This window comes from Sander vitreus, chromosome 9, assembly GCF_031162955.1.
Source record: "Sander vitreus isolate 19-12246 chromosome 9, sanVit1, whole genome shotgun sequence".
In the NCBI taxonomy this organism is placed as follows: Eukaryota; Metazoa; Chordata; class Actinopteri; order Perciformes; family Percidae; genus Sander; species Sander vitreus.
This window is the reverse complement of record NC_135863.1, coordinates 5,055,365-5,127,453: the sequence shown is the minus strand read 5'-3', so window position 1 is coordinate 5,127,453 and position 72,089 is coordinate 5,055,365. Positions and strand designations below refer to the sequence as shown.

At 39.9% G+C, this 72,089-nt stretch overlaps 2 protein-coding genes across 9 annotated transcripts; one reads left to right on the top strand and one right to left on the bottom strand.

Annotated features, from left to right (window-relative positions):
* The first annotated feature begins 50,772 nt into the window (after positions 1 to 50,772).
* On the top strand, positions 50,773 to 55,791 carry dnajc19 (DnaJ (Hsp40) homolog, subfamily C, member 19). The gene is made up of 6 exons (XM_078258427.1): positions 50,773 to 50,891; positions 51,295 to 51,346; positions 53,368 to 53,441; positions 53,587 to 53,666; positions 53,869 to 53,939; positions 55,619 to 55,791. Exons 1-6 carry the CDS (start codon positions 50,889 to 50,891, stop codon positions 55,687 to 55,689), a joined length of 351 nt encoding a protein of 116 aa, XP_078114553.1. The 5' UTR covers positions 50,773 to 50,888; the 3' UTR covers positions 55,690 to 55,791.
* Positions 55,792 to 56,902: 1,111 nt separating this feature from the next.
* fxr1 (FMR1 autosomal homolog 1) lies at positions 56,903 to 69,495 on the bottom strand. Of its 8 annotated transcripts, none has more exons than XM_078258420.1 (19): positions 69,306 to 69,489; positions 67,328 to 67,380; positions 67,125 to 67,218; positions 66,953 to 67,024; positions 66,479 to 66,627; positions 66,124 to 66,217; positions 65,905 to 66,021; positions 65,133 to 65,303; positions 64,365 to 64,443; positions 63,938 to 64,047; positions 63,670 to 63,762; positions 62,718 to 62,849; positions 62,295 to 62,541; positions 61,971 to 62,064; positions 61,714 to 61,832; positions 61,381 to 61,590; positions 60,997 to 61,074; positions 60,111 to 60,196; positions 56,903 to 58,824 (listed from the first exon to the last, which is right to left on the bottom strand). In XM_078258420.1, the coding sequence occupies exons 1-19, from the start codon at positions 69,444 to 69,446 to the stop codon at positions 58,654 to 58,656; spliced, it is 2,310 nt and encodes a 769-aa protein (XP_078114546.1). In that variant the 5' UTR covers positions 69,447 to 69,489; the 3' UTR covers positions 56,903 to 58,653. The 8 variants fall into 8 exon arrangements, with proteins under 8 accessions (XP_078114546.1, XP_078114547.1, XP_078114545.1 ...); XM_078258421.1 differs by having other exon boundaries at positions 63,670 to 63,756; XM_078258419.1 differs by having other exon boundaries at positions 63,670 to 63,765; positions 69,306 to 69,486.
* Positions 69,496 to 72,089: the final 2,594 nt, after the last annotated feature.

The window sequence follows — 72,089 nt, the reverse complement described above, 5'->3', positions numbered from 1 at the left end:
CACGTCGTATTATCCCTCAGTACATTAACTGGCATCTAAATACTTGAGGGTTCCAACTCGCGCCCCTCCTCCATCCCTCTCTCTCAAAGTATCTCCCCCTCTGTAATCTTTACTAGACAATGAGCGAGAGAGGGAGGCGATATACAGCGAGGAGGAGAGAGAGCGCCACAGAGATCTACAGTAGAAAGTCAGTTAAGAGCGTTGGCTTTATCTCTATCTAACACTGTGGGCTAGACACTGATCTTAACCCACAAGAGAGGAGAGTTTATTATTGGAAAGCAAATACAGTGTCAACAAAATGAGCCCATAAGTAAAGACGGTTCACTTTTCATACAATCATTAGTAGCCACCAATCATCTGAAGGCAGGCGTTAACGTAAAGATGCGGACCAAACCTTGATAAACTTCAACTAGCCGGGAATCCAAAATAAAAGTATCAGGAGTCAGACCATCCACAGACCTCCATGGCCACTGAAAGATGTTACACAATAGATTTCACACTGACCTCAAGCTACAACTAGCCATTATTTTTAATCTGCCAATTGTTTTGATTTGAAATCAATTGATTGTTTGGTCTATAAAATGTCAGAAAATGCATCATAATGTCCCTGTGACCAAGTTAACATACTCATATTAAGTCCAAAACCAGTTTCAGTAGAAGACCAAAAATATAAGCAAACATTCAGATTTGAGAAACTGGGATCAGTGTATTTCGGGATCTTTGGCTTAATACGATTTATCTATTATCAAAATGATTGCAGATTCAGTTTCTGTAAATACAATAATCCATTAATGTACCATAGTACCAATAGTTTTAGCTCTTTAGGAAATACTGCAAAGAAAATATTTATTTTCCTAACGTGAGAAGCATGCTATTTATCTGTAAAACAAACTCAGTAATCTGATTTTTTGTCTATTGCCCAAATTACTACAAAACTAAAATATATCCTATAAGGTGTATTGAAATCAAAGTGCTTGGACAAATCAAGTGTCTTTCTGCATTTTAATCACATTATTTATTTTATGATGGTGGCAACATCAGTCCAACATACTCAGCCAACTCATTTATATTACTGAAAACTCTCCAATGACAAACAAGAACTGAACACGTTTTGCACAACAGTTTATACCCAAAACAAGTCAAAGAAGACTAGGAAAGGTTTCACAAAGTACGACATCATGCATTTGACCATGAAAAAGAATCTGTAGCATCACCAAGTGTTATACGGCTTCTTTTGCAGGGAAAAAAAAACAAAACTGCAGAGGCAAAGATTTCTTGCTTAAGAACACATGACTTATGATCATGTTACAGCTGTTTAAAACCAGAAAAATAGGGAATCATGTAGTCCAGTGAACTAATCAATGTTTTCACATGACCAAAGTCACAATCAGAATCTAGAAAGCAAGCCTCTAACAAATGCATCTTCCGAGTGCAGTCAATAACATGACACCAATAAAACATACAAACATGGCTTTGACTCAGCAGCAGTATGGTGGTATAGGCAGGAGTAGAGCTGCTGAATAACCTGGGATTTGGTGGAATTTCCCTTTTTACCCTGTTGGTGCAGTGTCACATGTGCCTGATGAACTACCATTATTCTTCAACATTTCCACACTCCTATGATACACTGTAATTTCACCTTTCTCAGTCCATGCCATGTGTCACAGGGTGCCATTACAACTGCACAAACTACAGTAAGCCTATATTATTCTTAATATATTGCAACCTATACTCTTTATGTCATTACAACTCTCCCCCACTCCCCCGCTTCGGTGAATGAAACCATCTGCATAGTAAGATTACGCCTGTAATTATACAGCCAACAGCACATGCATTGTTTCTATATGTCTCAAACACACACACAAAGTGACACACACATACACACAGTGCGAGCGTCTGGCCCGGCAAGGCCATTATAGTAAACCACGTGAGCGGCTCCTATTCACAGCTCTCTATTGTTCAGACCAAGGTAAGTAGGGGAGCCTTCAGACTGTAATCACACACACACACACACACACACACACACACACACACACACACACACACACACACACACACACACACACACACACACACACACACACATTGATGTGGAAATGAGAGGAAGGAGAAAGTGAGAAAATAAATATTAGGATGGAATACAGCTGCTTGTTAGAGGTGTACATGTCTGTGCGTGTCCATGCATTTTTGTAAAAATTAGATTTGCCACTTATAGTAACAAAGAATTAGATTTGCTACCAAAAACAACACGTCTTAATTCCTTTTTGCTGTGATCCACAAATGGAAACAAGCATCACAGCAACACCAACCAATGCTTTGATGGTATGTGCATACAAATAAGTATGAATACATTATCTGTCTACTTTTCTGTTATTTCTGTTTTCAACAAAACATACCCAGATTTTATGTCCATGCACACACAAAGGTTGTTCTAATTTGTGCTACATCATTTCAATAAACAAGGTCCTCGAAAAGTTAGATCTATATACCAATCCCAAAAAACAGAGCCGAGGAAACCTCTGATGATTGTGACACACCACTTGATCAGAGCCGATAGCGAGTCTACCTGGGCCCACTTGGTTATCAGTAGGGTTGGGTATCGTTTGGGTTCCGATACCGGTGCTAAATCGATGCTTTTAAAACGTGCCGGTGCCTAAACGGTGCCTGAACCGAAATACATATAATATATTTATAATGTATATAATATAAAATATAAAAAAGGAGCACAAAACGATGGTGACATTAAAGAACGGCTTGTTTATTGCTAAGGCCGTATGGTCAAAATTAAATGATTAAATAATAATGTAATAACAAGTACTTATAACAATGACTTATTTCACCATTAAATTGCTGGTAAACAACAAAAACAAGCACCAGATGGGAAAAGGGTATTTTACAATAACTTACAATGCACCACAAGGCTGGCGAGTTTGGCGAGTCAGTCTGTGTTGTTTTTCCGACAACGGCAGCTGCAGTCAGACTGTTACGTCCCAGTGTTGGAATCCTGTACGGGGAAATCCAGTCACACTTTACACCGCTTAATGTAAGCTGTCAGCATTTTAACCATTGTGTTTAATCCAGCTACTAGCTAATGGTAACGTAGCGTCCCGTGCAGCGATGCTTCTGAAAAAGAAAAAAAAAGTCAGGCACCGAAATGAGGAACCAAAATGTTCGTTCTTATTCGGTGCCCTATTGGCACCGCGTTTCGGTACCCAACCCTAGGTATCAGACAAAAAGACCAAGGACTCCCAGCAATACAGTGCCAACTCTAGACCAGGTTCTAGGTCAGGTCTCTGTTTACTAGAAACTAAGAGGACCAGCAAAATCAACAGCTGAATATTATTGGTCAATATTAGCTAATATAATGGTGTATATGTGAGTATAAGTAAGAATACATTTCAAAGATGTTTGAAGTGACTCAAAAAACAGCATTGCCATTACGTAGTTTGATTTTGACCTGTAAAATGTCCCACTCAATACACATCTTGGTCACAGTTCTTTATTAGTGATTTCTGCGCCCCGGGGAATTGTAATACAGCTTTGGTGAATATGTCCATTTATTCCATTAGAAAAGGTTAAACGTTTGAAGCTCAAAGAGGCTTTTTGTGGAGCACAGAGGCAGGTTAGACGGTGTTGGGAGTTCCTGGGAGGCAGAAAGCACAGTTTCAGTTTTTTGGACTCAGGACATGGTCAAAAAAGATGAGCAAGCGTTTTGCTCTACTTATCACTTAGGCTCTACTGAAGAAAGACAATGGAAATGTGCAAGATTCCTTCTAAGTAAATAAAAAAATAAAAAAAGGTTAAACTACAGAGATATTTCATTGCAAATGCTAGATTTAAATTTTGCTGTGTAAGTGATCTATTCTATGAAGTGTCCACCAGTAAAAGATGAAGGTCCTGCTGGTCAGATCCTAGAATGGATGTCTGGATGTGAACACTGTCCTGCTGGAGAACCTGAGCTGAAAACAGACAGTGACAGACCAACAGAGTCTGTGTGAATGTAACAGATCCCTTATAGCCGGACAAAAGAGAGGGATCAGACAGGATAAACAGGTGCACACACAACCTCCAGAGGATCTATAGCACGTTTCAAACACGCACAAAAACAGGGTTACGGCATTGTAGCCACTCTAAGGGAAACAACTGGGCTTTTTAATGCTTCCTGAAGCTGAACTAAAATGAAAATACAGCTCCTAAAAACAGATCAAAGAAAGCTAACGATTTCTTTTCTTTTTTTTACAAATGGGCAGGAAAAGAAAAAGACACCATTAAATGGAAAGGTGAGGGGCATTAGGTCCACTGGTGCTTAATAAAGTGATACAAGGAATAAAAAAAAACATATTTTCTATTACTAATAACTCCTGTGCGTATTAAAGAGATTTTTTTAGATTTGAGCTAATTTTCCATTTCTCCTGAGGTAGTGCCTGGACAGTCGTGTGGTGCTGCTGATGTTTGTCTGAGTGAGAGTAAACACCTTTTGAAAGTACCTTGCATGTCTCAGAAGAAAAGAGCCACCCAACCAAGACTAATGTGTCAATATTAACAGGAACACACCTTCAGCAGTCTCAACCGTCAACACAGAGGATTTTGATTTTTTAATTTGCAGAAAGAGATGTTTTATCAGAACAAATACTGAGAGCAGACTGGAAGGTAAACGAACGGTGTTGAAACAGTGAGGCGTTTAAGGCGAGAGTCCAACTTAAACGAAGCATGTCGCATTATCTGCGCCAACTGGTTGTCAGGAAATCCAGCATCAACAGCGCAAAGCATCATGGGACAGCATGAAAGAGGATATGGAAGATTTTACCACTAAAGAACATCTAAAATCTTCTAACATCTAAAAGTTGAATGATTTCAAATTAACTAAAAGAGGGTCAGTGACTAGAGCCACCACTGAGTCGACAATCGTCCCAAAAAAGTTGGAAAGGGGAAAATGGACAGTAGCTTTCGGTGTTAATGTCTCATGTTATTTTTACCCATACATCCACCCCGTCAGCCTCCGTACGTAGACTATGTTGCTCTATAATAAGGTCGCCTGACTTCCTCGGTTTGCGTCCATCATAATTCCTACTGCCACTAGAGGGCTTTGCTACTTGAGTCAATGTCGTTTTTCTTGGGAGGACAGTCTCATTTAGAGAGTTGGTTTGCACGATCTGGTACTTTCATCAGTCAACTGTCACATTTCAAAACTTGAGCTTTCTGATGAAACAAAATAAATACCCAAGCTGTCAGTTGTAAACATCCATCACACTTACAGACCGACTTCCTGGCTCAACTTTGATACATCATACTTGTAATCAGGGATTATTACCGTACTTTAAGGTGCACTGACTTTGGTTTTAACTCAAAAAAAGTGTATATAAACTGGATAAACCAGTTTGTTTTACTTTTTTTAACAATTACTTTGGTGAGTACAATGGGCCTCATTCACCAATATCTTCCTAAGTTTTCTCTTAAATATGTTCTTAAGAAAGTCCATAAGAAAAGTCTACGTCGGATTCATGAAGTGTTCTTAAACAGCAGAATTGTTCGCAGGTGTGTTCTTAGGATTGATGAATCCAATGTCTTCGTAATTGAAAGTGCGTGCCAGTTGTTCCTAATTAGCATAATAAAACACCCCGCAAATTCCCATATAAGGACATGACACTTCCTGTGCACCTCCTGGGAAGCGGGCGACCGCATTCAAGAGATGGTTGTCAGAGTCACAGATGACTTGTACATTGCAGTGGTGGAGGAAGTACTGAATCTCAGTACTTAAGTAAAAGTACAAATAACCAGAGACATATTTACTTTAGTAAAAGTAGAAGTACCACAATGACAACCCTAGTTAAGTAAAAGTAAAAAGTACCGGATTTTAAATGTACTTTAAGTATTAAAAGTAAAAGTACTTGCATAACGAGTTATTCTCTTAATCTTATTTGCGTATTACCATTTTAAATGGTAATATGTCCACTAACACAAACAAGGCCTGGCTTTTAAAAAAAGTTCCTATCCTAACCAGCAGAAAACAGAAATATGTTGTTAGAATCGGAATGCGGTTGGTTTTAGTCATGGTTGTACTTTAAGACGGTTTTATTTCCTTTAACCATGGGAGCGTAAGCAAATAAAGTGTGTGAAGCAGCGAACATGGGGAGATGTGAAGAGGTCCAGCCAAATAAATAAGATATGAACGTGTCTTACGCTGCCTGGCGGAGAAGTAAAAGATGCTGTGGAGAGAAATAGATGGTTTGGTATGATTTAAAAACGGGAATAATAAAAACAAACATTTTAATTTTCACTTTTACCGGAGGCTGTATTACCGAGGGTCAGCGGCGCTGTGCCCGGGCTCTGGAGCACCGGAGCTGGCTTGGAAGCTGATGAAGGATCAGCGGTGCCCCATATATATCTATGGCAACCAAACTTCACTGGTGAGACAAACGTGTGACGGTTTGGCAGGAGGAAAAACTGATCAGAAAATGTAACGCAACATTGTAGAAATGTAGTGGAGTAGAAAGTATAGATAATTGCTGCAAAATGTAACGAAGTAAAAGTCAAAGGTATGCACTATTGATTCTACTTAAGTAGAGTACACTACAGATACGTGAAAAATGCACTTAAGTACAGTAACAAAGTATTTGTACTTCATTACATTCCACCACTGCATTTTGGCTCTATAAATAGCGCGATCAATCACCAAATAACGCAGGATTTAATCAGTTTAATTGCTGATGTAAATTGCAGTGTTAGTGTTTCTTCGCATACTATGATTTTTTTTTCAGCAAATGATCAGAAATACATTACATGACAATACTATCATTGTAAACGACTGTAGAATTAAATAAAATGCAGTAACCAATTATTTGGAGCAAACTGTCATTTAAATGTGCGTAAGAGTGCTCTTGAGTGTACGTAGATTTTGTTCTTAGCTAAGAACAAATCCAAGATAAGAAAACATTAGTGAATGTCAGAATCTTCATAAAAAGTGCGTAAGTGGGGTTTAAGAACACAATTCTTCGTAAGAACGGTTGGTGAATGAGGCCCAATATTATTATGAGCAACAGAAATGATGGACAAAACTACACAAATAAGATCTGAATTAGGATAAATAGGATTCTCCCTTTAAGCATTCTCACTTTCAGTGTTAGCAGATTGATTTAATTACATTTCATTATGCAGCCTGTTACACTGCTCACAGCGGGGCATCTTGTAACTCATATTTAACTAGTCATCACCTGTTTGAAACAGGTATTTGTTTGCATTAATTCCACTTTCTGGTATTTCCATCCACCCCTTTACTCTAAGCATCTCTCCCCGCCTGACATGTTTTTATAAGTTCAGTGTGGTGTTCATTAGAAAAACATACAGGTAGCATAACCTCCCCGCCCTCTCTCCTCTCTGTGGCTGTGGGAGGCAGCAGAGCGAGGTGGGCTGCTTTTTTTCCCTTCTTCTTCTCTCTCTGTTTTTTTTTTTTTACAAGCAGAAAATTGTTTTGTGGTGTTTCACGGCTGACAGGTTATGGTAATCCGGGAGAAGCACCGGTCTGGAAACTAATGAACTCAGAAAGAGAAAGGGGGAGAGAGATGAGGTGGCACCGTATCACAGTATTGGGAGCGGAGGTGCTCTTGTATCATTGATGCTTTATTTTACTTGTTCCCACAGATGAAAAGAACTGGCATTGTGCTTAATTAAAGTGCATTCAGCTCTGAGATGATGTGTTACTCTGAGTGATCGCTTGGCCGACTGACAGATTCATGTGGGTTTGATGTAAGAAATAATGCAGTTACCTGGCACAGAGTTAACACACATGAAAGCTAATATCCCCATACTTCCCTTCAATTTCCAGTGCTTGTATTGCAAAACATTACTGAAGCTAAATTATGCTCAGAATGATTCAAATACTCCAAGATGGTCATTACTTACCAATGCTTTGGCTGATTCATCACATTCAATTACTTTTTTTAATCGCTTTGTGTATTATTTTATATGCAAGTCTCCCAAATTCATTCTAAATTTGGTATCTTTGGAAAACTATGTTTGGATGTCATATATATATATATGAGAAAACTGTAATATTGGTCTGAGGATTGGAAGAAGGGTTAGAAGGCCAACCAGATAAAGGAGATTGAGATTGTTTAGTAGCTCTGAAAGAGGTAAACTTTAACTTAATAATGTATTTAGAGAGGAGCAACATGCATAGTCGATATCGACTATGACTTATATGATAAATAATAATGCTAATATATAAAAAAGATATCTGTTATCTCTGTGACAGCAAATTCTAGCTACTGCCATACATCCAACCACAATACTTGTGATAGAAGATCACAGGTAAAAACTTGCAGTATGGAATAAAACGCAACAAATTCAATGATAGGGATTAGAAGATAAGGAACCATAGGCCACAAGATTAAAAGTAAAGCGAGTAAAATCTACTACAGTAAGCCTAAAAGCAACAGTTAGCTACTGAGAATGTTGTATTAGCAACTCATTAGCCTCAAACAGCTAGTATAATGGCTAGCTTGGTTAGCACTAAACTGATCAAAGAAAAACTATAGTAACAAATCACAAACCATCAATACCAAAAGAGTATCAACAATTAAGAGTATTTGTATTTGAAGTAGCAAAAAGATGCCTGTCAATATTTGCTTGGTCACAGATCTCAATCCAAATGGTGGATTTAACAATGTCAGTTAAACTGTTCTAGAATGTTCTGAAACTGTGCCAACAATGGTTGCTACTAGCTACAGAATGTTCAACTGAAACCAACTGCCAGTGACAGAACCTTCATAGATCATATTGAGTTGATGTTTAAATTTACAATGTTGTCATTTAACATGAACAGTTCACCTGTGAATGTAGACCATAAGTGGGATAAGTAAGTAATTTGACAAAATATTGATTTAAAAAGGAGTTTATTGATTTAAATACGATTGTATTGCTTCCGCTAAAGAAAATAGTCCGTTCCGTCTCTACGATTGGAATCTTGCATCCATAGCAACGTAAACTCTGTAGCTGCAACCCTCCGTCTGTCACTCAACACCACAGTATCTCCCCCTCCTGCAGCGAATACATTTCTGGCAAAAGCCACCAGCCATGCATTTTATTCCCTTTACAGACTGTGGTAGTAGCTCTATATTTTATGAGTTGGTTGGCTGTTATGGGGTGCTGCCGTGCTATCGCTAGCTATAGCTAGCTAGGTGGACAAATTACCCAGCTGCTGTTTAAATCACTGCAGGAATTGTAACATTAGCTGAAGTGTAGTGAGCTAGCGGGCTATCGGCTGTTCTAATTCACATTAAACTGAACATTTCCGTTGACGGTGTCAGACAAAGTGAATGGGACTTCTTTGGGAATATTTGTTGACGTTTATGTCCTCATTCATTTCGTTTCCTTTTTGCACAGCCGCTGCAGTTGACACACCTGTAACGTTAAACATGTTGCACTGGAAGCTAGCTAACTAATTAGTTTTGTTGTCCCTACGGCTGAAGTTACTGCGTAGCGATCATAGACCATATATAAAGATGTAGCGATAGGCGCTCACCAGATCTGCTGTCATTGCTTGAATTGGAAGACAGAAGTTAATCCACGTTTCCCCACTTTTTGCCACAGCTGATAAATTATCCGGACTTCTTTCAGCAGATTGATAACGGTCCTCCAGAGTGAACAGAACTGCGTCCATGGCAACGCTCTGCTATGCATGGCAACGTTGTGTTATACTTTGCAACGGTCTGTTATCAAGAAATAACAGACCACAGATTGATACGTTATAATGTACTTTTCCACACTAGTAAAAAGGCAGCTTTACAGAAGGCAGAAAAGTAGTCTTGAATTGCCACAGCACTGCGGAGGAAGGTCTGGCTAGTCCACACAACATTCCTGGATAGAAGAAAAACGTGCTCTGGTTTACCGGCATTTCTTTAAACTAATCACAATGGTCTTGGCCGGCACTATGCACCAGACGCAGGTACGGTGCCTTTGCAAAATAGCCTCGGGAAGGAACTTGTTTTGGTGGATACAATGACTGTATAATATTAAACAGTCTATGGGTGGAACTTGTGCACGTAGGGAGGTGAGCTCTGGAATTAAAATGGCTGTTGAGTGTGTGATGACAATTTTACACCAAAAAAAGATAAATGTAATTTGATTGACGGGGGATGTTTCCCGATTTGAACAGAGTTCAGAATGCCAACACAAAGAAAGCGGAAGGAAAGGGACATCCGGCCCGAAGAGGAGGGACATCCGGCGGAACCACCGGCGGCACCGGATCTATCCCATAAATGAAACGTCGTGGATATAGACTAGGAGAAAAGCAAAGCGGAAATAAGACAAAGGAAGTTAAGCAGATATATCAAAGCTTTAAGGTCATGAAGATGAAGAGTTGAAGGGTGCAATATTTACAATCATATGATAGATGAGGATATAATTGTTTAAAACTGATGTGTTGCATGATTCTTTCTCTAGTGTAGACATGTAATGAGCTGCTCTCCCTCCCCCTCCTCCCTCCATCAGAGAAAACATATTTCCATTTTAAGGCCCTAAACATGATCAAAGGATCGGCTTAATATAATCAGTTGAAAACCCATTTATTACTGTCTCCCTCTCCTCCCCCCCCCCCCGCTCCCTTCTCCACCCTCCTGCCTTTTCATTCACCCTCCATCCTTTCCTCTTTCTATGTCTTTTATTCTCTCCTCTCTCCTCATCTGTCCATCCCTGCCTCTCTCCCCTGCCTTCCCCACGACCTCTCCATTATATCTGCTTGTGTGTGTGTGTGTGTGTGTGTGTGTGTGTGTGTGTGTGTGTGTGTGTGTGTGTGTGTGTGTGTGTGTGTGTGTGTGTGTGTGTCCTCAGCTCTATCTAGCCTGAAACAGGTGCTATATAATAGTAAATTAATTAGACGAAGAAGATGCGCCTTGTTCACCGCAAAGCCCCTTGTGGCCTGCCAGGGTCTCACACACACATACACATGCTAGAACACACAGCCACCGGGAAAAAAGCCATCTGGGCAAGGGGAGATCCCTTGGGAGGGGGTGTGTGTGTGTGTGTGTGTGTGTGTGTGTGTGTTAGAGAACGATTTTGAGTGATTGGCCGTGAAGTTGACTGCAGTGATGGTTTTACATGACAATTAACCTTATTAGACCCGCGTTATGTTTAATGTGTGTGTGTGTGTGTGTGTGTGTGTGTGTGTGTGTGTGTGTGTGTGTGTGTGTGTGTGTGTGTGTCAGAGTGTTTTAGATGATGATCATTAACAAATATTGAGACTAATCTTTGCAGATATTAAATGAAGCCTGATTGTGCAACTGCGCAGGCAAAATTATTCAGAAAAGTATGCAGCTTAATCCTTCCTTTTGCCAGTTTGGTGTCATAGCAGCGACCCAGGGGCCATTTTGCCAAACTTCGCCAGACTTGCGACCTGTAAGAGCTCTCCAGGACTCACAAATGTATCCGCAATTTGCAAGTGAAACTCATTAGTGAAACATGATGCTGTCACAATAAAACATGCCAAAATGTATCAAAACCACTTAGAAAAAAACTCCTGCAGCATATTCAACTTCTCTACTGCTGCTCCGTATGTTTAGTATGTGTTCCAACATTAATTGCTTTGCTAATATATTGTGAAATATGACTCGTCCTGCAGAGCTTTGGAGCTAGGAGGAGGCAATAGCATGACAAAGAAGTAACTGCTGTGAATCCAAGCTGAATACAGTAGCTGTCCTCTGCTAAGGAGGAGGCTGAAAACTATTCAGAGCCACCTTTAAAGCCTACAGGCAGTGCTGAGTGTTTAATATAGGAAAGCTAGACTTGAAAAATTATAAATGACAGGACAACGCGTGGTGTGATTGTCCAATCTGCTGCACGAAGTGTTATTGATATCTGAGTGAAGGAAAGAACTGTCAATCATCCATTGTACAGCCTACTTGAAATCCTAACTTTCTCAGGTTCATTCATCCAAACCACAATAAAAGAGAACAAGACGATTTGGGGTGGCTTTGTCAGTGTAAATGGTTTTACCAAGTTAATATCTGTCCAGGTCATTTTTACTGACTGTTCGTCACACACACACAAGAATGCACGCACGCAGCCCATAGTGTGGCTACCTGTTTAAAGTGTGAGATTTGGGCATGTGCAAAGCTTCACTGGGCTACACCAGCTATAGAGAAAGCTAAACTAACAAGACTGATTTCCAATAAGCAAGCGAGCAAACACGCACGCACGCACGCACACACACACACAAAACATGGCTGAATGCATGCACAACAGCCCTGCACTGCTCTGACAGCCCAGCCTGAAATCAGCAGAGACGGAGACAGACAGAGATGTGAGAGACAAAGCAGAGAAAGTGACAGTTGAGTGTTTGATTGACAGGACCCTCTTTTGACTTTGGGTGTAATTACTAAAGGGGGGGTCGGGAATGAGGGAATACGGGAATACAATAGAGACTTGACGGAGGAGGGGGAGGAATCTGGGATTTAACTGATACTGAGATTTAAAGGACAATGCCAACTGTTTTGGGTTGAAACTGGCAAGAGCCCTTATTTAGTATCCTGGAATGTGACAATTTTTCTCCATAAAATATGGAAAAGATCAGAAAAAAAGGGATAATTGTATTGTATTGTATACAACTCAACTTTTCTTTTGCTTTCAGAGGATGAACCCAACTTCAATGTCTCATAAGAAACATTTCTCTTCCTATTATTTCAGAAGGTGGAAATATGGGGTGTTGACTGGCTGGTGTAGGAGTTTTACAGGACATTCTCATGAACATACATATAGCTAGAAAAAGAAATGCATTGTGGTTCATATGTATTCCATGTATGTATTACTGTATGCAACACATTGACTGTCGCTATATAAGACCAGGAAATGGGTGTTCGTTTCCAGGGAGAACTACTTAAGGTGACTGGTGTTTTAACCCAAACCACAATCTTTTTTCTAATCTTAACTAGTCGAATTTGGTGCCTAAATTGCCGCCTGCTGGTTTGGCATGCTCTTAATAGTGCTTCAGTTATGTTTTTGCATTTTCACTTAGAGATTTTTTTTAAACAGCGCTAATGTGGGCGGGATTTTCTTTTTCTTTTTTTGTGGACTAGGCCTGAGTATGTTGGGAAATATGAGTTTTGAATTGTTATCAAGTTTGAGCATCACTGAGCTGGAAGGTCACAAAGTCGACACGGGTGAGAGTGTTTTATAGAGATGTGAGATTATCACTGTCAGGTCTTCTAGTGCCACTGTTACCACCCAAACACAATGCAACAGCTAACAGCTTGCTAAAGGGATTAGCTGTGCATTTCACTTTTTTTCAAACACACACACACACACACACACACACACACACACACACAGTTCCCTGGCAGAGTCTCAGAGCTTCATCCATGTGTCACACAGATTTAGAGATTAATCAAACAGAAAAGCATCAGAGGGAGAGAGGGAGAAGAAAAGAGGGAGGGAGCGGGGCCAAGTGCGAGGCCCCCGGCCAGGCAGTTTGAGGGGCCCCAGGAGGACCCAGACATCGGCCCTCTGGGGCCCTCGAGAAGCCTGCTGGATCACACACTCAATAAATATTGGGATTGGAACTCCAGCAAGGCGAAGGCAGAGCTGTGTGTGTGTGTGTGTGTGTGTGTGTGTGTGTGTGTGTGTGTGTGTGTGTGTGTGTGTGTGTGTGTGTGTGTGTGTGTGTGTGTGTGTGTAAACCCCTGAAGCAGATGGTCGGGGATGTTCGTTTAAGACAGACGATTGATTTTAGGAAACAGATATCCAGCCTCGTTAAGCAGAAAGCACCTCTGGGACCTGGTGAGGGAGGAAGGGAGGGAGGGGTGGATGGAGAGAGAGTGTGCTTGTCTAACCTCTGCCACTGCCAACTGTAGAGAGATGGAGGGAAAGAGGAAACAAGGTAAGAATAAGCGCATGAGAGAGGAGAGGAAAACTGCACCTATTGAACTTCATTACTGCTGAGGGAGAGAAAGGGAGCAGAGAAGAGGAGAAGAGAGCGGGGCAAAAGAGGAGAGGATAATGGGGTTAATGCCGGCAGACAAGCGGCAGTGGTGTTGGGGTTAATAACACACACACTCAGTCTCTCTGGGGAGGGAAGTAGGTGGGAAGCCTGTATTTGATCTGCCGGTAATACATTAAATGTGTATGAGAACACACTCGTGTGGTCTGTGAGTGTGTGTGTACGTGTGCATGTGTGCGTTTATGTTTACAGGCCTGGTTTGAGGCTGTGTGCTCAGGGTTTTCTTACGTAAGTAAATCACCGAACAGATGGAAATCAGAAATCATTTAATACACTTTACCTAACTGTAGTTCAGGCTAATCCAATTATCTAACATTGACATAACATCGTTATAAAATGACTCTTCTTCCCAGAAATAATAAAAGACCGTCACTTCTTTTTAAGGGGTAAGAGAAGTGTTCTTCTATATTTTTCTTATCGCTGACAAAACCAAAACCAACAATAGGTTACTTCATTTTTCAACACTTACACCCTGCGGCACTCAGCCTCAAGCTCATTGATTCCTACTGACGACCTACATCTTTAAAAATGTGTCCTAATTCTATAGTTTCACTTTGAAGAAGGCTGGGCACTGTAGTTTTTAGCAAACGTTACTCAAACACAAGGAAATTTGTCTGGGACTCTTCATAGCCGTGGAGTAATACACATTTGGTGCTTTATAGTGTGTTTTTAATGGCAGCTGGATGGTATATGTGGGATGAAATCAAAATAAACTACATTACCCATGTTTATAGCAATGAAGGAACACATAAGCCAGTGTTACAGTGTGGCTCAATGGTGTATTTTTAGGAGATTTTGGACAACAATGGAGCTCTCCGGCGCAGAGAAACAAGATATATCAGGCTTTGGCAACATAGAATACCTGCAAGTATGATCAATTTAATTGTTAAGTTGTTTAATATTGCCAGGCTTATGATTTAAACAAATACAAAAGGAATTTCAAATTGTATATGAAAATTAAATTAAACAAAAAAAGTGTTGACATAAATGTCAACCTTGAACAGTTTGTGTTTCAACATAATCAGCATTCAGCAAGGCAGGAGAAAAATGAGAAGAATGAGAAAAGAGAGAGAGAAAAGTCAGGAATCTCAGGCCTCCCAGGATGGATGGATGGATTGATTAAAAAATGAGAGAAATGCAGAAATGGAAATAAAACAGGATGGAAAAGATACGACCGATAGACGGAGGTGAGAGCACTTATTGTGATGAAGACAATAAGATGGGAAATCTATTGTTTACTCCTTGTGTCTCATTCAAATTTTATTTTTTGGAGGGACAAAATCAAAGCTAAAAGAGATCAGGAAAACTTACAACAAACTAACTAACAAACTGCTTATAAAGTGCTTTGAGCTTTGAACACGGATTGTAGCATATCAGACTTTTGCTATGGTTACAATGTGCAAGGTATGTATTTTTTGCATTGTTGACCAGTACTGAGATTTTGGGCCGATATGTTTGAAAACCTTATATGTAGTGTAATTATGCATATGCTAATAATCCACATCCAATAGTTTGTTTACTTGTATAAAAACTGACTCTACATTCTACCGTATACACCGGATTGGTTGGAGGACCTTTTGGAGTTGTTGACAATATTAAGATCCGTATAAGTCCTTCAAGGAATGCACATTAGGTGCACATTTGATAGATCCTTGGACTTCATAAAGGTCCCATTTGAAATATAGTCAACACTGCATCAATATCTTTTAAGTTTGTATTAATCATGTAAAATGTGTGGGTTTCTGTTTTGCTTTGTTGAATTGCTGAATGTCCATACTATTCTGCTGCCCCTTACTCCCTTTCCTTGATGTAATATGTTGGTGTTTTATGTTTATTGTTCTGTTTGGCTTTATGTTTTACTGTAACAGTGTTGATTTTCTTCTATTTGGCTCCCTAAACTGCAAAAAAAAAAGCCAGATTGAGACAAAAGCAGTAACAAGAACTTGAATATTTTGTTTTACTGAAGGGAAAAATGTGATTCTAGAAGATGTTCTTTATCTCTACAGTGTGAATACTACTACATGTATATTAATTTCTGTATTCATGCCTAGCAGCAGAGACCGTGTCTTAACCTTTAGGCTGAGCGGCGATGTTAGCAGGATAGCAGATGACACTGTTCTCCACACTCTCCTATAAAGGTTTCCTTCCTCTCGTCTCGTGCTGCACATTATTTCAGATTTTCCTCACTGTACTAATCAGGGATTTTACATTGCTGTGAAGGTGCGCAGCAAAGAGATTTTTTTGTCTCCATGCAAAGATGTAACCTGTTAGTGTAAAATCAAGCCTCTCTCTCTCTATATATCCCTTTAATTGTATAAAATAATAGCCTTTCATCAAAACTGCCTTAAAAATGCTTGGCAGTGCCCCTATTTTTTTCTCAGTCTCTATTTTTCCCACTCCCCACCTCCCCCTATACTCTTTTTTTTCTCCTTTATTCAATCAAATCATGGTCAGTGCGGATCTCCACTGAGGCCACACTGCAGCCAAGTCTTTGTGTTTCAGCATTAAGAAATTAGGATGGAGACTTCACCACAGAGAGGCAGAGAGAAGAGGTCTCATTAGTCCACAGATCACAAAGAGGAAGATTATCAGTCTGCACACAAACAGTTAGAGATTTAAATGACATTAAAGGGCGTTAAAGGGAGCGGCTGTCATTTTGATATGATACCTCTAAGAAAAAAGGACAAATTCCAGCGAGGGAGCTTTTCACCTTTTCAATATTGCAGTGCTGCTATGTGATACCGACTTCACAGAGGAAAATTACAGCCATACAAAAGCTGACTGTTGTCATTATTAAAAAGAAAATATGTCTTGAGAGTATTTTTTTTAGTCTCTCTACATTATCAGTGTGGTGCTATATAAATAGATCATGTTCAAAATAGTGGAATTATAATTTAAGATAAATAATAACTAGTTATAACACTACATGTATGTATATTTTCACATGGTTAAGAATATACATCATTATATTTTGTTTAACATGCAAAAATATCTAACACAAATTGTTTGATCAATTTTTTATGAGAATTCCTGTCTCTCAGATGTCAGATGGCCTTTAAAGATAACTGACAATTTGTGTTTGAGTATAACAGAGAGAGAAAATTACCCAAATAGATGTTTGCCTGTGTTTGTTTTTCTCTCTGTACGTTACCCTGCATTCTCTCTATTTATACACCAAACACAAATTCACATCACGACATTCGGCCGCACAGAAAAGAAACACAGTGCTTCTTGCCATCCACATGTAATTTCTAATGAATACATTTTTTTTCTCTCTCTGTGTCTCTGCCTCTGCCTGTTTTAGGCCACAATCATTTGTCATTTCAGGAGCCCTTTTCATACATTTGCTGTAGAGAAACGCTCCATTATCCAAGCTGACTATCTTTTCTCCTGTCTGGAGTGTCTGCACGAAACAGACCAGCAGGGGATTCACGCACACAAAAACACATTACAGTCAACCGACACACACATATCTTCAGTTGAAAGCGAGAGCGACAGATTTAAGGATGGCTGCTCTGAAGCCAAACTGACAGAAACGCTTTTATCACGTCGGCCAAATAATATTATTTTATGTGAGCGGCGAGGTGCTTGTGTTGATTTATTGCACGGGCCAATAAAAACCTGTGTTAATTCCCTATATAACTGTGCATTGTGGGATAAATGAGGGCGCTATAATAGAGTGTGATTAATCACATTACAGAGACATGGTGTGGTGACACAGACACACAGGTTATAATCCTGAGTCATAACTGTCAGCGCTATAGTGGATCACAATGAGTTACAGGACTGAGTGACTGACTGGCTTCAAACAGGCCACTCCATAATACAATAATACTCACATTAGCAAGGAAATTAGACATGACATGGAGTCATATGTTTTGTGTCGTATCCAATTAATTCCAATTTGTACCAATTTTATTTATAAAGAAATGAGCACTTGTAATACTTAAATTCCCATAAAAGTGACATTTTCTTTAATCCAGAAATGATAAAACAGATTTTAAAATGCAAGAAGAATGCGTTCAGTATAAACAGATTCATCAAAAACATGTTAAAATTGTCTTTGTATTAAAACGTTGGTAGTCTGGGGAGGCAGAGCGCAGTTTCTCCATAAATAACTATCTACTACAAATCTGAGTCGCAATCAGTGCAGCTATACAGTATATGGTATCAAAAATTCAATTACCTCACTATTTTTCAAACTCTACATCAAATTTTTCTTGGCTTCATTACTCAAGAAGTAAAACCAGGAAAATGTGATTGTGATTAAAAATTTGAAACTGATTGTTTTTAGTTTATGAATGCAGTCCACATCCAAGCTTGGCTCACAGCTCATGAACAGCATCTCACCACAGCACTGCAGAGCAGAGAGGACGGCTGAAGTCTAGTGCTGTGATGCCATCTATTGGAGCCCCGGCTGCCTCTATTACAGGACAAAGACAGAGAGGAGAGCCTCTCCAAAGCAAAAAACCACACAGAGACACAGAAATAAAGCAGCTCCAGAGCCCTCGTTCCGTTAGGAATCATGAATGCATAATGAGTTCATTTAAGCCATGCAAATAAATGGTGAGTAAATTAAACTGATGGCATATTTTGACAGATTTGACAGAACATAGATTTATAAAATGTGGCAAGAAAATGGGAATGACAAATGTTAATGTTTCTAGTGGTTAAATTCTTTGCACAATTTGTAAAAAAAAAAAAATCGTTGCATGTAGTTGAATTAATATTGCTACTGTATCGTGTCAAATAACACACAAATAGCTTGGACAGAAGCACGGAACTGCACTGGATGTTTGTAATCTAAATTGAAACATTTAAGTCTTAAAAAAAAAAATTAATCAGTGGGATTTTTCTTATTCAAATGATAGCGAATACAAATTGATCTTTTGTTATGGGAAGCCGGGTCATGAGATGCCGCAGGATTCTGAGGGGGAAAAAAAAGATTAGAAAAAATTAAAATGAGCCATCGACAGCAGCCAAGTACGGGTTTGAGAAGTCCTGCTTTCAGCTACGAGAAGGTGAAATTGTTTTACAGATTTTAAATATAAGCACCTCGATCAATGTGCTTTACACCTAATCTGCCAGATGTTCTATCTCCTCCAGCTAAGGCACATAAACCTGTACCAAGAAAAATGCATACACACTAGAATAAGGGCATAGCTCTCAACATTTTACACTCAGGTTGCTAGTATGTGATGTTTTGTGCCAAAATAACTTTAGTTGAACTAAGGGGTTGTATGCTCTGCTCGAGGTCTTGGTGAAAAGTCTGTAGCAAAAAAAATATTAAAATGGAATTCGACAATTGCTAGACATTCTGTATCTTAAGGTGAGACGTTTAGTGTGGAACATGTGGCAAAGGCTATGAAACAGCATCTAGACCGTCATGAGACACTAAAAGTCTTCACTGAAACCCAAAAAAAGAAAAAGACTGGACTACATTAGGCCTATATATAAAGAATGTATTCACAAATATATCATTGAGTAATTAAATGCTAAAATAATGAAAGTAACTGCAGACTATAAACAAACATTGACTTGCTGATATTAAAAAGGACAATCTTGCCTGGTACTGACAAGTTCAGTCTTTAAAAAGGAAAACCCATCTTTGTTTTAATTTCATTTGCTTACTAAAAAGACAACAATCTAGTGCTGCGACTGATGTGGGACTACTGTATCAAAGCTAGTCTGTTTTTAGGTGATGTACAACATTAATGCTGCATATTATTTATACTGGTTTGTATTTAACTGAACATAATGTACATTTCAAGCTCAAAAATAAAAATAAATCTCAGACTGGACTCAGTTTGTGTATTTTCTATGAGGGCGGTGTACATTTCCAGAGTGCAGCATGGTTTGTATATTACAGATACCTCGGCACACAGGATCCAGTCTTTGGCTATAAGACCTCTCTGTTGTATGGGTGTGATTAAGTTCTTCTGTGTGCTGGAGATAATGAAAATGATCCTCTTGTTCTGTCTCTCTCTCTTGCTATCTTTACTCTACGGTGTCTCTCTCTCGCTCCCTTGTCTCTTTATTCCCTTTGGTTTTACTGCAGGGGGCACTGATAGCACACACACACACACACACACACACACACACACACACACACACACAACATGTGTGCACAAACAAATGCTCACACAAAATCAGAGCCAAAGCAGCAAGCTACAGATGCTACAGTAGATGTATCAGAACAACGAGCATAAAAAATATCATGCAGATGTGGCAAAACTGAAATGGTAATAAAAGCTTGATTTGTTTGGTTTCCATCTACATGTTTCCTCCACACTATATCAATGCTGCTCCACCACTACCTACATTTCCAGCAAAACATGTCACAGAAAAATGACAGATGATCAACAATCTTTTATTTTGACATAAGCATCAGAAATGATGAGAATGCGCAGTAGACACTATGCATAATGGCTCTGATATTTAAAACAGTGCACTTTACTGTTAGCAGAATCAAGACCTAAGATGTTTAGGCTGTGAAAACGAGTACAAAAACATAAGAAAGATGAAGAGCAACATGTATCTTACAAGGACAAGAACAGGGTTAGAGAGAAGAGAAGATGATCAATTAAGACCCGTTAACCGTTTGATGTATAGAAGCGGCTGATTTTGTCTTTACATAAAAGGAACATTAACCCTGCAAAGCTGCAAAGACAAAAAACAGGCTGTATCATTGCGTTTCTGGTCTAATTTCTAAATGGTGTTGATTGGATCTCCTTCTCAAAATGAGCCGCTTATAAATGTTTTCACCCAGATGATCATCAATGTGAGACGCTTCCATTTCCTGTGTTTTACTGATGTTCTTTGTTTGATGAAATCCTGAGTGAATCCAAATATTTTACAAGTGAGGCTCCGGATTGGATAGAACATGTCGGTATGGAAGTTACTTTGTGGATAAGAAGTACAAAACAGCCACTTGCCGCTCATTTCCCATCATCCTCATATCTTGAGTTAAAAAGATTCACAAGGGACCGACAGCCAGGACTTCGTCGTGGACCCCTAAAATGCAGTGAACCCTAGCACTCCCCTGTTATTCAAATTAGTCATATCGAAAATATAAAATCGTTTTTTTGTCACATACTAGTTACATTGGCATGACCACCTCTTACACATTTTGCATCGACTCAAATTAAGTGTCCCTTTGACCTATTTTAATATGTGCTAAGTGTCAGTTTTGTGTGGTCAAGCAACTATTTACTGTAGTGTCCCTATACTGTAGCAATAATGTAAAGTGCAGCAATAGGGAAATCAGTCAAGCTAGCAGCTTTTGGATTAAAAATAATAATAATGAACCAATCTGATGTGGCCTCTGTCATGCAACTGCAAAACTGAATTAAAGGGAGGCCATCTACACTCTGTCTTACACCAAACAGACCATAGCAAGTTAGCAGAGTCTAATTAACCAATAAGAAAAAGTCAGCTAATGATACAAACTACATTTCTTAGATAATCTTGTGTTAGAGAATTAAGAGCTGGAGTTCACCAAATTGCCATTACATCAACAAGTGCAGTGGAAAATTACAGTGTAGAAATTGACAACTTCACATTCTCCTCGTGGCTTCACTGATGGCACAAGTCCTCCTGTGGCTATTCATTTGTTTTGTTTGTGCAGGCGTTGATGTTATTTACAGGGGTTATAGTTATGTCCTTGCTGGATCTACCTGCCTTGTGTTCAGCACCACGGACAGAGCCTACCACGTCTGTTGGAATTTCCCCCCAGTTTTTCTATAATCAAACCACCTACAGCATCTGAGTATGACAAACAGATGAAACATGTCTGCAGGTATGCATTCTTTATGTAAATATTGTGTAATGAAGTCATCTAAAAATCAATATTGCATGGTTCCACACATATCTGTACCTCTCATAACGAGCATCAGAGTAGGTAATAAGCTTTGAAATAATGTATACATTTCTGCATAAGAAGATATACAGGAGGTGTACATACAGGTGACAAATTAAGGAAATACTGTAGACGAGTGGACAAACAAATGCAGATGCTCCCACACAGGCCACGAGGGGATAGTAAATGGTTTGAGGATTATTAAAATGATGTAAAGCATATGCCATGGCATTCACAGTCACCAGATCTCAAACCAACTGCACACTTATGGGAGATTTTGGTCTGGTGTGTTAGACAGCGCTCTTCATAATCATCATCATCATCATCATCATCATCGTCATCATCAAAACACCAAAATAGGAACTGTATTCTGAAAGAGATTTGTTCCATCCCTCCAGTAAGGTTAAAGACTTCCAGTCCAACATCCAGAAACTGTCCAAATGCCATCCTGTGGTTTGAAATTGAATGTTAAGTGGTTTGTTGTATTCTGCAACAAACTTCAAGCTTCTTAAATGGGCTACAACCACCAACGTCGCTGTATATATATATTCATATTGTACGGATGCGTACATGTTTTTTTTCACAGCACTTGGCTGTAACGTCCCAGCTCAAGGCTAAACACTGAATAGCACACATGAGGCTTCATCGTCAAGCACCAGAGCTAGCCAATAGCAACACAAATCCACTGGCCTTGTCTGCAAGGCTGCTGCACTCTGAGGCACCTTCAGAAACGTCCCCATACCCAGCAAGTGTGCCTTATAATCTGCTTTACTAAAAAAAAACTGCCGCAATGGCAACATCATTTTTGGAGATAATAAAAAGAGAAATATTGCTTTCTGTGTTAAGGCCTTTGCACACCAAGTGAGTATTTTTCATCTGAAATTGTCACACGTTTAAAAATAAATACGACCTCACGTTGTGTCGATCACGTTTACGTACCAACTCCGGAGCTTTTGTCCGTCATTGAAGTTTTTGGAACAGGTTCGATTTTCTGAGCACATGCAACCAAAGCTCAACACAATACAGTGTTTCATATGACTGAGATGTTACAACCTATGTAATAACTTTAACAAAAGAACACTTCGAAGCTTCTCTAATGGTTTCTATTCATGCTAGACTTGTGAATTGTAAACATTTGGTTTAAGTTTAATTTATTATTGTCGGTGTATTGTTTTAAATGATGGTACTTTGTGTATTTTGATATATTTTTTATCAATATGAAGGTTTCATTAGTATGCAGTGTTGAATGTTTTCCTGTCTGTCTTGCACTAAGAGCTCACCAAGACAAGTTTGTTGTAATGGTAACAAAGTTAACTCAACTTCTTCTGGGAGTGCATCTTCTTGTTCTCTCCATCATTCGTGTGGATCTAAAACAACTTCTGTGTCCATTCAGTGGAACACATATATTTCTATACAATTAAATAAACTAACTAAATTGTAACCATTACCCTGTCTGTTGCCAACAGGACATAAAGAGGCCAGAGAGGATACAACATCACACAGAGGGCACTGACAAAAACTTAGTTCACAGATGAACCTCCAATAATTGAAACCACCATTTGTTCTCTTGGGGCCTCATTTAATCTTCCAGTTGTCCACCTCTGGGTGTCAAGCCAGCGTTTGAAACCCACTTACGTACTGTACGAGGGTGACGGCTGTGGACTGCGGGGCCACTGGGTCTATCTGATAATTGACTGTCAAATAAAGGGCTGTTCCTCTCTGGAGTCCTCTCTGACACCCACATCAATCTGTCTTCACTTAGAGAAGGCCTAGCCCAGCCCCCCTCCTCCACTCCCTCCACCCTGCCATTCATCCATCCACCACTTCATCCCTCGCACCCCTCCCTCTTTCCTCTACACCCAATTATCCGTCCATCTATCTATCTATTGGCCCTGACCATTTACCCCTCAGCCTCTCTCCTTCCTTCGCTCTATCCCATCAACACCACTTCTCTTGACGTGCTAACAGCTGTTTGACAGTAATGGCTTTAAAAGCAGAGCAGGGTGCCAGTCGATGTGTGCATGCGGTTGTTTGTGTCTTTGCATGTGTTCGTGTATAAGATAGGCGAGAGGCCTTGAGGCTTCAAGAGGCTTGCACACATTGCCATCAATGAGAACTGATGGCTCATACACACATGCAGGCACCTGTATGCTCACATACAAATGCATGCACACAAGTTCCAATCAATATAAGGTGTACATCTATTCAACCTTACAGGTGGCATGTCATTGCAAATAATATTCCTTAGTAGAAATGATGAAAAATGCACTTGTATATAAAAGCAAAAATATCTATATTGCACTAACATGTTTTGCTGAACCATCACTTTAATTGCACTCAGATGAAGGACTGAAAACTCAAGTGTGTGTAGAAGCAGTTTTTGGTCAGGAGATAACTCTGTGTGTGTGTGTGTGTGTGTGTGTGTGTGTGTGTGTGTGTGTGTGTGTGTGTGTGTGTGTGCCTGTGTGTGTGTGTGTGTGTTCGTTCACCCCTAGTAATTTGTCCCTCCCCTCTATAGGCTGTGTATTGTGATGCTGTCAGCTTGCTGTTTGATGAATAGCAGGCGATTACATGAAGCCTCGTCCTCTGGCTCATCATCTGCACCATTTGTTATAGATCCACACACTCACACAAACCGACTTCAGCTGCTGCTTATCCAGCCGTCATCTTTAAGGCAACACGCACACACACACACACACAAAGACACAGTCATGTATTTGTTTGACTTCTCTGCATACATATCTTTCATTCACTCACTTGCTTTGTGTCTTTTGGTCAGTGATGCTCCTTTCCTGCTCATTATTTAAATCCCACACACTTAAAGACAATTCGTATTTATTTTTTTTTGCTTTAAAAAAAAGGACATCAATTACAAATTTAGAAATATAAAAAATTAAAACATAGTGAAGTACAAAAGGTAGAGCAAAAAAATAGAAAGTAAACATGTAAATACACTGTAGAAGGTATGGCTCCTTTCATGTCCTCCCCTTCCTCTATTTTGCATCCACTTCACCACTCTCTCAGATTAAATGTGTGCCCATTATGGGTAATCCGCTATCCACATTGTTGTTTGAGTGTCGAGTGCTGCAGCACTCACGTGTGTGTGTGTGTGTGTGTGTGTGTGTGTGTGTGTGTGTGTGTGTGTGTGTTACTTTTTTACGAGGAGCTAAATGTCCAGTCTGTGACTGGATGTGTTTGTTTTGCAAAGACCAAGACAAATTCACTGGGAAAAAATATTAATTGTATCTGAGAAGTAACTCAGAATTTAACATTAAATCTCCAATAACTGGGGGTTTTTTTTATCACTTGTAGGCAGTGGAAACAACTTCTGTTTGTCCTTAAAGTATGGTATTATATGGTGAATTGTTAGCGTGGCGTCGTGTTTCTGGCAAACATAGCAAATGTCAATTGTCTGCCATTAAATGCTAGCAGTTAGTATACAGTGGTTTTTAAAGCGTTTTCATTGAAAACAGCAGCCTGCTGTGGCTACAAACATCATGAAAATGAACTGGAACAGGAAAGATGTAGGCCGGACAGCTAAACAATGAGCTGAAATGCACTGTAAAGCTCCGTAAAGTTGAGGCGAGCTGCAGATGCGGGTGATAATTTAAATATGTTTCTTTTAAGGTATTTGCTGTTGCAAATTAGTAGTAAAAATCTATATAATTTCTAAGAGACAGAGTTGCAAACAACAAGGTTCTCTTAGGTTCTTTAGAAAGCTGAGTGGTCCTTAATTTAAAACAAGGCCCTGCTTGTTAAAGCGCTCATATTATGCTCATTTTCAGGTTCATAATTGTATTTTAAGGTTGTACCAGAATAGGTTTACATGGTTTAATTTTAAAAAAAAACACCATCTTTTTGTTGTACTGCACAGCGCTCTCTCTCACTGCTACAGATCCTCTTTTCACCTGGTCTCTGTTTTAGCTACAGAGTGAGACCTCTTTTCTTCTTCTTCTTCTGTACTATCTTTGATTGCACTCGCACATGTGCAGTAGCTCAGATGTAGATCATGTCAGCTAGCTAGCTCCGTAGACAGTAAAAGAGGCTGTTTCTCCAACTCCGGTCAGTTACAAGGCAGGATTAGCTGGGATACTTCTTCTAAATGAGGGCGCACATGTAAGTAGTTCTTTTGTAGATTATGGTGAACTTGTGTGTGTTGTAGCAGTGCTTTGCTATTGAGAACGAGGTAGCATGCTAATGCTTTGAGCTAATGGTTGCGGTTAGCCAGTTCGTTTCTGCTTGTGACGTCACAAGCCGTGCCGATTTTGAACAGCTCACCCAGAGACTGAAGGCAGGACACATTCAGAAACCGGATCTCACTCAAAACAGCATGGATGGATTTTTTTCAAAGTTTGTATGCGTGTGGAAGCACCAGAGACACAAAAGAACACCCCAAATCCCAGAAAAAGTGTTTTTTTCATAATATGGGCACTTTAAACCAGATAGAAATTGCATGGCCAGAAATGATAGGTTATGTTACAGCTGAAACAACTGAAAGTTAAATTTGTCATCAGTACAAACGAGATACTTCTGTCGAGACTCACATATGGTAGATGCCATTTTACGATTTAAAGACTTGGCACATTTGCATGGGATCAAAATAACATATTACAAATCTCAGAGCTTTTTCTTTGCTACTCATAACTTTTAACCCTGTCCTCTCATCCTTATTACCATGAGACAACTCCTGATATGTGATCAACACCTGGAGCTGAGAGCTGCCCTACAGTGTCTAACCAGGAGGTTTAACAGCTCAACTGTCCCTTGTTCCTCTCCGTCCACTAATGCAGCTCTTAACACTCTCATCACCCCTTGCTATAACCCTCATTAGCTTATCAGGACAAGACAAAAGGGGAATATTAACACCGCCTAGCCCACTCGGGGGCCAAGCTGTGGTGTCACATCTAGATAGCAGGTATTACTGTGCGAGTCTCCCCATCCTCGTCCACTGATACAACTCTGTAAGCCTCTCATTGCCTTATCATCTTAAGACAATACCCTTCTGATTCCTCCTCTTCTACCTGAGAGTCGGCATATTTACCAAGATATTCACTGGTCATCCATTACACGCGGCACCTGAGACTCAAATACACGAACACCAAACTTCACCTTAACCCCTCCGTATCCTCATTACCTTATCTTGGGAAGTCAAGGAAGAGCAGAGGTAGCTTTAGTTAGCTTAAGGTCTGACTGATTGACTTTGCTAGCTTTTGGATTAGCTGTACGGCTAACGCAGCTCTGCAGGCCAAGGTGAGGGCTGTCTTAATGCAGCAGCTTTGGGGCAGAAAGCTGCCTAATTTCAGCTTCTATCGCTTCTATAGCGGGGCTTCAGGAGGCTTCCTGAGAGCCACAGTGAGCGGCAGCTAAGACAAAGTAGCGCAAGGTTAATCCCAGCTGTGAAGAAGTCAGAAGGTATTAGTAGATATTTAAATGAAGGAACCAGTACACACCTGTTTAAACCGTGTGGGTGTACATACATTATTTCTACAGTAGGTTTTCAAAGACTAATATGCAAACAGACAAAAAAACTACGCTGTGAGTAAATGTTGTGAAACAGAACTAGGCAAATAAAATGGATTAGTAAAACATCATGATTCATGTAAGACGCAATGTGAGATAACCTGATATAATGTGATGTAATCACGTACATACTGTGTCACGCACATTTGTAAAACTGTTGATTTCAAATTGTAATAACTTTACATCTGAAGCGTTTAAAGACTCTATTTGTCCATTGTTTATTTCTAAAGAAACACGACAATGTATAAAAGGCTCCATTACCCTGTATCTCACGTTATGGCTCCATAGTAGACGTTTTTGTAAAAATAGGCTAACGATTGTGTCATAACCACACGACTTACTGTCGCATAGTAGAGGAATTACCGTATAGTACAGGAGAAGCTCACAGGCAGTTTGGACTTACATTAGCTGTTTAATAGGGGTGGTACGGTTCATGAAAAACCATCCGAACCGCTCGGTTCGCTTGTCTCGGTTCGGAGCGTGTGTGCGTTAATGTGCACTAACCACTTATTGCCGTAGTGTCCACTTTCCACACCTATGTTAAAACACTTACTGGAAACAACGAGGGGGATGAGCGTGACGAACGCAACACATGGCAGCTGATTGGACGAACGCGTCACGTGGTTCTTGCTGCTCCCGAATTTCAAAACAGACTCTAATGGCATCTCGTTCTGAATACGATCTCGTATTTTACAAAAATAGTTCACCGAAAAGTGTTTCTGAAAACATTTTAAGCGAGAAACAGGCCATACAGTTGCTGAATCTGTTTGTTATTTTGATTGACAAAGGTCAGTTTAAAAGATTTTCGTCAGATTTTGAGAGGCGGAGAGCTGACCGCTCCTCAAGTGGAGTGTGGAGTGCTGCAGGTCACGTCACAGGCAGAAATGGTAAGTGGGAGAGATAAGGAAGGCTGCCCGGAGTTGGAGGATGCGCCAGCGTCGTATATAGTCTGGTGTGTGGGAACATTTTGGATTTCATGTTACCTATGATGACAGTGGAAATAAAACAATAGATAGATCTGCCATTGTGTGCATGTATTGTGCAACATGCATTCAATATGCTAATTATTAGCTATATATCATATGCTGAAGTATATTTCTGGAGTGTTAAAGATTAAAAGAAAAAATAACAAGAACCGTACAGAACTGAAAACCGTGACCCTAAAACCGTGATACGAACCGAACCGTGGATTTTGTGAACCGTATCACCCCTACTGTTTAAGTTTAATTACTAATGTTAACTAGCATTTTAGTTAGCAATAATTTGCCTGTGCCTATGTTATCTCCTGCTGGAGCTGCTCCCCCTGCAACCCGATACCGGATAAGTGGACGAAGATGGACTATGTTATCTCCTTACATATACCTACGCTCTCCGTCTCTGCAAGATTGGGAATGATTGAGATTTCTCTAGGCACAGCTACCTAGCCTGGTTGACACCAGACCCTTCTCAGTTATAACTGAGAGTGGCAGAGCAAATCTCAAATTTGCCGGAAGTTCGTCAGGGTTTACCCAGGCTAACAGCTACCAGAAGACTTACAACTTTCAGACAGGTTGCTCACATCACATCTACGTAGTCAAGCTCAGCTCACCCCTCACTGGAAAAGTGCTTCTAATATACTTCACTGGTCTCCGTTGAAAACAACGGCGTCACTTTGTCCATTTCCTTAACTGTCTATGGTAAGGACAGGCTGATAAACGCACACATTTAGGTCAACTACATTTTAATAATTCTTTGTTGTGGCGTTCCATCCAAACAAAGCCAACATTTTCCACCCGAAATCCAAACCGAGTTTGTGAGCCATAACACATGACGTACCTCTGCATAGCAGCAACTTTAAGAAACCGATCTGTAATGTCTACAATGTGAAAGTATCAAACACGGTTCAGCACACAGTGATGTCTTTAGAAAAGTCTGTTTCCCCAGACTGAAAAACCAAAAACAATAGGGAGAGTGTTACATTTCTTCTACTCTACTACTAAATGTCAGCCTTTCTGACTAACCCTCCCTGTAAATAGCTCCATTTGTATGACAGTAAACTAGAACATACAGTATTACAGTACATACAGGTGTTCTAATTGACATATTTTTGTTCATGCTGTCAGACACAGATATCATTACAGCTTAACTACCCAGGTATTACTGTCAGTCTGAAAGAAAAGGAAGCATTTATGGCCTTTGATCATCTCAGTATGTTATACTTGTACAAGAGAAACAGACAAATGGCAAAGAGACATCACAGCATTCACAGCATTCACAGATTTAACATTGCTTTTAAATGTATCTGCATTAGTGTATACATGGTACCCAAACCAGAAGCACACATGCACATACTTCATATGTATCATTCACATAAACACTGTACAACTTCCACATTTAATGAACATATTGTCCAACTTTGTATATGGTAAACCTCTAACACACAGCCCTCCACTGCTTCCACAAACACACTCATGTGTAGTAAGCAGGGGAATCAGAGTTCAAAGGTTAAGTACAGAAGCTGTCCAAATCAGTAGGTCAGCCGGCAGACAGAGGAAATGACAGGCTTAATGACTGGCTGCTGCTGCTAATGACTGCCTATGCACAGCTAGCTGGGTGGAAGAGGAGTCTGACTGACAGATACACACACACACACACGCACACACACACACTTGCAGGTGCAGTCTCACACAAACTTACAGATGAAATCAGCCCTCGGCCTCTCCTGTTTGATGAGCTGTAATTGGTGGTGAGACCAGACCATCCAGTCCTGAGAGGCAGAGGCCCCGCTCAATACTTTAACAGCCCATTAGCAGGAAGCTGTATGGGTCACAGCACATCGCTAACCTGGCAGAGATTAATAACCCGTGAGATTTAATAGAGAGGATGCTGCTACGGTCAAATTCAAAAGAATGTGTGACACTGAAGAGGGTGAAAGGATGACAAGAAGCAGCTGGCATTTAATATTAAATATCTATGTTGATACCTTTAGTCATGTTTGATGTTAACTGGTGCCATAGCTGCATAGATGCAAAAAATAGTGCAATATCAATATTAAGACATTACCCTTCATTCATACCTAGTATTAGCATAGTTTTAATATATAACATAGCTTTGAATTGGAACACATTACTGTTAGGTAAAGACATATAAGACTTGAAAGTTGACTGAAAGTTTATTGAATGAATAGGGCATTGAAACTTTCTTTTTAAAGTTTGCATTATTCTTTACAAAGTGTTTAGTTATTAACTAAAGATACAAGTTTTTTTTTGGTAAAATGACAAATAGGGTTTAAATAGTGAGGGTTGGAATACTACAACATGTGACTGTATATAATTTAAAGAAACAAGAAAGTGAAAAGCCAGTGTATTCCTATCTCCTCCTCCACACCCACACACCCACACACACACACACTCACACACACCTGGGCTGGGAAGCGAGGGGTTGAGCGGTTTGTTGGTCAACAATCAAAGCAGCGATGCATGCCATGTGACTAAGTGACTGTAACCCTCCAGACCGACTGGGACTCTGCCTGTTAGTGTGTGGCAACACCAAGATAGCTCATTACCCATTCTGTTCCAATTGAATTTTAACCAGCGTATTTGTTCCAGTGCAAATTCTGACATTTCAATATGTCAACAGAGAAATCAGCTCATTTGAATGTGGCTTGCTTGTTTATTGTTCCCTGAAAAACAAACAGGGGGAAGAGGAAAAGTCTGAAACTTTACTGATAAGTGAGTAAGCAGTCTCAGGGAACGCCAGATCTACTTTAACATGTTTTAAATAGCACATGCAATTTAATCCTGTTCTCACTGTCATACTGTTCAAATAATGACGAAAACTAGGACAATAAGGCCTACAATGATTTATTAGTGTGATTTTTTAAATGTACTGTATACCATATTTTTGTCAGAACTTCCCAGCTGTATATAACAATAATCTAATATAATTAACCAAGTAATGTAACCTGGAGCCAGATGGTGGCGGAAATGTTGGATGGACTAATTCAGTTAATTTAGGTTTTTGCTCAAATTGACACATTATGAGTCAATGAGCTAGCAGTAGCACCAGTGTTTGCTACAGGTCAAATGGCTCTCCAAAAAAGGATTAAAACTACCTCCTGCATGCACAATTCACCGCTGCACCAGTCTCACTTGTACTTTTAAGATGTATCTCCAGACCACCTTTAACCACATAAAAAAAGGTATAACTAATGTTACAGTCTATATAATCGTATCGCAGGACACTGAATGTATTGTCATGTTTTTTTCATGGCCAAGAACCACAGGAAAACAAAGTACAGTCAGTTTAACTCGTGATTAAGTACGGTTTGGTTAAACGTATTATGTAGCATCAAGCTGAAAACCACCTGCTATGGCAAACCACAGTTTAATTTGCCTTGCACACTGATGTAGAAAGGTTGATTTCAGTCACACACCTAAGAGCCTATCAGAAACATTATATTTTCGTTGGATATGGCATAAGCAACACAGCTTCGCTTCAAACACAGCTTTTTTCTTTTGTTAATGACCATGGTATGAGTGTAATAAGTCACACTCTGAAGTGATTACATCATCTAAAGACAAATCCTGGAGCTGCTCCATATGTAAATAATGAAAAACTGTTAGAAAAGTAAGCAGTGGTGGAAGAAGTAGTCAGATCTTTAACTCATGTACAAGCGGAACCTCCAGGCCTGAAAAGTGAAGACAATGTAGAAGTGCCTTTAACCTGCATTCTTTCTTATGGCCAGCAGGGGGCGACTCCACCGGTTGCAAAAAGAAGTACGATTATATAGAAGTCTCAGTAAATTGCCCTATTTCTCACTCAGTAAACATATTCCGAATGAGTTTATGGTCTCAATCGTTAGTTTTAAGTCTTCTGTAATACAGCATGAGGTTCATTTAGTAAATGATGGTCCCACTTAGAGTAAAATAGACAATAAAGCAGGGTATGTGGGATATGTATATAACTGACAAGTCGCCACGGCGCAGAGCATAGTGTCCTCGGGTTCTCAGTCAGATCCACCCTTCGCTCCTCCCTACCTCCCCCCTCTAATCCAAGTATGATCACACTTCTGGCTCCAAAAAACCAAGATGGCGACGACCATAATGCCAAACTCAAGACTTCAAAACGACAGTCCGCTAACCAATGGGTGGTGTCACGGTGGCTACAACCACTTCTTTTACATAGACTAGTCAATGCTTATGTAAAAGTAGCAACACCACAATGTAATAAACACCATGTTTCCAAAATTTTACTTTAGAACAAAATCCAGTATTCGTATCAAAATATACTTAAAGTACAGAATGTAAAAGTAAATTTTTTTCAGGATGGCCCATTTCAGAATAATGTATTGTATCATATTATCAGATTATATAAATATTGATACATGTGTACGTCGCTTTAATGCTGAAAGTGGTACAGGTGGGGCCAGCTTTTAACTACTTTATAGACAGTACTGCAGGGCAGCTTGTAAATGTATCCCTGTCTTATCTTAATCCATATTATTAGATCATAGTTTAATTGTTGATTATATTTAGTTCTCTGAATATGTAAAGTAATTAAATCAGCAAATGTAGTAATGTAGTGGGTGAAAAGTACAATAATTGCCTTTGAATTGTGGTGAAGTAGTACAAAGTAGTATAAAGAAGCAGAAAATGGAAATACTGTGTGTAATTACTTTCCACCACTGAAAGTATGACAGCAACCATAGTGATTTTAATGAGACATGGACACATTTCCTGATTCACAAGTCTATTGGATGTAATATCTCAAATAATAAACCCTCTTTATGCCCACAGAGTCCCACTTAACTGTTGACAGGCCTGTTCACCTGATGACATCATCATATATAAATTCCTTGTGTTGATAAATAGTGATTTCAATACACAGTGAAGTTCTGTTACATTGTGGATTTTCTCTGTAACAATGATATTGTATGAGAGCAAGTACAGGGTTTTGAGGCCGTATCGCTAGAAACAATGAAGGCTTGTCATTGACAACAACAAAAAAATCTATACCATAACACGCAATGTTCAGTAGACACAAGGAGGAGTAATTTTGCGATTCAATGTTGTCATTTACTTTTTTGGGTGTACCTACCTCCCTGCAACCTGCATCATCCATGTCTAATTCAGCAAGAGAATGACTCCACATGCCAAAATGTTTCCTAACAACCCCAATAAGGTGCCAGTACAAAGTGCCTGCTGTATTCTAACTGCATCAAGTTCCTGTGTACTTAAACAATTGTTTGGCCATCACAACCCACTGTAGCTTTATCGAAATTGTCTTAAAGTTGCTTTATATTGTCTACATTTCACTAGTCATTTGACACCTTTTTTTCAACTCCACCAAAAAGAAAATTTGACCCAGAAATCAAAACATCTACCTCAATAACTGTAATGTATCACTGTTTCAGACTTTTATGGCAGTGTGAAATCTACACTCCAATCCAAATCAACATCTGAGGAGTAAGAAGGTAAAACATATAACGAGCTACTATACAGTAAGATAGTTTTCACTTGTTTCACGGTATTACACAGTTTAGTTTTTTTAACTTGCAAGTAACTCACAACATCATTTCAGTTCGTTTCACAAGTGGCTTCCATTTGCCAACTTTTAAGATACTTTTCATAACATTCTCAATTGTCTGACAAAGTGTACAGTATGAAACTAAGTACAAAGGTGAAACTACTGTTTGGCATTTGGTTTCATATGGCACAAAAAGAAGTTTGCAACCATCTATTGCACAATACAAGAAAAGAAAGTATCTCGAAAAACAATCAAATCCTCACTAACATGAAGCATCATGACATTGGGCATCATTTGGAAAGTCTGAATTACATTTTTTGCTTTTGGCTGTTTAACTGTGGTACTGTAGAAATAGTTCCCAACTCCAGCTGTAACTCTAACCAAGACAAACTCAAAGACAGCAATTCTCCTGTTGAAACAAAAATTTAAGAAAAACAAAAGAAATAAAAAGACAGGAAGAGATTTTCTTGCAGTACAGGAGGTTTAAAATTAAACACTGCCAAGCGAGAGAGACATCAAAAGTACTAACACAGACGTGTACGTATAAGACAACAAAATGAATATGAATTTCATTCATGCTTTACTATACTATAGTAACTATATACTATACTATAGAGACAAGACTACAACCCTAATTTAATTCTGGCACTTCAGATGGCACGAGCTACACCATAGGAGGAGAGAAGCAATGGCTGCCTAAGAGATACACAGAGACAGAACTGAGTAAAGGGTGAGGTAGTTGGAGGGAAAGAGATGTACACGAAGAAGAGGGGAAGAAAGAGAGAAACGATGCATGTCATAACTCACCGGTCGCAGGAAGAAACATCAGGTAACAGTCCCAATCACTGAAAACCAGGAACTGCTCTGTAGGCCAGACACAGCGCACTTTAATGACATGTAATCATGAATAATTTCATAATTTTAACTTCAAGAAGGACTGCCACTTATATACAACATCAGAACCGAACATGACACAACACAACACTCTGTCAGTTTAGGATGTAAAGCATATAACCAATTATGGTTGCTTTGACTACATCTCAGGTGAGCTGGATAAATGACCCGCTATATGCAGCAGCATTATATGCATTATCATATTTTGAGACAAGAAGTTATGGCTAAGTTCCGTTTACACAAATAGAAATGTACTGTTCCATGTGTCCGGACCTGTAAAAATCCACGGCAGCAGTCTGCCCAGGTGTCACTCAGGTAATAATCCAGCAGATCCATGCAGGTAAATGCTAAGTGTCCTTCAGCAGTCAGGTGCTCTACTCCGAGACGTCCATGCAGAGGAACAGAGGATGAAAACAGCCAGTTTCCCTCGTAATCCTTCAGCAACAATGATCCCTGCAGAATATTTTCATCTCCTCCTTTGCAGCTTCATCTCTCCTCCAGATTCCTTTACGGAGGTGTTGCACTTCTTGAATGTAGGGGAGCCAGACGCACCTGCAACAGGACAACAGGTAAGAGGAGATCAGCAGACTTCAGTGCCGGTGAAGCCATTCTTTCATCCCTGTTCTCTCCTCAGCATCGACAACTCTGTCTGTTCCTCGGAGTGTCTCTGCCAAGTGTAGCTGGGCACAGCCGTCCTGTTTTACCGCTCTTTGCCAAACACACAAACGCACACACGCACATACACAGAGGAGAGTGTTGTTGTGTTGTCGTTTTTTTTCAGGAGCCGAGCTAACCCTGAGCCGGGCCCCGGTCTGCCTTTGAGATGCTCTCTAGCCCACAAACACAAGACGGCTTTCATTATCTTGCCCGTCGCAGCGCAAGGCCTAGCTTCTAAAAGCTACTGATTTCTTTCTTCCCTTAGCCCTCTGCACAAAGGGAGGGCATTTTGTAAATTACTTGCTCGTTTCAGACCAACAAAAGGTACTTTCATTGAACCCTCCCTCCCCCCCTGCTCTCCCTCTATCCTCCCGCCATTTGATTTTGCTCAAATTTGATTACAAGGCTTGAAAAAGGAGGGGAAGAAAAGAGAAGAGGAAATAAGAAAGCCCCACAGATGGCGTGTTCATTCAGTGCTGTGAATGGCTTTATATGGGCTGCCTTTATACATGTGGCAATCCAAAGACGCTTCAGTCGCTCCGCTAAAAAAAGAACTTGACAAAATTATTGGTTTGGCGGCTTTCTTACACGACTGACACGGGGAACTCTGAGAAAGAAAAGCCTGCCTTCTCTTTCTTCCGCTCTCCTTGTCTCTGCACCTCACACACTCTCTCTGAGTCATACACCTTAATCAAAACAAACTAAATAAGGTGTTTGAGTGTGAGAGAAACCATGTGTTTGCCTGCATGTGTGTTGTCATATTAATAACCACCTGCCCTTGCTCTACACTAGGCCACATTCCAACGACAGTCACATATTCAGCAGAATGGACAGGAAGAAAATTGATAAAAATGAAACGCACTCTGACCACTAGATTTGATAATTCACACACATCCAGCTGAAATCAAACCAGCTCAGATTCTCTCTCTCACACACACACACACACACACACACACACACACACACACACACACACACCTCAAATCAAACAGCTCAACTTGAAACATTAGCCAACACAAAGCGCAGAGCGTTCAGTTCTCTCACAGGCTATAATTCAGTTTCCACAATGTACCACTCACTCTGCACTTGTTTTCCTCAGGAGGATAATTATAGGTATGTAGTCACACAGAAAGCTTTAGAGCTCTCTTGCTTTCTCACTAACAGACACACACTTATTTGCAGCAGAGGGGTAGCCAGTGCAGAGTGAACTATGACTTGTTATCCCATTACCAGATGATCAAACACTACAGAGTGTAGGATGAAGTGATGGTCTGAGACCTGGCACGGCCACTCTGGGTCAGAGAGACTAATAGACAGGAGTCAGTTAACTCCTGGATCCGCTGACCAGCCATCAGAGTCCAGGTCGCAGGCTATGTCATTCCATCAGTGTGATGAAACGATAACCATCACTGAGGTCAGTCAGCCAAATCAACGCCTTTCACAGGTAGAAATTCAACCGCTGTCAATCCTTAAATTGTACTGCAGCCTTCTTTGTTTTTCCTTCTTTTTGATATAAAGATCTGATTCACACACTGTGCAGCTACTGAACTATTCTGTGACTCAGGAATGGACAACAGGGACTGTAACAAGTAAGTAAATGTAAATGTAAACATGAAATGAACATGATCTTAACATGGTTAACTTACAGCTGTCTACTATTAGGAATAAGTTCCCCAAAGGTATTACAATCTATCCTGAGGGGGACATGAATGTGTATACCAAATTTCATGAAAATCCATCCAATAGCTGTTGAGCTGTTGGACATTAGCATAAACACAAAGTACAGCTGAGTCTTCAGTTGTTTTATTAAAGAAACATTATGTAACTTTTAGCTGCAGCTGTAGATCCAATGAGACAACCTGTAGGGGGACCAAAGCAGGAAAAGTTACATAGTGTTGCTTTAAGGACAAAGTAATTGCAATTCATCCTGAGGGGAACATAAATGTCTGTACCAAATGTAATCTTAATCCATCCAATAGTTGTCGAGACATTTCAGTTTGAACCAAAGTGGTGGACTCAAAAACAGACAGGCCAACCGACATTGCCATGTTGCTAGCATGGGTAAAAAATAGAAATGATGCTGGAAAATGTAAAGTAGTCCCGAGGTGCAAGTTGCCACTCAGACCGGGGTGAACAGTTTTCATGACTGTTCCTAATTTTGTGGCAAAAAGTGGCACCTCAAGCTACAAGGAGACATCGTAAAATCATTAAGCTCGTCACATTGATGCATCATCAACAGAAAAAGTTGTGGTGGATCTCTTAAAAGACGGATAAAAAAAAGAAAAGACTTGAAGCAGCAGAGGCCGAGATATCCTGACTTTAGTCCTAGCATGGTTCAAGCTGCAAAAACACTAGATCCAACCGTTCCTGTTGTGCAACTTGATGGCGTCGCTCATTAGACCCTCCCTCGAAAGTAAATGAATGTGTACCTCAAGAGACACTCTTGAAGAGTAGTCCTCCCATAGAAGTAAAAAAAGGTCTATATCTACGAATACTCCTCATGAAGAGTGAACTCGGTGTGTAAAATCAGTACACGGCCCCTTTAACTATCAACGACCTCATCTGACGAGACCAAAATTAACAATAAATGTATAATTTGATAAGTAGGGTTTCTGTGGCTATAGCCTAAAATAGCATATGTATCTGTTTTACTCCATTGTTGTCCAAAAACTTAAAAACACATATAAAGGGGCCTTTTATTTGCTTGACAAATCCCTTCATTACAATGAGAAGGCATCATTTAATGGATGAAAATTGGTCAGGACATTTTATAGGCCTACTCTTTTCACAGCAAGAGTAGGCCTATAAAATAAAGTATTTACCTGGTAAATCTGGTGCAAGAAAATGTGTTCAGTAGGGATGTAAATCTTCACTGGCCTCACGATTCAATTTGATTACAATTATCCTGTCAACGATTCAATACGAGATCCCGATGCATCATGATGCGCCACCTCCTCAAATATATTATATATTGCTATACACATGGTTTTCATTAACAAATGAAAGCATTCATACATATGAATTCCCATTTTTGTTACATCTGCTCTTAAAAAAGGGAACTTCCTGAATGTAGCGGAGTCTGAACATAGCAGACAACAGACAACAGACAAAAGGCAAACACAAAAAAAGCAGCGAATGGAAAATCAACAAGTAACATCAGCAGGCAAGAATCGATTACTGTCCGTCACTGCATCGTTCGCAATGATTAATTTCAACACCCCTAGTGTTCAGCATACATTTATTTGAGAAGTTTGACCCAAAATCACCAGAAAGTGCTCATTTCAGTCCAAATTTAGCAAAAGAATATTCAGGCTTCATGCTACAGCCTATCTTTCTAAAGAATAAATCACATGTGAAATTGTTTCTGCATGTAAATACTTCACATATCCACATGTGCCTATATCAAGGGAGTTTTCAGAGTGAAATATTTTGTAAAGGCGCGATTCAAGAGTGACAGCCTTGTTCTGGTTTAAAATGCTGGATTAAACACATGAATATCTGTGCCACATAATATACAGCTATAGTAAGCAAACGCCCCTTTTTTATTCGAAAATCTTGTCTATGTACACATTGAATGTGGCCATTTAACAGTTGTGAAAACTGAAGTTATTGCAGTTACTGAAATTGAGATACATGCGAAAAAACAGAAGGCACCTGAACTCCTCTGGGAGTAAAACAGCTTGGAGAATTGAAATAATCCACTGGGCAATATTGTTTTAATACAACAATAACCCTGGGCTGCACACACCAACCTAAACCCTCACACACAGAGCAGAGATATGAAGCTGTAAAACGCTGACAGGACAGAACAGCAGCTCTCATAGCTTCCATATCTACCACTTTAGAGATATTAGTACTACCAGCTATCATCACCAGCTGACCCACATTACATTTCCCCTCCAACCTGCCTGAAAGAGGCTCACCACAGCACAGTACGGACACACTTTCCCTGAGATGCTGTTAAATGTGGACACTTTGATTTTGTTATTACTGATAAGGGCAAATATTCCCTTAGTGGTCAGAGAACATTCATAATCAGCAGTTAGGTCTCCATCCGCAAACCAGAAGTAATTATTTTCTCAAGATAAAAACGGAAAGCAGGGGCGATTTTCTTTTTTTGTAGGAGAAAATAAACTAGAGATAGAAATGACCTTAATATTATTTCTCTCTCTGGGTATTTCCAATAAGAATATTCCATCGGAGGGTTTGATAAAAGGATTATGCAGCAAGCTTTTTGCGGCTGGAGTCAAATCTGGATATGGAAGGAGCTGTTTGATTGAATAATTCTTGTTTCCTTTCTGCCAGGCTAGCAGTCCTTTTTGGAAAAGCAAAAAATCAGCATTATGCCAGATTTATAAATGTGCTCTGACCATCTGTAAAAGTCAGTCTGCCTCTACTGCATGTCTGACTACCAGCACACCTGTCTGTCTGCATGTTTGACTGTCGAGGAAGATGTAAAAAAAAAAAAAAACACACACACACACTGTGGTGCCAAACAAAACAAACATTTCTTGTGTATTTCTGGTTTGCCAATTACAATTTAAACAAGGTTTGTTACATAATGTCTAGTCTGGATAAACGAAAGTACATTTCCAGGATAAAGTCTGACATGGATGTCTGCTCTGTGTGTTGCCGTTCTCAAAATCCCTTCGCTACGGGAAACAACAACAACCTTCAAGCTAGCAAGCTACACGCTGAAAATTTGGATCGTCCAATAAGGCATGCCTGCTTGGTTATTTCAGTGAATTATTGTAAAGACTTACAAAGAATATGTTCACGGCATTTATTTTATCTAACTTTTGGGACCAATTGGTGGGGATTGCTGGCATACACTGGTAAGAGCAAATTACATGTCTCCAGCTAATTTAAATAGCTCATGTACTGTATTGTGGGAACAGTTAACTTCATTTAATATTGTATCTTGCGTTTAATTTTGCGGGATGCAATGAGGTGTTGAAAATGATACAAGACCAAGCCAAAATACAAAAAAAATTGTAAAATATCTTGTAGTTTTATCTTTGTGTTTATGTGCAGGGTTGCAAACGTATTCAAATCTAAGTATAATATTCTTGAAACATATAGCATGATTTACTGTTTGTACTATACAATACTTGCATTAAACATACACATATTTACTGTTTCAAAGTATTTTTGGTAAAAGTAAAATATATAAAATATATACTGTACATTCTACCACCAGAATTTAAGCTAAACATGTTCAAAGTAATTGCAAGATAAGGGTCAAACAATCCTAAAAAAAACTAAACACTTTTGGTTAGCCGTTGTTAGGATAGGTCGTTGGGTCTGGCATGGAAAATTGAACAAAAATCTAATCCCATTCATGGATGAATTCTGATTCAAACTGTTAAAATAACAAAGCAATGTTCATCTGCTGTTATCAGGCATCATCAGCAGGCAGAGCATGCTGCCGTTTAGGCGTTTGACCTTTGAGTTTAGTTATCATAACAGGGTGGTGACCTCACGACCTGCAGTCATTACTGCTGCCTCCTCCAATCAGCCCTCCACAGCTCTGATAAAGCCCTCTGGGGGAAAACAGGCTGTTGGAATAGAGGTGACATTAGATTTTGTGTGTGTTGTGTGTGTGTGTGTGTGTGTGTGTGTGTGTGTGTGTGTGTGTGTGTGTGTGTGTGTGTGTGTGTGTGTGTGTGTTTAGGATTAGCGCTTTGGTTTAGGGTTGAGATTAGAATTAAGATGAAGTACAGGTGAGGAATGGGGTTAAAAATGTTTGGAAGTTTGGTGTTATAACTTGGGTTCAGGTTAAATGGTTAGTACAGTAGCTGACAGACAGAGTTTGCATGACATCAGACAGAAATGTCAACTCGGTGGAGTGGGCGGATTCAAAGGTCGGTTCTCAGGCAAAGACAGAGTGGTAGGAGGGTTTGAGATCGACAATTTGGGGTTAAAGCAATGTACATTATTACTGTATATTCCAATGGATTTATCGTCCAATCAAGACATATTCTAACAGGCTCCAAATGTCACTAAAATCAATTTGAATGAATCTCAAGCCCAAACATGAATCTGTTAGGGATTTAAATAAGCTACTATTGAGGGAATTAATTTGCCTTTAATTGCCTCCGCACAGAGCCGCTGCAAAATAGCCTCGGGAAGGAACTTGTTTTGGTGGAACGTGTACGTTCAAAGGAGAAAACTCCGATTGGACAGATCTATCAGTCTAGCTAGCTGTCTGGATTTACCCTGCAGAGATCTGAGGAGCAGTTAACCATAGTCCTCATAAATCCATCAGAGTTTAAAATTCCAACACAAAGAAAGCGGTAGGAAACGGACATCAGCGAGAAGACATGCATCCGGCGGAATTTCCTGCGGCACCGGAGCAATCCCAGAAGTGGAACGTCGAGGATAAAAACTACACATAACATAACTTGAGAGGCTCCCCTAGAATGGAGATTAGCGTTCAATGGTCTAACACATCATCATGTCTATCTGAGACCAGACCACTATCAGCACACAGAAGTGTAACATCAAACACCACTTGAACTATAAAGTGATGCAGGCTCTGATTTCTTTCATCATTCATGAGTGTAAGTAATATTTTAATGGAGTGATTAAGTGATTATATAGGGTATTTTACACTGTTCCTTAAGGTCTCCTAATAGGGTATGTAACATTGGTTGGGCTGAAAATTGCCCGAATGCTTTATTAGGCCCTTAACTACCCTGTGAATATGGGCCTATTTGTAATAAGAGCTTTTCTTCCAAATATGGTATGCTCATGAATATTTAGATGAGCTGCGCGCTGATTGTTTTGAGCGAACCACATAGAAGCACATTGGAGACGAGACAGCAGGTCTCATATTTCAGACACTGCAAAGTTATACATTGTTTGTCGGGCTATTTCGTTATTAAACTCAAATATAGGCCGTTTTACGAAAATTGATGGCTAATTGAAAATTTGGTAAGACGTGTCGGACTTTAGCTAGGAGCTCCACACAGTCTGATGAGAAAGCGGAAACCTCCATACCCAGTGAAAGTCACGTTTCCCTGGGTACTGGACTACTGGAATACTCGGGGCTTCGCGGAGCTTCGCAGAGCTTTGCGGAGCTGGCTGGCTGCCAGCTGCCGGCATACCTAGAGTAGCTATATTTACAGTTTGAATTTCGTCACGCCACTTATATAACATCTACCCCAAGGTCTTATAAAGCTAACAATGATGTCCGATTTCAATTCAATGCATTTTTGTGAATTCCAGAGGAATTCTAAGAGGAGGCTAGCTAGCTCTCATTGATAGAGCTATATAGAGCCAAATGAGGAGGAGCTGCCGAGTTGACGTCAACTCGGCGGCTCGTTGAGATTCGCCCGTTTTCAGAGGCAGTTTCAAATTGTGAGATTTGCAGAGGAAAGAGTTTTCAATGGGATTTTGAGGTTCTATGTATGTCCTAGTTACCCACTAAACTGTCATTATTCAACTATGACAAGGTAAAATCGGTTTTGCATTCAATCGCCCCCTTTAAGACGGGGCTTTAAGATTGGACTGAATCCAATAAAATCAAAAGAGGGAATTAGGGCTTCATTAAATAACAAGGCTTATATAAGACAACAGTGGTGAAATGTAAGAACATTTACTGTCCTTAAGTACAACTTTGAAGTACGTTACTTGAGTAGTTCCATTTCATGCTACTTTTTACATCTACTCCACTACATTTCAGAGGGGAATTTTGTACTTTTTACTCCATTGAAGGTTTTTTTACAGCTTTAATCTCTAGTTAATAATTGTATAACATTCATAAGGGCTATTAATCTGTATTGAGTTCTTACCTTCTATATATTTTGCTATTAACAATACTTGCATACTTTTACTTGAATATTGTTAATGCAGCATTTGTAGTTGTAATGGAGTATTTACTTAAGGATATGAATACTTCCAGCCTTTTAGGCTCAATCTTCTACTTAAGTTGGCCCCACTTTTATTGCTGTTAAAATCCCAGTCTGACCTGGACCTGGATATGTGTAACTCTACATTGTGTTTCAAAATAAAAAAAATTAGCAGTATATCAAATATGTATATCTACTGAATTTGTACTTACCTACCTTAACAATCTAAAAAAAAAACTTAGAAAGTCAATGTGTTGGGTCCTTCAGTGGTACTGTACGGGTACTTTTCAGTCCCAGGGCAAAAGCCAAAATGAATTTTGGGACCCTGACAGAAGAAAACAGAAGAGATGAGGCAGAGTTTAAAAGGACAAAAAGCTAACCAGCAACCATTATTTTGACTGACAGATGGATAAATAACATTCCATGATTCAACTTATTTAGATACAAATGAAATGTATGTTGCAGTTTAATTTAGACTCATCGATCCAGAATTTGAGACACTTGGGTTAACATGAAGTAAAAGTAGCAAGCAGAGTATTTTATCTTGTTTGGAGGGCCTGTTGCATCCAGAGTGTGCAGGTTACCACCCTTCCTATGTCATTTTGTTTTACTCAATGTTAGCTAAAAAAACAGCATCCACATATGATCTTGTATAGGGCTGGCTATACAAAACCATATATGGATGCGTAATTGAAAATTACGATACCAGTACCCTTTAAAAGTTTTTTTTCCTACTTCATTCGATACCCATCATGTGAATGGAAGCATCTCAGTGGGCTAAACTGCCAACTCAGTCAAATATGCCGTGCTGGCAGGTTGTAGCTGCTGCGGAAGTGGGCCAATCACACGTTGCAATAAAACAAAGAACGTGGTGATTGGCTGCGAGCAAAGCCATATAAATAGTCATTTTTTTCTATATCTGGGCACAAAAAGGATAGAATGCAGGTATCATTTCACTGGAGAAGTTTTTTTAAAAGATTACTTTTGGGGCTTTTCCGCCTTTAATTGATAGGACAGCTAAGGGGGAGAGGGGGGAAGACATGCAGGAAATTGTCACAGGTCAGACTCAAACCCTGGACTGCTGCGTCAAGGCATAAGCCTCTGAGTATATGTGCGCCTGCTCTACCCACTGAGCCAACCCGGCCACACTGAAGTTTTGATACTACTTAGTACTGGGTTATTTAGTGATACCCAGCCCTAGTCTTGTGGGTCACACAGAAATACCTGTAAGATGTCGTCCTGTAACTACTAGTGTAGTGTAAGAGCTCAAATTTAAACATTATTTAGTGACAGATGCCAATCAGATTTGACAAATTTAGACATGATTTGTGACATTATAAAATTATCAAAATAAAAAATAAAAGGAAGCATGACCTCTTGCAGCATTGCATGATGTAATCAGGCAACATCACCAATGCTTTCCTTTTGTTTTATTATGTTAAATGTTTAATGATTTAAATGAGTAGCAGAGAAGTTCTCTAATGATGTGCTGTTCTTGCCTGCATGGTCAAATACAAAATCTATTCTTTGTTGAATAACAATAACAAGCACATAATCTAGGGGAAAGAAGATTTGACTAAGTGGACTAACACTGGTGTCAGCAATTTTGAGGCTGCTGAATGCTCAGGCAAAATAAAGTCAGGAGCCTTTGAGTGGTTCCAGATATTTCAAACAAAGTAGAGAGAAGTAGAGTACAAGCTGATCTTAGTCATTTCTCACCAACAGTATACAATATATCAAAATATTGTTTTTCACCTTCAGTCGCCCATCAGACTTTTTGAGCAAACAATTTGGGATCATACTTGTTAACTTCTTCAAATATCACAGACGACCCGTCATTCATATAAGACAGATGCCTCTAATACATGTTAATATAAAAAAGGTATTGAGATTTTTCTTTTCCTTGCGGAATCAAAAATCAAAACAGTTGGCCTACTTGATGAAACCTTGTCTTTAATAAATCAATAGAAACTGTTTAATACTTGAAAGTAATTTGTTTGAATAATGAGACTTGCTAAACTGCTAAACGTATCTAATCAGAATGACGAGCATCTTAGGGATCTAGATTTTGAGAAAATATTTTGTTGGATCATAAAAAAAGCATATTAAAAAAAAAAAAGCTTCAGAATGAAAACAATTCTCTAGTAAACAGGTTAAAGGTGGTAAATAAAGTATAAGCATGTAAAGAAGTAAAGAAGCCACGTAAATATATGCAAACGTATTGTGTCAAAAAGCCAACAGGAGCACCACGCCTATTGGCAGAAATGAGTCGTTCTCATGAAGTCACTCCCGACAATGATTGGTCAGAGAAATAATCCATTGGCAAGAGGTCACAGCACCATCCATCAATACCTGACAAGAGCAAAGCAGCACCCAGTTCGAACTAAACCAGCAGGACACAGTTAAAGGCTTTCATTACTTCCTTTACTCTTTTTATTTAAATTAATCAAATTCAAAATCTCATCAAAGAGAAAGTGTTTCATAAAAGAGGATGACAGCTTCACCCAACTGCGCACAACGGCCATCTCAAAAACTTCTGATCAACTGACAAAACTTTTATCATCAAATAAATGTTTTCCACAAGGAAATGAAGACAGCAGTGCAAAGCTCACTGGCATATCAAAGCATGCAGGTCACCTCGGTCCACGTACAGTTCAGCCTCCTCAGTGCACAATGCAAATGCTAAGTCCTACTGCAACTCACAAAACACAATCAAATGCAGCCCTGCATGGATCAAAACTTCCCATCATTCATCTTCATCTCCTCCAGGCTGCCTCAGTCTACCTCCTGAGCGGGGGAAAAAAAACCTCTCCGTCCCTAAAGTATCTTATTGTCATTGCTAATCAATCCTTAAAACCATAAACAATCTCACAACTTTTTTTCTTTCTTATTCAGCCCTCTCTGTTTATGCAGTTCCCAGAAGGCATTGCCTTTTAGACTCTCCCTCTATGGCGGCAAAGATGTCAGGAAAACAAATAACGGCGGGAAACAAAACAAAACAAAGTCTCCTGAAATACCTTGTGGATGCCCAGAGGAAGGCGCTGGACAGACAGATGAGCAGATAGGTTTCCTCTGTCCTCCTCTCTCAGGCTGCCTCTTCTCTCGGCGTGCTGTGGAGAGTGACTGCTCACAGCCCGCCTGGCATATCTAATTAGAGCCAGGCTGTTGCCACTATCGGGCAGAGGATCTACCTCTCCAATCTCTCCTGACTCAATCTTCCCCATCTCTGATTTTCTTTTATATTTATGCTGGAATATTTAATTGTAGACAAAAGGTTACTCTGGGCTCTATTCATCGCACACAGGCAGAATAATCTCCTTTAAAAGGCTTGACATTTCAGGCTTTTCAAAAGGGGCTGAAAAAATTATATCCCCGCTTTTGTTAATCAATGAAGTAGAACTCCCCCGAACAAAAGAATTAAATTGCTTGGTTGGGTTAATAAAACACACAGAAATAGCTGCTTCCTGTGGGCTTTTGTGCTTGCCACTGGCTCCCCCCATATGCAACCAGCACTGTAATTCCATATGATTTGGGGGGCAAAACTCTCATTTCTCCACACAGTTGGCTTTTTAAATCCTATTGAATGAGTAGTCTGTGAGGCTGGCTGATTGGGACCTCTTGCCTGAGCCTGGCTGCCTGGCTAGCAGAACAGGCTCTCTCCATTCAAATATGACTTTCACTAAGGAGAGACTCTAAGGGTCCACTACAATTTACAATTTATATACTGCCCCTGCTTTAGAAAAACATTGTAATTATGCAAATGATAGGGGCAATAATTGGGCCCTTCACTGTCCCATTGTGTTAGCTGCTTTCCTGTGTTTCGGTCCAATGGTAGGAGAGACGCAGCATGGCACGTTAGGGTTTAAATTGCTCCTTACAGACAGCCTGCAGATGTTCACAGCATCTTTTGCCCTATAACTAGCCATCACCCCGAGCCAGGGAGCCTCCATATACGGCACAGTAGCAGCAGACTCTGGTTTAGCTATGGGAGGGCTGCCTGAGAGCTGGATGTCACTGCAGCATACAGCTGTTGTTTCATCCAGAGGCCTGCTGGTATGAGATACACTACATTGTAATCTTCCCACTGTTTTACTTGTGAACACTACCGGTGTTGGTGAACATGAACTCGAGCATTGACAACATTGTTTGTGTACCCAGAGTTTACTAAAAAGAAAGGTTTTGAACAACTCACCATAGCTCTTGTTGTTTCCGGCTGCTACCAACTCGGCAGTCAAAACGAGTCAATATCAAACAAGTAGCCACAGATTTAGTATATCCCTTATATCCTGTATAACCGGTGTAGTTAAGGTGCAGAGCCCCTGGCGATACTTCGAGCAAAGTTTCATGTTGTGTCGAGCCTTCTTAGTGTTTTAAAAATAGCTATTTTGAGGCTAGCATAAAAGTTCCCCTATTACTCCCATTCAAAAGGCCATTTGACCGAAAAACAAAAATACGGTACATCTTAAAAGTGGCGCTTCCGTCCTAAATATGCTTTTAAACGAAAGTTTGACTTGGGTACATTCACAAAAAGACTCTAGGTTGCATTTTGGCGAGAGTTCCACTTTAAAAAGCAGTGGTTTCTGTGCAGTTTCCCTTCTAATCAGTTAGATCATGCACCATGTAACCATTAAAAGAGGATATTAAAGCCATCATCTGGGCAGTACTTTGAGTGGCTGATTTGACTAAAATTCAACATATGTGCTGTTAAAATCATTGTGCCCACTTTCTCCACAATTCAGTGGATGTGGTTGACTGGTTCAATTTTGTAATAAAGTAGGTGAAAGTTACATTACACACCAACTTTGGGCCAGTGAGAGTTTGACAGTCAAAACCTTTCCTCAGTTAAAACTCATACTTTTTTTTTTACTTTATGTCTTATGGAGAAAAAAAAAGTTGATAAACAGCCAAACGGGTAAAATCCCCTTAATCAGCCAACCACTCACCTACACAACCATCTGAAGCAAGAAATTCACTGCAGAGGCCTGGATGTGACTCAGTGTATAGAGCTCAACAGTCCCACCCACAGTGGGTTCCGGAAGTAAAAATTCAATGCAATTTCTCCATTGACAAATTGGAGTATAAGCCATAAAATTGTAACCGTCGATGGTAGACTTAAAACCAGCATGCCGACATGACTCAGCGATTGTATATGCTCATATAGACACCACAAATCATGGGGCACTACCCTTGTTTTGAGATAAATGTCTTTTATTCGAGATGTCTTGGTTAAGTACTTCATTACTCACAATCCTGAACAATCCCACAGTGATGCCTCTGATTGGTGGAACTCATGCTGGTGATGAGGGGGGGTGTCAGTACCCGATCTGTGCTGCCTGCACGATCCATCACGAGGATTTACGACACTGCACGAATCACGATCTGTTCCACGCTTCTGACGTTAGCCTCTGCCGGCAAGCGATATTACGAATCCCACTATGGCCACGCCAAGACCCGCCCTTCAATAGCATTCACAGAGTACAATTGGCCAGGCGTCCATGCTTACATGTACAGGTCCTATCCCCTGACCAATCCCCTAACCCTAACCTTAACCACTCAAGGTCAAATGCCTAACCCCAACCAATCGAGCTGCTTCGTAGGGCGGGTCTCGGCATGGGCATAGTGGGATTCGTAATTTTGCTGCCGGGAAGCTAACGTTAGTTTAGCTAACAGCTAATTCGGCTAACCGCTAGCTGACAGCTTGATTCAGTCTAAAATAACGTTAACTCAAACTTAACACTGGGTAAAGCCGTCTACAGCTGACGTAACAGCCATTATATATGTTAACGGTTATTTTCAGGTTTTATTTTGAGGGTCTTTTAAAGTTATTACATGCTGTCTCAGCTAGCGGTTAGCCGAATTAGCTGTTAGCTAAACTAACGTTAGCTTCCTTTGTTCAGTGGTGCGCGATGGTTTATGGGAGGAGTAGTTCCTTCGCTCTGAGATGACGATATGTACACAGTCTTGTACCTTTGACTTTTTTGGGATTTTCTGTTCGTTTTTTTACTCAAAATGATACGTTGTATGCTAATGAGTCACGTACCACCTGGTTAGCCTAAGGCATGGTCTAAAACTCTTTATATACGGATTTTTCCAGACGTCAATGGGAGAAATGAATGGGAAATTTACTTCCGGAACCCAAGGTCTCTCAGAGGAGGGGCGGGACTGTTGAGCTCTATTCCCTGCAGCTCTTCTCTTCTTCCTGTGGGTTAACAAAAAAAACAGTAATTTACTTTTAAATTGTGTTGACTTAAAGCAAAACTAAAAAATTCAAATGAAGACTAATTTATAGTCAACTAATTACACCATTGCTCTGCTCAATTCAGTACACTCCGGGGTTTTGCTGCTACAGCTGTAGTTTAGGTCTGTTACGACTAGTAGCTTATGCTAGCTAATGTTAGCAATGTTATCCAGTAGATACAGTATTGCTTTGTAACTGACATGGCTAAGTTCTTTCAATGTGCTATACAAAATTATAGCATTTATATATCCTGTAATAAGTCACTTGTAACCAGTGTTTTACACAAGTTACATTGCTAATTTACTTGCTACTGTTGTTTCCTATTTATTCCAGTTCTCTTAGCTACATGCAGTGCAGTTTAAATGCTCACAGTAGCTATTTAGCTAAAAAAAAAACATAAGAGCTGCAATTCCAGCTCAATATGGAATGGTTGTGGCCATTTATGTGGTGGTAGCATTAGCAGTGCAGTAAGCTAACACTAACTAGCCACCATAAACATTAGCATTTAAAATGGTTACAGCTAAAGCGCACACAAGCATGTATTATTTTCAAATGTTTTATTGGCTTATTACATACAATCAACAACCACAAGATATAGACTAGAGACAAAAAAAACAATGATTACATAAAAACATACAAGTTGTTACACATATTACAGAGAGTATCAATCAATTAAATCGTAGTCCTGTGTTTTGGTGTCTCTACCAAGTCCAAGGTCCAAAAATGGTCACAAGACCCAATTAAAAACCTTGGGTGGCTCACCTAATGCAGCTTCTTGAGCTTTAAACACTCCAAGACATCCCCATCCCAGCACCTGAATGTAGGAGGGGTAGCTGACAAGTATTTATAGGACATGTGTTTGTATGCTGGTTTGCATCATGGTTTGCATGAGCGAACATTAAAAAGTTTGCTAATAGTAGCATTTAGCTTGGCCACACAGAAAGCTTCTCTTTATACATCCATGATAGAAACCCACAACTTAGCTTAGCCATCCTCAGTTATCTTTCAAGGTAACATAATTGAAATAAAGGAATTAAAATTAAGTTTTCATTACCGCTAAAAAGTTGAGCTTCCAACATCTATTCTATTAGCTTTACGTTAGCATTCATATGGAGGACTAGCAATCAAACGTCTGTGGGCAAGTGAGGGGTTTAGGTTTAAATAGTGTTGTAGGCGGGGCTAGCCTGACCCTGACCGGGGGAGGAGCGAAGAGGGACCAGCGGATGTCAACCGTCTCTGACCATAGCAACGCTTTACGACAGTTCTCCGCCATTTACGGCACAAACACATGCACGCTTGCTTGAGCGACGAAAACATGAGAGGTCAAAAGTTATGATCCTGATCTTCAGCAGAAACGGAACGTAACACACAGACATGGTAGGTGGGACTTGGTATTTACTAACTGTAACGATAGTCTGACAACGATTGCATGACCGGGAGTCTGCCGAAAAGTTATTTAACGTTAATTCTAAACGGCTAAGCTAATGCTAGCTGTACTCGACTCTGCATGCCCCAACACGACCGTCACGACGTGACCAAACTTACAAAACGTTTATTTTACCGCATTGATTATCCAGCTAACCGACGTCAGTGTGGTAAGAGATCATCAATCGTGGTTTGAAATAAACGTAGCTAACGTTACTTGCTTAGGCTTCTCAATATGCGACGGCTTGATCATGTGCCATCTGTTTACAATCTAGGTTGTTAAGTTGGTGCTGGTGATTATCTGTGTGTCCTCATAATGTTTTTCTGATTTCCCTCTCTCTCTGTCAATCTCCAGGCCAGTTCCATGGTGGCAGTGGGACTGGCTCTGGCAGCAGCTGGATTTGCAGGTGAGTAAGATAAAATAAGATAGACTTTATTCTCCCAATAGGGAATTTGCCTTTGACATCACAGTGTCTGCAGAACAAAATCACAGCAAAAACAGCAGTACAAATGCACATGCCCATATTCATCAGGAAGGTACACACACACACACACACAATACAAGATATAAACAGTGATCAACAACAAGAAGGGCAGCTAGCTACGGCCTAGGTGAGGAAAAGAGTTTAGGGCTTTATTGGACAGTGGGACAAAGGAATGGAAATCAAAATGGTGGAGCCTGCTTAGGGGAACCCGAAGTATGGCAAGTAACTCCCATAAAAGCTAATGTTTCTGTCATGCTGACACATATGTTACTCACCTTGACTGAGAATGGAGGGTTTTCACGACGCGTCATCAGACAAGAAGTCGCCATGTTGGAGGTACTCCGCATCACAACAAAGCACAGGCACTGAAGTAGATCCCGAACGGCGTCAAGTAAAATGGTTAATTATTGCCGTGTTTTAGGTTGTACCAATAGGTCAGACCGAGAAAAACATTTGGAATATTCTCAACTTCCAAAAGTTATTAAAAACCAGGGAGAGGAATGCCAGAAGTTATCAGAGGAAAGGAGACGCTTGTGGTTGGCAAAGCTCAACCAGGATCTACGAGGGAAAACTCTGTCTTGTTCGGTCTTTGAAATGAAAAAAACGATTGAGTCACTTGACTACACCTTGAGTATCACAATGATATCATACAGTTAAGGTTAGGTTGATTAAAGACGTTATTGCATTACTTACTTTGGCCTTCACAACACAACGGTCGTTAATGACTTGGTACTGCGTCTCCCTCACCCATCCACACACCATCTGGTTATAAGCCTCCAAACTTTTGAAGGATTTAAGGTCTTCCGCTGTGTATGGGCTCGGCGAGAAAACCAGATAGTTGACTATATTGGTATATGCAACTGAAGGAAAAATCACTGGGTTGTCATGGAGCCAACTTGTAGGCTCCATGACACCGCCACCGCCAGTAAACCGTAATTTCTCAAAATATCGCACCTTTTCTTGTGGTCCAAGTCCTTCCCTATATGCCTTTGCATCTTGGACGCGTTTTGATGAGCTTTTCTGTTGTTTAGACATAAAGTATTAAAGTATCCAAAACGCACAATACTCCATTACTCCATTCAGTTGTTTACACCGAGTGCCTCCAATATGGCCGAGCATCCAGGTTACCGCCCAGAACGTGACGTCGGTGAAAACCCTCTATGTGGAAAAGTGATTAAAGTGAGCATTAGTTTGTCAGTGGTGTGACCAATCACCTTGAAGCAACTACTAGTTTTAAAGCTGACAGACATTGTCTGAAGTGAAGTCCTGAAGTCTAACTAAGGATTTAACGCTAGTGCTTCACATTGAAGGAAAGCTCTAAAACTAGCAGTACAGCCAAACCGAATTATTAAAAACTATTGTAAACTAAAAAATAACAATAAAAACATGAAATGCAGAAAGTAAAAGAAGTACCAGAAATGTGTATATCAGATAACTCACCTTTAAGAGCACTGCAGCATTTCCTTTACAATGCCTGCAGCAGTTTTTGATATTATTAAAAAAGGGTGAGCAATAATTCAGTATTGTAATTTATTAATATCTATGCAATACTATTGTCATAATACGGTCACATTGGTTATCATTACACATTTCTTTTGAAACCAATTATTTAAAGCAAATTGTAATTCAAACGTACGTTTTTTTTTTTTTTATACGTTTTAAAAGTTGCCCTGATGTAATGCGCAACAGTGGAGTACAGTTCATTACATAGAACATCAATTGGAATACTCAATATGTCATTTTGCATACATTTGCCATATCATACATATTGGTCTTGGAATGATATTCTTATTAATGGTATTGACTTTAAACATATCTCCCAGTCTCAAAAAATACAGTCAGCATTAGTGCTTGAATAAAAATGAATTGATAGACAATCCCACAGATATCCATATCAGGTGATGTAAATATACTGCATGCTTCCCAACTTATTTGTCTCTCAGGTCGCTATGCCATGCAGGCCATGAGGCAGATGGAGCCTCAGGTGAAACTGGCCCTTCAGAGTTTCCCTAAGACGGTAAACATGCACACAATAAGTTAATCTCCCAATGAAGGTATACGTGCTAGATACCTCTGATCTCTCACTTTACGTTTAATAAGTGTTTTTCGAAGCAAGGATCAGTTAGCAGACCCATCGTGTTGAGCTGTACCTTTTGTTGCAGGCTTTTGGAGGCGGGTACTATCGAGGAGGATTTGATCCTAAGATGACAAAGAGAGAAGCGTCCCTGGTTTTGGGTGTCAGGTACGTGGACACTCTTTTCACCACCAAGCACTGGGCCTCAGTTAAGTCCACCAGTTGCACGTTACTGTACATCACATAGGTAAAGGGATGCTGCATGTTAAACCTGTCTTGCTGTTGTCTGTCACTGTACTCTCCATTACAGCAGAGATTATTCACACTGATAATGAAAATAATTCACTGTTGTATCACTGTTCTCTTGCAGTCCCACAGCTAACCCGAATAAGATCAGAGAGGCACATAGAAGACTGATGATCCTGAACCATCCAGATAGAGGTAAGTGAGGCTTTTAAAGGTCCCATGGCAAAATTTCACTTTATGAGGTTTTTTTTTAACATTAATGTGAGTTCCCCTAACCTGCCTATGGTCCCCCAGTGGCTAGAAATGGCAATAGATGTAAACCTTATGAGGTCATAAGGAGCAAGGTTACCTCCCCTTTCTCTGCTCTGCCCGCCCAGAGAATTTGGCCCGCCCATGAGAAAGAGAGAGACATCATGGCTTGCAAACAAGCAAAGTGGCAGTTGGTCAAGGCTACACCCCCAACCTCCACCTTGCCCCCCCCTCCCTCCTCCTCAATAGCATTTAAAGCTACAGACAAAGAAATGACACATACTAAGGAAAGCTCAATGTGAGACTGGCTCTAGTGGCTGTAATTCTGCACCAAGGCTGAATTTCGGGAAAGAGACTTCAGATACAGTATTAGGGGACCACTAAGGCCTATATAAAAGAGACTTCAGATACAGTATTAGGGGACCGCTAAGGCCTATATAAAAGAGACTTCAGATACAGTATTAGGGGACCACTAAGGTCTATATAAAAGAGACTTCAGATACAGTATTAGGGGACCACTAAGGTCTATATGAAAGAGACTTCAGATACAGTATTAGGGGACCACTAAGGTCTATATAAAAGAGACTTCAGATACAGTATTAGGGGACCACTAAGGTCTATATAAAAGAGACTTCAGATACAGTATTAGGGGGACCACTAAGGTCTATATAAAAAGAGACTTCAGATACAGTGTTAGGGGGACCACTAAGGTCTATATAAAAGAGACTTCAGATACAGTATTAGGGGGACCACTAAGGTCTATATAAAAGAGACTTCAGATACAGTATTAGGGGGACCACTAAGGTCTATATAAAAGAGACTTCAGATACAGTATTAGGGGGACCACTAAGGTCTATATAAAAGAGACTTCAGATACAGTATTAGGGGGACCACTAAGGTCTATATAAAAGAGACTTCAGATACAGTATTAGGGGACCACTAAGGTCTATATAAAAGAGACTTCAGATACAGTATTAGGGGACCACTAAGGCCTATATAAAAGAGACTTCAGATACAGTATTAGGGGACCACTAAGGTCTATATAAAAGAGACTTCAGATACAGTATTAGAGGACCACTAAGGTCTATATAAAAGAGACTTCAGATACAGTATTAGAGGACCACTAAGGTCTATATAAAAGAGACTTCAGATACAGTATTAGAGGACCACTAAGGTCTATATAAAAGCATCCAAAGAGCACCATGTCATGGGACCTTCCCCATCTGTTCCTATAGACACCGTAGTGTTACATTAAAGTGCTCAGGAGACTTATAGAGTAAATAAACATTGTATCTACATTACACTGCATTTATCTGCTTTGTTTCAAGTGTTACTTTTCCGGTAAGAGATTACTTGTTACCCAATTTACTTTATTTGCCAGGAGCTAAATGTAAACTTCAGAGCGTACCTGAAAAATCACTATAATGGCAAAGCTCTTGGACAGGTTTTAGTCAGTTCTAAATAGGTAATGAGGCATAATCGCAAAAAGTAACTTAGTTTATTTATTTTCCAAAATAATAATAATACATACTTTATTAATCCCGCAAGGGAAATTACAATTATTTATTTTTTTCACTATGTTGGAACGCACAAAATGTAACTGTGTATGCGTGTGTGTGTCGCAGGTGGATCTCCTTATCTTGCAGCGAAGATAAATGAAGCAAAGGATTTAATGGACGCCCAGACAAAGAAATAGAACATGCCGGCTTATCCATGCTGTTGCACTGACTGATTTAAGCGATTAGCAGACTTTTGTAACGGATTCTCAAATAAAATCACACTGTATATAAATTGTTAATGAAGTTCTCCCTCATTATTATGTTGTAGATTTTGTGTGCTCTTCAGGAAATGTTTATCTCAGGTGTTTTTTCACAAGACAAAATGATTCACATTTTTAAAAGTGTCTTAAAACAATACACTTATTCTCATATGTACAATGAAAGTCTTGTTTGCTTTTAATTGTTTACTAAAAGCTAAGGGTGAGTTACACAGACCACATACAGTGGTACTCATACGTTTATGAACCCAAGTTAAAGTTGACTAAAAAGAGGAATACAAAAATCATCTTTTGGAAATTGATCTTAATGCTTTAATTAAAAAAAAGAGGAAAAATACAACCTTTAAGGACACAAATTTTCTTTGTGAATGAATAATGTATCGTAAATAAATAAATGTTTTTCCTTAAAATACAGGGGGCAAAAGTAAGTACACCCCTATGTTAAATTCCCATAGAGGCAGGCAGATTTTTATTTTTAAAGGCCAGTTATTTCATGGATCCAGGATACTATGATCCTGATAAAGTTCCCTTGGCCTTTGGAATTAAAACAGCCCCACATCAGCACATACCCTTCACCATACCTAGAGATTGGCATGGTTTTATTTCAGTTAGCCTAATAGCTGGTTTGATTTGCATTGAGAGATGATTTTATGGAAAGTACCCCATGCCGATCTCTAGGTACAGGCGCCTCCTGTATTTTAAGGAAAAATATTTTATTTACGATACATTATTCATTCACAAATAAAATTGGTGTCCTTTTAAAGGTTGGATTTTTCCTCATTGTTTTAATTAAGATCAATTTCCAAAAGATGCTTTTTTTTATTCCTCTTTTTAGTCAACTTTAGCATGGGTTCATAAACTTATGAGTGCCACTGTATACTAGAGAACTCTCTAGCAGTGAAGCTTTGGATGAACCTGCTGTAGCAGTGACTTAATATAGCTCTGTTAAGCGTGTGGCTAATACTGAAATGTGTTAACAGAAACTTAAAATGCTCCTGTATATTTGTGTAACATACTCAAACAATCAGATTTAGAGAACATTCACTCTTTCAGGTACAAAAAAAGTACTGCAGATGACAACAGAGCACTATTTTTAACTTGTCATCACTTTTCTTAAGAGAGCCAGACACAGTTGAGTTTTAGATCTACATGGAAGATCAAGTTTATTTAAGAACTACCTGCATACAAAACATATTGCACATCAACCAACCAGAATGATCCTTAAAAAAAAGAAGAAAAAAATACTGTAGTTGACCCAATAAAAACACTTGGGGTGTCACAACTCTCAGTAGTCCAAATTGTCAGTCTCAAAAGAAAACCTTAGGTAACACGTATTTTAGTGTCAAGAAAAAGAAAAGATTCTCTTGTTTTTGCTTTTTTTTTTTTTTAAATACTGTACATTTTTAAATAAATAAACCAAATAAATCTCCTTCCTTAGTGGAACAGTCATGACCAGTTTCCAGCCAGTCAATCTGTGGAAGAACCATGAAAATGACATCACCGTGACCTGGGCTTGGTTTTCCAGAAACATCTTAACACCACGATAATCAAAACAGGACTTTTCCAATAGTGGGCATGTAAAAGGGGATCTTAACCTCCAAGATACTGCAAACATGCTTTGAGTCTCTTGATTTAGCTGGATTTCTGGTAGGAAACAACAGGCAGTATTCCTCTTGTCATGTATTTGATTAAATGTTGATCAATGAGATGTTTCCAGGAAACCCAGCACTGATGGCTACATCTTTGTCCAGCACTTAATAGTAACATGCCAGTTTCCAGACTCAACTACAATCAACTTTTTGACAGAAAAAGGTTACGTTTCAGTGCAAAGAAAACAACTCTTCTATTGTTTGTTTCTCTTCCAGACACGCTGTAATAACATTTCTTGTATGACCAAAGTGGTTGCATATTGAAAAACAGAAAGCAGCTAATGTCAAACCCCTCAACAGATACATATATATAAAGAATAACTGGACTCATTTCCCCCACAAACATTAAGAATAGACACACCTGATTTTAAAGATATGCCTCTGAAATCCATTCAGTGTCTTTCAGTGTTTGCCTCCAGTACCATAAGGGTATATATAACACAGCAAGGAGGCAGCTCATCTGGTTCAACTGTGGCAGGCGGTGGTGACCAAGTAACACAGAAATAAGTGAAAAGATTTCAGATGGTGTACAGAGCCAGGCAACAACATGTTGAATCTACTCTCAAGGCACAACAGATGAACACATGTATGTCAAACATACTTGGGATTCCAACAAACCTATCTGCACTGTGGTAGTGCTCATGCAGAAAATGTAATTTACAAACTACTTCAGATACACAAAACATCCTGAAAAAGGTTGTGGGAGCAGCTTTCTGAGTCCACCTGGTTAAAGGCAGACTCGTTTCTGCTCTAAAATCCTGCTATGATAATATTTGTACTGATAAAAAAAAAAAAAAAAAAACTGCATTCATACCATAGTATGGGTTTGAGTGGAATCCCTGTCTGCATTTTAGAAATACTGCATTCAGTCCGACCTCTCCCTGAGCTCTCAATGAAGAGTGGACCAAAAAGTACAGTTAGGTATATGTCTGTAAGTCTGTGTGTGTTTGACTATCTTTGGCAAGCTCATACAGGAAGAACTATTGTTAAAAAAAACTGTAGTAAAATGAATAGTTGGACAGAACAAGTGTGTAAAGGGGAGGTTAAGGTTCAGACCTCTAAAACTTGCGCAGTGAAGCAGGTTTCAAATACTTGTAAAATAAAATAAAAAATGAACAGTGCTTGTTGTGTTTAAATGTTTCACGTTAAAGGCTGCTCCAGAGACTGGGAGATTAAATCAAGTGCAGCCAAAGAATTGCAAATATTTGAAACCATTTCCTTTGCTCAGGTCTGACTAGGAGAGTCCGTTAACAACAGGTTGCGGGTTAGAGTCCCCCTTGTAGGAGATTTTGGCGGAAGCTCCAGTGGCATTGCTGCCTTTACTGATGGCAGCATCGTTGTTAGAACCATTGGTGGTTGCCGGGGCAGACGGTGGGCTGTCCTCAGCAATGGCATCCACCTGACCCTGGAAACAAATGTGGGAAGGATAAACAATGGACTTCAAATGTATTCAAACATTTCACCATTAAAGGAACACGCCGACTTATTGGGACTTTAGCATATTCACCGTAACCCCCAGAGTTAGATAAGTCCATACATACCCTTCTCATCTCTGTGCGTGTTGTAACGGTCTGACGGTTCCACCGGTAGCTTAGCCTAGCACGGATCCTGAAGGTAATCGGTTCCAACTAGCCTACTGCTCCCAATAAGTGACAACATAACAGCAACATGTTCCTATTTACATGTTGTGATTTGTATAGTCACAGCGTGTACAAATAACAAGGTCACATGAGACACAGCCATCTTCTAACCGTATACAAACTGGGAACTATATTCTCAGAAATGCGAAGCAGTGCTACTTCTGCTACTTGGGTGTTGAGTGATTTGCTCGCAGCACCTGAGAAGCCCCGTGGTGAGGAGCAGAGAGTTCGCTCAGAGTTGGAGTAATATCACGTGTCATGTGACCTTGTTATTTGTACACGCTGTGACTATACAAATCGCAACATGTAAATAGGAACATGTTGGCGTTATTTTGTCACTTATTGGGAGCAGTAGGCTAGTTGGAGCCGGTTACCTCCAGGATCTGGGCTAAACGAGGCTAGCGGTGGGGGCGTCAGACAGAGTTGTCACTACCCGATGTGAGTCGAGTGCAGATGTGAGTTGCGCATGCGTCACTGCGACGAGTAGCCTACAAGAACCTGCTAACGAGAGACTTCTGTAATGTCAATACAATAAAAATGGACCTACATAACGAAGTTCATTCACTGCTGGCTACAAGTTAGCAATCAAACACAACAAAGGCTGTCACTTGAATGGCGTTTTGAGCTAACGTTAGCAATCAAACAATCATAGATAGCTAAAACGTTTTTGAAATGATTTCCATCTTCTGTTATTGTTGTAATGAGAAAAGTTTATTATTTTATGGATTTCACAAGTTTCAGTATGACCCGTTAACTGTTTAAATCTGAACTCACATCTGCACTCGACTCACAATCGGGTAGTGACAAGAGTTAACGACACGCACAGAGATGAGAAGGGTATGTATGGACTTATCTAACTCTGGGGGTTACGGTGAATAAGCTAAAGTCCCAATAAGTCGGCGTGTTCATTTAAGTAGCCAGGAAAAAGAACATTTCATGAAGCAGCATCTACATTCAGAAGTAGAAAAAAAGTCCAGGTCAAAGAGACTTCTCAAAAGGTTAACTGTGATTCTGCTAACAATGTATTAATACATGATATTAAGGTACTAACCACGTCCTTGTTTTTCTTGGTGTCCTTGGTGGTCGTCATCTGTCTGCTCTGAGATTCAGCCCGGGATATGTAGTCAGCCACTGTCACTGTACAGACAACAGAGAAAAAGAAATTGTTTTTCTTCAAATAACAGAAACTAAAGTGTTCTCTCAGTGCTTTGAAAATGAGCATATCTGTCCCACCCCTTCAGAACTTATTGACAATATTGATTTCACACTTCATACCCCTTTTGGTTTAGTAGTACACATGGACAGTAGCGGACGTTGCAAATGAGGAATGAAGAGAAAATATGTTTTCACATTTGGCCCATTGTTGGCCAACTGCGATGGAAAGTAAGCATGTTTTGACAGTTTTGAGAAATGTTACACTAGATCCTGTCTGGCAGTCTGAAAGGAGCTTTACAGCACTTTTAGACTCTCCAAACAGTACTTCTTCTTGCAGAATACAGTAGCCTAACTGGACGCCACCTATACTTGACAACTAAGACAACATCACAGAAAGGTAAGTTAGAGGTCAGGCTTACTATGACACACCACACAAACCAGGACTGCCACTGAGAGCCTGACAACGTGAAAACAAACAAGCTGTAGCCTAGGTGTTAATGAAAAAGTATTGCTACTTGTATACTTTCAATTGGCACGGCAAACCAGTGTGGACAGTTTAGGCCAGTCAGTCAACCAACCACATCCAATCATTTAGCAAAAGCAAGCAACACTCAATTACCATGTGATTAAAGAGATCTACACAATTTTAACAACTTTTTGGTTTAGTATGTTGTTGGTGTCACACGAAAAAAAGAAAAAAAACACGCCTGGTGGGCAACTTTTTAGCCAAGCCATTAGGAGCACTGTTCAGGGGAGGGGATACTGTCAGTTGCCATGGTTACCTGGCTGCCTCTCCTCAGGCAGGCGGATGTGGCGGCGTCGACTACGGTTACGTCGCTGAGGTTTAGCTTCTGAGTCATCTAAGGGTGTTAGGTCATCACAAAGAGAGGGATTTGAGGCTTAAACTTCTAAACGTCTTTGAACTGCACAGGCTCGTTTAACACATGAGAAGTGATGCACTGCTGTACATTCTGCACAGCTCCGACAGCTAAAAACAGCACCAACGTTGGCGCTAAAAAAATGTATGACAGACTTTCTGCTAGCACTGGCTGTTTTGTGACTAATGTACTCTGACAATAATGTTTTACATGTATGCACTGTTTGAGTTTGTGTGTGCATGAAGACGTCTTGTGAAATGATCTTTCCAAATAATGTGACTTCCCTACCTATTCCATTTTCACTCATGGAGGCGTTGTCTGACTCGCTCATGCCATCCATCAGTGTGGTGTCCTCGTCGGTTCTGCGCCGTCGAGATCTCCTGCGGCGGTTTGCCGGCAAATTGGACTCGCTAGCATCTGTATCAGCTGTCTGGTCTGTCTCAGTGTTTGTCTCAGCGGCTCCGTAGGCATGGTTATCCTCATGGTCCCGAGGCCCTGCTGCAGAGTCAGATTACCAGAAATGATATATATTTTTACAGAGTCAAACTACCAAATGAGAGGGCTTTTTTTAAGGGGTATTTTCGTGTCCCTATTTTTATATCATCTAAGAGTGAATTTTACCAGAGCTGTTGTATCCTCCTCTTCCTCCTCTCCCCCGTCCTCCAGGCCCTCCTCGACCTCTGCCGGGTCCAGGCCTCCTGCGGCCATCTCTTTGTGGTCGTGATCCTCTCTCCCTCTCCCTGCAAGTCAGTCAGTCAGTCAATAAATCCAAAACAAAAAAAAGAAAAAAAAAGAAAAGAAAAAAGGTTTGTAGCAAAGACACAGCTACCACCACAAAATGAAAACAGCTACACATTTTGTCCATCATTGGGTATCACCTTTCCTGGTCCTCTACAGCAAGAGACCAGTCACTGAGCTCCTCCCTGCGCTCTGAATCTGTCTCAGAGGCGTTGGACTGCTCGGAGTTGGTGCCTGGAAGAATCAACCAAAACACAAAAGAGAGAGACCGCCACACAGAAAGGACAAATGTTAAAATTCTGGGGCACAGTTGGATCCTTCTTTTTGTCCAGGAATTATGACTCCTGACGTGCAGTTTTGTTTCTGATTTCTTGCAGAAATGGCACAATTTTTAACACCGCAATATCTGGCAGCAAATAAGCCAATTCTTTTTTGTTGAATATTTGATTTTAAAAGGTGAGTACCATATCCAGTGCTGTAGCCGTGGCCTCGGCGCCCACGCCCTCGACCGTTGTAGGAGCGGCTGCCATGTAAAGAGGTAGAGGAGGCATTGGCACTGTTATCTGTATTATACCCTCCTCCTCCTCCTCCTCCTCCTCCTCCTCTTTCCCCTCTCTCGCCTTTCTCTCTGTCACCTGGTCGGTGACCCTGGGTAATCTGACGTAACTGTTCATCAATCTGCATCCTCTCCAGACGAAGCTGCTCAACCTCCTAGAGGGGAAAACACATAGGGGAAATGGTAAGAATAAAGAGAAGGGAAATTATACTAAAATGGAAAAATAGAAAATCTTTCTATTGTTTCAGAAAATCAAGCAAATCTCGGAGAAATTCTTTTTTTTCTTATGAAGGATCATCACTGCATACACATGCGTAATCATCATACACACATCTACATCGCATCCATTGTGCCTTGTGTTGCTTATTCTGAATCTTGCTAGGCTGCTTCCCTGTGTATAATCCACAATCTGCCTCAGCTCTTCCTCTAGCTGCTGGCCTTCCGCAAGAAGCTCCACCATCTCCTACACACACACCGTGCAAAACACACACACACACACACACACACACACACACAGAGCACCAACACAGCACAAAACATGCACAGGACACACACACATACATACAAAGTGCAAAACGTATACACAGTGAAATTCACAATTCAAGAGTTGTTGTTTTTCTGATGCTGCAACAGGCTGCTTTGCCTTATTTACCACAAAACCTACACGGTGACACATCAACCACTGTCATCTCGTGAGTCAGAATCTCAGAGTCTGACAGATCCTGATGCTTTTCATATTGCCTTTCATATTTAATTTTGTGACTAGATGATGGCCAGAAAATGCTGATAATTCTTGTATATTTTGAATGAGAAATCCTAAGGTGTTTATTATTCATATTAAATAATTCATAATTACTGATACATTCCGTATGGAAATGATTCCAACATGTGTCCATTGTGCCACTTCATGCTGCCAACTGAATGAAACACTGGTTGTCCAGAAAATGCATTAAAGCAACACTATGTAACTTGTCCCGCTTCGGTCCCCCTACAGGTTGGAAGCGGAATTGTCCATTACATTACATTACATTATGCAAGTTTGCCAGATCGGGTAGCGGATCTGTAGTTCGAATGAACCGGACAATGTAACGTAATGGACAATTCCGCTTTCAACCTGTAGGTGGACCTAAAGCGGGAAAAGTTACATAGTGTTGCTTTAAGGAGGCATAGAGCGAAAGCAAAAAATTGGCCAAAACATACACTCACGTGCATTGAAAAACAAGCCCTTTTCCCCTATTCAGCACACACACAAACATATATATACATACTGTAGATATTCTTACATTGAGGTAAGAGATGTGGTACTCCAGCAAGACCTGAACATTGCCAATACTCTCCTTAGTACCGACAAAGGTGAATGGGACCATTCCCTGTGTCAACAAAACACGAAAAGACAACACATATGTTAGTATGGGACTGACTAAACAAAGTGAAAAGTGTCTACATTTTTTTTTTGTTGTTGGCTAGAACAAAACAAAACGAGTGACTTTTATCAGTGCTCTACAAGCAGCTTTTTCAGTAGCAGTAAAGATGTGGCAATAGCAGGCTTACTTCCTGTCGGGGCTGCTTGTTGTCATTGTCTCCTTCGATCCTGACCCTCACCACACCGGACTTATCCACAATCTCCTGGATGACCTTACCGTTCTTGCCAATCACTTTGCCTGGAGACACGGAGCAGGGAAAAGATGAGAGGGTGACCAGTAATGACGAAACACAGTTGCAAGTCAAAGAGATGATGAACTAATGAAACTGAAATCAGTTCATAATGAGGTAAATAACTATGGTATATGAAGGAGTTGCACAGCTATTCTAATGAATATTAGATGCCTTGCAATGTGTCACACAATTGTCTGTAATGTGGCACCACTATCATGGCCAACGTATGGAGCATCTGATTTTTCCACTGCCCTGCGACTGCCCCCAGTAAACACAAGTTTGGGGATTTTCCAAGTCAGGGAGTAAACGTGTGTCAACATACCAACGAGAGCCCTGGGCACCTGGACCGAGTCCTCCAAAAACTCCAGGTAGTTCCTGGCCTTCCTTACTGCCTCCGCTGTCTGAAAGACAACACAGGATGACTTTATCTGTTATTTGTTCAACACGCATGCACCGTCAAAAGTAGGAATCTGTATGTTCTACATACCGAATACAGTCACTTAATCATGGCATGATAATGGTCAAACTCACTAAAACGTTCAACAAAAACACAACCATGGTAAAAAGTAGAAGAATGCAACATGGACTAGGGGTGGAACAGGACATGTATTCGTATTGAACCGAAACGGTACGGGCGTCACGGTTCGGTGCATGAATTTACACGGAGAATACACGGTATAAAAATAAATAAAACTTGCGTGCAAATTAATTAAAAATGTAATGCGGAACTACTGTTAGATACGCAGTTTCTTAAGGGACACCTAATCTGTAGCCCCGCGTGTCTGATCTGAAACACACAAACACTGCAGGGAGGTAAACATTAACACGTTGGGTTTATGTGCTCGGCACCAGACTGGCACCAAACTCGTACCGAACCGTGATGTCTGAACCGAGGTATGAACCGAACCGTGACTTCTGTGTACCATTCCACCCCTAACGTGGACACATACTTATTTCAGTATATACACAAGTTAACACGCCCACACGGTTTCCCTCAACAGGGTTTGTTGTAAAGACTCAGTTCATTCATTCCTCCCCCCCCCATCAGACACTCATGCCTCCACCAACACTCAGGCAAAAAACACCCTACCTCTCCATAAATCCTGAAGGTGCCAGTCTCCTCATCGAGGTCAATGGCAGTGACACCCTGAACTTTCCGTGCTTGTTGGATGTTGCTGCCATGGCTGCCGATGGCCAGGCCCATCAATTCTGTTCTCACCATGAACTCCTCCTGGAAGGACGACACCAGCTGTCTGGACGTCTGCACAAACACAAGGGCAAAGTTTGATTTGTTATTTGTTAATTTTTTGGGTTTTCATTAATTCACACTACCTGAACTTTATTTTTACAGCTAAAACTGACCAATATTAAAAGTTATTTAAAAAGTGTCAAAAACATTATTCCATTTAACTCCCATGACTTATCACCAGTATTAACGGTATTTCTGTAAAGGTAATTACAAAAAAAGTCACTTAGCCCATTAGAACATTCTTTACTACCAACTCCCTTACCGGTACTTTTTCTCTGACCGACACCATAAGTGCTGCTATAAAAGCTTGGGGAGCCGCCGTGTCAAAGTCCCGTCCCGTTTTTATAGCATCAAATAACTAATTAAAACCAAAGTTCGAAGAAAAATTTACACTTGAACAAACATAAGCGAGATAGGAACTACCTAAAATCAGAGAAACCATCATTGGGAAAAATGTATTTGACGTGTACTTTGATCTTTTTGTTTGGTCCATTTTCATTCTGCCAATATGGAGGCGGGATTTACGAGCTATTCTGCAACCAACCACCAGGGGGCGATTCCAGTCTATGGTCACCACAGAGACTGAACTACGGTGTTCTTGTTACCAACTGACCTCCAGGTGTTTTGTGGCCTCGTGGTTGCGTGACATTAGCAGCAGCTTGGTCCTGATGCTGCGCAGGTGCATGTCACTCAGCAAAGACACACGCTTCACTGTCGTCTCATTGGTAGACTAGACACACAAATAAAAGAAGGATTTATCAGTAGTAGTAGTAGTAGTAGATGCTGTTATAAATATCCAAATGTCACCATAGGATTACAGCAAGCCAGTTACCACAATCAGTAGTTGGCTGGTCTCGGGGCAGTATGAGATGCGACAGGCTCCCACGGCTTTCTTAAAGTCTTTATGGGCGTTCTCATTCTGGCATCTGTAATATAAGGAAAACATATTACTTTAAACTTCCCAATCCATAATGTTTAAAAAAAAAAAAAAATGGTTTACCGCTACATCTGACAGGGAATTAGGATTGGAGAAATCTTAAGAGAAATGGAAAGCTCTCCAAGTACAGACGATATGTAACACCTGCAATAAACAATCTATTGTATATATGCATTTTATTATTAATTATGAAGACAACGGGCATGTGAATTAAAGATTTGTCCCTTCCTAATGTTGTTGCTGTACATACGCTTCTTGTAGATCCTGAGGAACAGGGACAGTGCACTTGTGAAAGGAGTTCTTGGTGATGGCCTTGTTAGTGTTGACTGGACGCAGACGCTCAAAGGTCACTATCTCATTGTAGGTGGCATCGCAGGCTGCATACTCAATCACATAGAACTGAAAAGACAGACAGGCTCAGTGTGTCAAAATAAAACCTACAGACACTGAATATAACTCAGTTTTAGCATGTTGATTATATAGCAATTGTGACACTAGTGAAAAGCCGGTTTTCAAGACAACAAAAAACATTAGCATTCTCCACTCAACGCACTGCTAGTTACAAGGTATTATAGATTGATAACGGCAATGTTGGTGAATTTTAATTAACGATAATAATGCTACAATAGAGTATCAGTAATAACTGAATACTGTTAGCATTCATTTGCATGTAAATATTGAGTGTATATAATAGAAACGTGTCTTCATAAAGAACTATACTCACAGCTCCCTTCATCATGCGGACTTTAGCCAGCCACCAACCACAAGGCTCCTGGTCATTGGCTCTAGAGAGGATCTGAAAGGAGATGAAGATGAGACAGAGTGAGACACAAACATAAAGGAAGGAAGGAAACAAGTGAAGAAAAAAAAGAAAGCTATTCATGTGTCCTCCTAACCTCCACCTCCTCGCCCTCTCCAATCTCCTTCTTGGCATCAGCGGGCGGTGGCATTCTGACATCATTGAAGGGCACCTGGCGCTCTGGCTGCCAACTGAAAAATAAGATGGCAAGTTCCTTACCTGTTCCTACATTGTCTTAAAATGTTCAACAGGTTTTATAAAAAAAAAAACAGCTGGAATACAGGAGAACGAAAGACTCACTTGTTCTCAAAGGCAATGGTGAGAGAGTCATCGTGGATATCTTTGACAACGCCCTGCAGGACACAGAGACACACAGACAAGGGGAACCGCATAAGAACACTACAGCTGACTGGAGTAAAGTGCCACCTATTTAAATTACACTGACTGTACAGGACAGAAAGAGTTGACTTTCAAGCAAGTTCTCTGCTTTTCTGCTGCTGATTTTCGATACTAACAGACAGTTTTCATGTACCTTTTCAATGCTTTTGGGAATCAAACTACAAACAACACAAAACTATTTAACTCTATTGTTTTTGGTTGGATCTTAAAACATGGGCAAATAACACCGAAGCATCTGTATGACTACAGACCACATGGATGAAGTGGACTTCTTTTATTTGAAAAGAAGCTTTAAAAGTCATTCCACAGTTTACTTATATTTATTTTTTCATCTTGACAGTGTCTTTTTTGTACTTTTTTTGTGGGATTAATAAAAGATTTTGAATCTCGAATTTGTCACAGAAGGACATTAATATGTCTAATGACGAGTGTAAATATAAAACAATTAGGCTAGTTACTACTTAGGTTATCAATTATTCGTAATTTTTTAAAGAAAATACCCTAAATATTCTCTGTTTCCAGCTTCTCAAACATGAGGATGAGTCACTATTCTTTGTCATGTATTATATATGTATTATAGTATACTGAATATCTTTGGGTTTTACACAAACTGGGTCAGACTAAACATACAATTTGAGAGATCTGAGAAATTGTAATGGGCATGTTAGTGATTACTAAAACAAATAATGTGCAAATCAATCAATAAATTAACATAAAAGCCCTAGTTGGGTGTATGAATTGTTTTACACTGTCTTTTGCACAACAGCAACACACTTCAAGACTAGCTGTAGAGAAGCTTATTGACTGGCCATGAACACACATCAGAAGTATTCAGGAGCTTAAACAATTGAAGCTGTCTGGTTATCTTGTTTGAAGGTGGGGTGTCAATTACAATACATTTTAATAGAAGTTCAAGATTCAGCCTGTGCAACAAACAAGCAGGGAAGTGGACAAAATCAGTCATAAAACCAGGGTTGGGTGCACAGAGAAAAGTAGTGGGGACAGTATCAAATAGTAGTGCAGGAGTCACGTAAGTAATAGAGGTGAGGAAAGGAAAATGAAAGCAAGGAGAGCAGTGTAGCAGAGGAGACGAGAGAAGGGGAGAGGAAACACACAGTAGAAGAGATGGGAGAAAAGGAGACTGTTGCAGACAGCAGGTCTAGAAATAGCTTTTAAGTCTACGGTATCAGTGACCCTTTTCTGGCATACCAGCTGGTCAGGATTGACAAGGAACAGCTGGCTCACACATACACACACAAAAAATAGCTTGGGCGTGATGAAGTATCAAATAATAGACATCCGTTGAGTAGGTGCAGTTCAACGGGTCATTACCAGCCACGGCGCTTCTTAAACATCACAGAACGCTACTTTGAAAGCTGTATGATCAACAGCTCTGATATCAGTTCAACAACTCCCATAACCGAATAAATGCCATACAGTTACAATCGGTAGTAACGTTCTATGTTTTACAACACAGCGGCTAACCACAGTTTACTTGAGCCACATCTTTTGACGTCAACAGTTTAGGCAACTAGCAAGTTAGCTAACTTTGAGCTCGGTGAAGCTGCAACCGAGCGACTAGTAAAATGAATAAAAGCCTTTATCGGTTATATATTCCAATAATCGAAGATAATATCTTGTTTTATCCACTCTGAGTATAAAGAAAGGTCGCTAAAAAGTGACAGCTGGCGAAGACTAGCGAGCGGTGCTATTAGCAAGCTAATGTTGGCTAGCATTGCTAGTACAAGCTAATGGCAAGCAGCTAGTGTGCTCAGAGCGCGTTTGAAACTGTTGCCGTGATCCGTGAGACTTCAACTAAAATATTGTGTCGTGTAACGTGGCTATCGTGTTGATGCTGAATTGATAAGGCGGTATTTACCTTGTAATAAGCCCCGTTGGAGCCACGGACCTCCACCACCAGTTCTTCCATATTGGACACGCAAAGGATGTCGGGACGACAGGTGCTCCTTGAGGCATCGGGAGAGAAGAAGTTTGAAGGCTGGAGAGGTAACTCCTCCATGGTAGTGGTATGTTTTCTGCTTACTTACTTATTTAAAAGCTTGATTGTGTTTCCTTACGCCGATAATTCCACAAACGTAAGCCTTATTTGACATAGACATCTTCCTGCTGTATTTTGGTTGGCATGGCCCTTTAAGAGAATGTGATAAAGGTAGTGGTGGAAGTAACTTTAGTTACATTTACTCAAGTAACGTTAGCCTGTAGGCTACATAAGTACAATTTTGAGGTAATTCTAGGCTACTTTACTTGAGTATTTCCATCATTTCATGCTACATATATTTCTACCCCACTACATTTTGGAAGCTAATATTGTACCTTTTACTCTACTACTGACAACATTACTAACATTAGTTACTTTGTGGATTTAGATGATTACAAAATATAAGTCAATTAATAAATGATGATGTATTATTATGGATAACGCTATCCAGTAGTATAGTATCCATCTAGTGATGTACACCCACACATTAATATAGTAGTATATATATATATATATATATATATATATATATATATATATATATATATATATATATATATGTCTGATAGGGAAACAGCACTGTCTAGATGAGAGTTAAATCTTCCTCAATAAGAGAGATTTTGTTATGTTTTTTTTATTGTTCATCATCTCTGCTGTCCTTGTTTACGTTGTGCGTTAAAACCAGTAAAGTCTGAAATTCTAACTGAAGGTTAACTGTTTCACACAGCAAAAAACAGTCTTCTGAACTTCACATTTGCTCTATTTGTCTTCTTTTGTTATGGAGAGAAGAGTATAAAGCACAAACATTTCAGCTGATCCTCAGTATGCAGGCTGAAGTAATGTATTGGTTTTTATTTTTATTTTCTAGCACTTGCGCCTATTTACCACAATCAAAATTCAGATTTAAAATATTTATTTTAGCAGATCTTCACTCATACATCAAATAGAAAAGAATGTGGTACAGTGTGAAAGCTGTGAAATGCAAAGCAACCCTCTTCATGGATAAAATGTGCCAAAACAAATCACAAATGTTATGACCAAACGTACTTCACTGAAAATATCTTTATGTCCAGTGGTCAGGTGATGTTTTCCTCCTGCTGATGTCTTGTGATTCCAACATCATTCAACCCTTCAATCATTCAACGATGCAGCTCATAAATAGTTGGCGATAGCTTTAGGCAGGTATTTTTTTAATTCACATTTACAAATTCGTCGACCGGGCTGCTTTAAGACAAACACACATTAGACTCCACATTGAGTATACTACATTGAGTGTAGTAGTCAGACAGCCAGAGAGCAGGCGTCGGTTTGTCTTTTAGAAACAACCACTGTGACACCTAGTGGCCAACAGATAACCTCCTGGGGACTGTTTCTCCTGTACATCAGATATTGACTCTGATTTGGCACCACCGTGAGACTGCTCCAGAGATACACTACAAACCGAATGGTAAAACAAACTTCAATGGGGAATAATATCGGCAAATCAAGTCACATAAAGAAAATATATTGTCATGAGCAATTTATTACAAGAATTAATTCGAGCAATTTTGGATTTGGTCAGTAATGGGGCTCACAAAGGTAACCTTTCGTGTTGTGTTAGGTGATCAATTTTAAGTTGTAACCATTTTGGAAAAATCACTCTGCCTTCTGCATGGTCATAAAACCAAAATCACTTACCTGAGAGATGTTTTCAGCATTAACATTCAAAACAAATGACTCCCAGATCATTCACATAAATACACAAATAAATACAGGACCACTAAATCTACTCAAATGTATGCTGTAAAAGGTTTTAGCCGTAAATACCTTTATTTTCAATTATGATCAATTGAAAAACATATTTTTCATCTATAACTCTCTCCAGTAATGTAAGTGAACATATCAGTAATTTATATACTGCTGTCTGGGCCTTTCAGGAAGTTTACTTAATTCCCTGAAGGTGTTACATTCAACAGGTATGCTAGTAGATAAGTGTTCTTTTGTCTAACACCTTTTTTTGTTGTTGTTAATATAATATATCGCTATAAAAGAGGCATATGATGTCTTCAACAAATAACAATTTCATGACTGTCATGTCATCATTTAAAACATGAGAGCCCAACATTTATTAAAAAAAAGAGCATCCATTATAATACTTTTGACTTTTCTTTATCCCACAACGAGGGGCCCCGTGAGGAGCTGTAAGAACATACAGTAGTTACACATGTAGGAAAACTAAATAAAGTAAAATAAAGTCAGTGGACATCAACAACGTATTGCCTAGTATGAATCTCTGAGCAAAAACAATTCAATAAAGAAAAGAATTGTAAGTAAACTAATAATTAAATAAAGACATATGAGGCGGCATCTAGCTCACCCAGTAAGACAAGCGCCCCATGTAGGCTGAGTCCTTTGCAGTGGCCCGGGTTTGAATCCGACCTGCGGCCCTTTGCTGCGTGTCATCCCCTCTCTTTCCCTCCCCCTTTCCTATCTATCCACTGTCACTATCGAATAAAGGGAAAAGCCCCAAAAAATAATCTTAAAGAAAAAAATAAAGACATATGCAAATGAGCAAAAAAGCTACCTAAAAGTAGCCATCATTATTATTAACACATAATGCAATATGAATATTAAGTCGTACCAAAAGCACATGACAAAATCATTGTGTTACTGAATAGCATGTCA

What these genes read in the sequence shown, in the direction of transcription:
- fxr1 (XM_078258419.1), bottom strand. Translation starts at nt 69,446, where the DNA reads ATGGAGGAGTTACCTCTCCAGCCTTCAAACTTCTTCTCTCCCGATGCC. An exon ending in CCAACGGGGCTTATTACAAG is followed by an intron (nt 67,381 to 69,305) that starts GTAAATACCGCC and finishes TGTGTCCTGCAG; the next exon opens with GGCGTTGTCAAAGATATCCA. An exon ending in CCAAGAAAAACAAGGACGTG is followed by an intron (nt 58,825 to 60,110) that starts GTTAGTACCTTA and finishes ATTTGTTTCCAG; the next exon opens with GGTCAGGTGGATGCCATTGC.
- dnajc19 (XM_078258427.1), top strand. An exon ending in GGCAGCAGCTGGATTTGCAG is followed by an intron (nt 51,347 to 53,367) that starts GTGAGTAAGATA and finishes TTTGTCTCTCAG; the next exon opens with GTCGCTATGCCATGCAGGCC. An exon ending in CCTGAACCATCCAGATAGAG is followed by an intron (nt 53,940 to 55,618) that starts GTAAGTGAGGCT and finishes TGTGTGTCGCAG; the next exon opens with GTGGATCTCCTTATCTTGCA.